Source organism: Danio aesculapii, chromosome 13 (assembly GCF_903798145.1).
Source record: "Danio aesculapii chromosome 13, fDanAes4.1, whole genome shotgun sequence".
In the NCBI taxonomy this organism is placed as follows: Eukaryota; Metazoa; Chordata; class Actinopteri; order Cypriniformes; family Danionidae; genus Danio; species Danio aesculapii.
This window is the reverse complement of record NC_079447.1, coordinates 52,475,149-52,540,148: the sequence shown is the minus strand read 5'-3', so window position 1 is coordinate 52,540,148 and position 65,000 is coordinate 52,475,149. Positions and strand designations below refer to the sequence as shown.

At 35.7% G+C, this 65,000-nt stretch overlaps 1 protein-coding gene across 1 annotated transcript; it reads right to left on the bottom strand.

Moving 5' to 3' along the window:
- Positions 1-33,496: 33,496 nt before the first annotated feature.
- Positions 33,497-39,716, bottom strand: si:ch73-52p7.1 (uncharacterized protein LOC100321084 homolog). Its single transcript, XM_056470380.1, has 3 exons — positions 39,543-39,716; positions 37,554-37,707; positions 33,497-35,351 (listed from the first exon to the last, which is right to left on the bottom strand). Exon 3 carries the CDS (start codon positions 35,339-35,341, stop codon positions 34,706-34,708), a length of 636 nt encoding a protein of 211 aa, XP_056326355.1. The 5' UTR covers positions 35,342-35,351; positions 37,554-37,707; positions 39,543-39,716; the 3' UTR covers positions 33,497-34,705.
- Between the last annotated feature and the right edge of the window lie 25,284 nt (positions 39,717-65,000).

The window sequence follows — 65,000 nt, the reverse complement described above, 5'->3', positions numbered from 1 at the left end:
GTCATTTAATAAACACCCTAACGTTTCCTTACCTCTGTCTCCTGTCCGCTTCATAACAGAAGCCCGGACCAATAACGACGACAACATGAGCACCCCCGATCACTTTCAAGAGCTGGTGGACCAGTTGAAGCGGATTCTACAGCCACCAGCTCCACTTTCCAACGCACCACCAGCACCGAGCACTTCCGCCTCCACAGTTTCTTCTTCGGCCCTTCCTTCCAGTCCCATGGCCCGACCAGCGCCCTACTCAGGCGGAGCGGGGGAGTGCAATGGTTTTCTGTTACAATGTTCCCTCATATTCGAAATGCAACCTTCTCTATATCCCACAGATAAGTCAAAGATCGCCTACATCGTATCACTACTCTCTGGGCCTGCACTTAAATGGGCTGAGACGATCTGGAACCAAGCCGGGCCGGTCATGAATTCCATCACTACCTTCACGGAGTATTTCAAAGAGGTGTTTGGACGTTCTGATGGGGAAGTAGCCGCTGGAGAGCAGCTGTATCATCTAAAGCAAGGTACTCTATCTACACAGGAATATGCTCTCCGGTTTCGCACTCTAGCAGCTGCAAGTGGATGGAATGAGAGATCGTTGTTGACCACGTACCGGCTCGGCTTGGAACCCACTCTCCGAATCCAGCTGGCCACATTAGATGATACTATGGGTCTGGAGAGATTCATCCAACATTCTCTCCGATGTTCCGATCGTCTCCGTTCCTATCAACAGGACACCATCACCCCCTCGTCTGCACTCCTCCAATCGCCTGAGTCAACAGCCTCTCCAGAACCAGAACCCATGATAATAGAGTCTGGAAGACTGACATCAGCGGAACGACAGAGGAGGCTGACCCGGGGTCTGTGTCTATACTGCGGTGTCAGTGGACACACCCGTATGGAGTGTCCCCTTCGTCCCATTCGGACTTCAGTGAGTGTATTCAGTACGAATATTGAACAATGTAAACCACTTACTACCACCGTACAAATAACTACTGCCTCTATTTCTCTCCTTGTCACAGCCCTCATCGACTCCGGGTCAGCAGGGAACTTCATCTCCCAATCCCTCTGTCGTCAACTCCACCTACGTACTGAGGCGTCCTCGCATATATACCAGATACAACCGATAACCCAGTGCACTCGATCTTCGACCCGTATCCATCGACAATGCGAAGACATCCTTCTTCAAGTGGGGTTGTTACATCAAGAGAGGATTCAATTTCTGGTTCTGGAGGGTGCAAATATGGACATCATTCTAGGGCGCCCGTGGCTGGTGAAGCACGATCCCATCATCTCTTGGGGCACAGGAGAGATAAAGAAATGGGGATCTGGATGTACACCTACCTGTTTTCCAAATCTCCCTCTTCAAGGTCGGAACCCCATTTCTTTGTTTACAACATCGGTCGAGAGTCCTCCTGAGAAGCAGTCTATCCACATTCCTAAGGAGTACAGCTCCTTTCATGATGTCTTCTGCCCCAAGAGAGCTTCCCAGCTACCGCCGCATCGGCCATGGGACTGCGCGATCGACCTAGTTCCAGATGCCCAGTTGCCAAGAGGTAGGATCTACCCGCTCTCGCTTCCAGAGAATCAGGCAATGGAAGATTACATAAGGGAGGCTCTGAGTCAGGGGTACATACGTCACTCAAAATCACCAGCCGCCTCAAGCTTCTTCTTTGTGGCCAAGAAGGACGGAGGGCTGCGTCCATGCATCGACTACAGGGTCCTAAATAACGGTACAGTAAAATACCGATATCCCCTTCCTCTGGTACCAGCCGCTTTGGAACAGCTCCGAGAAGCTAAAGTCTTCACTAAATTGGACCTCCGCAGCGCGTATAATCTGATAAGAATACGTGAGGGGGACCAATGGAAGACAGCATTCGTGACCCCTACTGGCCACTATGAATATGAGGGTCATGCCTTACGGTCTGGTCAACGCCCCCTCCGTATTCCAAAACTTCATTCATGAAGTCCTCCGGGAGTTTCTTCACCACTTTGTAATAGTGTACATAGATGACATCCTCATTTACTCCCGGAGTGAGGCCGAACATCGCCAACACGTTGCGGAGGTCCTACACACATTGAGAGAACATCACCTCTACCTCAAAGCGGAGAAATGCTCATTCCACCAGAAGTCGATTCATTTCTTGGGATACATCATTGACCAAACCGGTATACGTATGGATGGGAAGAAAATTGAGGCTGTTCTATCCTGGTCAGAACCCACTTCCATTAAGGAGCTCCAGAGGTTTCTTGGGTTTGCTAACTTTTATAGACGGTTTATCAAGGACTACAGCAGGATTACATCACCTCTCCCTAATCTCCTCAAGGGTAACCCAAAGGACTGGAGTGGACCAAAGAAGCAGCCGCAGCCTTCCGTCTTCTTAAGAAGGAGTTCACAAGGGCCCCACTCCTGACTCATCCTGACCCAAATCTTCCTTTCGTGGTGGAAGTGGACGCATCCACCACCGGCGTCGGGGCAGTATTATCCCAACATCATGATACACCGCCCCGACTGCATCCCTGTGCCTATTTCTCTCGGAAGTTGAGCCCGGCGGAGCAGAATTACAGCATAGGAGACAGGGAGCTTCTAGCAATCAAGCTAGCCTTGGAGGAGTGGCGTCACTGGTTGGAGGGAGCCAAACATCCGTTCCAGGTGATCACAGATCACAAAAACCTCCAATATATCAAAGAGGCCAAGAGACTATGTCCACGTCAAGCCAGATGGTCACTTTTCTTCTCACGTTTTGATTTCTCCATTTCCTATCGTCCAGGACCCAAGAATCTAAGAGCAGACGCTCTCTCTCGTTTACACGAGCATCACGATCATGAAGAACTCCCAACGAAGATTCTTCCCGAACACATCTCCATTGTCCGATCACCTGGAACGCTCCTCCAGTCGTTGCCACTCCGGAAGCCCCTGCTCCGCCGGGATGCCCTCCTCATCGGCAGTTCATACCACCTGAACACCGGGTAGATCTGATCCACTCCTTACATACCTCGCTAGGCACTGGACATCCAGGGATCAACAATACTCTCTCGCTAGTATCCCAACGATTCTGGTGGCCAAACATGGCAAGGGATGTGAGGCAATATGTTCAGGGCTGTAAGGACTGTGCCCAATCCAAGAGCCCACGTCATCTACCCGCTGGAAAGCTCCATCCCTTGCCGATTCCGAACCGTCCCTGGTCACACCTAGGAGTGGACTTTATCACTGACCTCCCCTCGTCAGAAGGTAATACCTGTATTCTAGTCATCGTAGATAGATTCTCAAAGTTTGTCAAACTAATCCCTCTGAAAGGTCTTCCCACAGCCTTTGAAACAGCCGACAATATCTTTAATCAAGTCTTCAGGTCATTTGGTATTCCAGAAGATATTGTGTCGGACAGAGGTCCACAGTTCATCTCACGTCTATGGAAAGCCTTCTTCAAGCTCCTAGGTGTGGCCGTCAGCCTCTCTTCTGGATATCATCCCCAAACCAACGGGCAGACAGAGAGGAAGATTCAGGAGGTGGGACGGTTCCTGAGGACCTTCTGCAGTGGTCACCAGAGCTCCTGGAGCCAGTATTTGGGCTGGGCAGAATATGCCCAAAATTCACTGCGGCAACCCTCCACCGGACTCACGCCATTCCAGTGCGTCCTGGGCTTCCAACCACCGCTCTTTCCCTGGGATGGCGAACCATCTGATGTCCCCGCAGTGGATCACTGGTTCCGGGAGAGCGAGAGAGTCTGGGACGAGGCTCATCAACATCTGCAGAGGGCAGTCCGTCGAAGCAAGGTAACCGCCGATAGAAGAAGGTCTGAAGAACCCAGATACACACCCGGACAAAAGGTGTGGCTATCCACCCGGGACATACGCATGCGACTGCCCTCTCGCAAGTTAAGTCCCCGATTTGTTGGTCCCTTCACCATCGTGGAACAGGTTAACCCCGTCACCTACAAACTACAATTACCCTCTCACTACCGTATTCACCCTACATTCCACGTATCACTCCTGAAACCCTATCACGATCCTGTTCTTCCCTCCACAGAGCCTGACCACGAAGAGGAACCCCCTCCTCCACTGCTCCTAGAAGAAGGAGCCGTCTACGCAGTGAAGGAGATCTTGCGTTCCCGACGTCGTGGTGGCCAGTTGGAGTACCTGGTGGACTGGGAAGGGTACGGCCCCGAAGAAAGGACATGGGTTCCCAGAGCTGATATTCTCGATCCTAGTCTCATGGTGGAGTTTCATGAGAGCCACCCTGAGTTCCCAGCGCCTAGAGGCAGAGGGAGACCACCACGGCGTCGGAGGTGTCGGCCCTCAGGAGCGGGCCCTGGGGAGGGGGGTACTGTCACGGATTGGTCAGGCTCTCACGATCCCCACTCACGAAGATCACCATCACCTGACTTCTAATGAGCACACAGCTGCATCACATTCACGAGCACCAGATAAAAGCACAGCACTCCAGTCGCTCATTGTCCGGGCTCGTCTCGACGAAAGCGGACAACTGAGCGACCACTCAGCGTAGTCATCCTCAGCTAAAACAAACGCTTTACTTACCTGTTCTCTTTGTATTCCTCCTAGTCTTCCTGGTCCACCCGAATCGTCCTGTCTTCCAGTCCTTCCAAGTCTGTGTCATCCTCTGTCAGCTGTATCTGGTGTGTGCTGTCCATCCTCGTGTATTCCTGTTACCCAGCCACGGAGGAAAAGACCCCAACATCATTCCTGATCCTCCTGGCTATCCTTCATGTGCTCCTTGTTGTCATTTAATAAACACCCTAACGTTTCCTTACCTCTGTCTCCTGTCCGCTTCATAACAATTAGTTTGATTTGTCTATGCAGATGCATTTCTTTTTGTAATAGATAACTTTATTATTATTATTATTATTATTATTAATGAATGAAATAATTGATGAATTGATGAATAAAGGGACTATGAATGAATGAATGAATGAATGAATAATAATAATAATTAACCTTAAATGATAATAATCTTGTACATTATTTATCTATAAAGAAAACTACTGCCATTTCATTATGAAAAGATTCACAATATTTATAATACACAGATGTGGAATAAATATTGATCATAATAATTAATATAAACAGCTGATGACCCAACAACAAGAGGTCTAATAATGATTATTATGAGCATACGCTTCATTATTATATCAAATGTGATTATATTTATTCATGCTCATTCACTTAAACAAGTCTAATGACACATTTGTGCATTAAAAAATAAAGATAACTGTAAATATTGAATGTTTTTTTAATAATATATCATATTTTCATCATATATCTGTGTATTGATCTGCTGTAATACACTTGTATATTAATTTTTCTGAAGTGCAACGATGTTCATAAAATATATCTCACTAAGGAATGCAGTATATCTGAGTTTTACCATGGTGAATCTATGCAAACCCTACAAATGCAAGTGCACAATGATGAAATGACAGGGTGGCCACCAGAACACGCAACAAGAAACGCAAGAAAGTATGAAAGATAGAAAGTGTCCCGCTGTATTCTGAAGTTCCCAGGATGAAAACAGTCTGCTTTTTCCACACACAGCCATAAAATCCCCTCATAAAAAGAGTGAAGACATGAATTCACTGTGCCACAGAGGAAGCTGAAAAGGGGATCGCTCCTCATAAAGGTGCTGCAATGCAAAGAAAAGCTCGGGACTGCTTTGCTCTCTCTTGGTGGCATTTGAAAGTGTAAAGCTTTGAATACCAATTGCTTGAACTGGACATATGTGAGTCCTTTTTAATCCTACTAATCCTGTCTCCAAGTGTTTCTTTGTCTGTGGGGGCGACCGCATAGATCTAAGTGAAAGTGTTCCTAATCCGGCCAATGTGGAAAAATGGCTCAGTGTGTGTGTGTGTGTGTGTGTGTGTGTGTGTGTGTGTGAGCGCAGGGGAGATCGAGCTGGAGAGAAAGAGAGAGAGAGATAGAAAGAGAGACAGAATGAGAGAGAGATATTATTTTATATTATTAGAGAGATTAAATTATATTAATATTATTGTTGTGTTAATCAATATTGTCACTATTATTTATGTTGACTTTTTGTCCCCCCTGTGCACTTTAGCAGTATGTACCCATGTATGTCATGCATGAATTGAATTGAGAGAGATTAAATGTACAGTTTATTCTGATTTATTATTATAATTTTTATTTTTATTATTATTTATTCATTAATTTTCCTACGGCTTAATCCCTTTATTCATCAGCGTTTGCCACAGCGGAATGAATCGCCAACTATTACAGCATATGTTTTACACAGCGGATGGCCTTCCAGCTGCAACCCAGTGCTGGGAAACACCCATACACCTCATTCACACACAGGCAGACACACGCACACACACACACACACACACACACACACACACACACACACACACACACACACCCCTATAGCGCATGTGTTTGGTCGCCCTATTATTAGTAGTAGTATTTTTATTATTATGAGTATTTTTATTACTACTATTTACTGTGTTTACTATGTTTATATATGTATTTGTCATGCCAATAAAGCAATTATTGAATTGAATTGAGAAAGAGAGATTGAGAGGAGAGAAATTTAAAGAGAGAGATTTAAAATTTGAAAAACACATCTTTAATATAGTTTTCAGACATCATACAGTCAATCTCTAATTTTTACACATAAAAATTGCACAGATTACCACTGAAAAAATGTTGCTGAATCATTGCACATTAACTGAACCATTAATAAAATAATATGGTGATTTATCCACTCCAAAGAATGAAGTTTGCTGTTTGTTCAAACTACTTATTAAAATGAGCTGAAACAACTCAATTCTTGAGGGTTTTTTCAGGACAATCTAATTGTTTGATGTTCAATCCACTTAAATTGTAAAATCTAATAAGTGAATTTAATTTCTTCATGTTGCCCCAACACAAGTGGACTGTGTGGAAGCCAGCATATTTATTTTACAGTGAACAAAATTACAAAGTTTTCATCTCTAATTTTACACAAACCCATTTTATAACATCAAAATATAACATCAAAATACATAAGATATCTGAAAGAGAGGAAGATTATTACAGAAGAAGAGAGCGTGTGTGCATTTTATTATTGTTATTTCTTTTTTATATCAAATTTTCTCTCTTTTGTTATCTTCTTAATAATCATATTAATATTAATAATTATTACTATTACTATTATATTTTATTATATGAATATATTATTATATTATATGAATAATTGTATGAATATATGAATTATACACTGTAGAAAAATGTTAAGTTAACTTAAGAAATAAAGGTGACAAGTTTTTTTTTTCCAAATTTAAGTTTGAACCTTCAGAAATGTGTTGTTTCAGCTAATTTTAAATGAGTTTTACCAAACGTGATTTGATTGAGTGTAATCATTACTATATTGTGTTATTAATTGTTTCAATATTTGATAAGTCATGCCAATAAAGCTCTTTTGAATTTCAGTTTTAGAGAGAGAGAGGAAAAATTAAAAAAGAGAAAGAGACAACGAGTCTATTTCACTGATGTTATTCTATATTAATTTAATTACTGTTTATTATATTGCTTATTAAATTACTTATGTCCGTGTCATTATGCTCTGTTTTTGGTTGGACACACTGCTTTTGGCAATACCAATGTACGAATATTTGTCATACCAATAAAGCATCTGAACTCTACAATGAGTTTTGCTGTTTGTGCAAACTTAAGATTTATTTTTGGGACAACTTAATTATTTAATGTTTAATCCACTAACTTAAAACAGAGTGAAGATGGACGAATAAATAAACAAATGAATGACCGAGTGAGTGAATGAAATGAATAAATAAATACCCGCGCATGTACACACACACACACGCACGCACGCACGCACGCACGCACGCATGCACACACACACACACACACACACAGAATTCAAGATTGTTCTAATATGAATCTTAAACTGTTGAATCTTCAATATATTGTTTATTATCATTATTTTATTATTATCATTTGTATTTTTGACACTTTCTATGCCTTGTACTGTGTAATTGTGTTCATATGTTACATTTAATGTTTTGACAAAACATTAGTTACTTTTGTCGTGCCAAGAGAGAGACTAAGAGCAAGAGAAGGAAAGACAGAGAGATACAGAGCACGTGTGTGTGTGTGTGTGTGAGAGAGAGAGAGAGAGAGAGAGAGAGATTGGGAGAAGTGGCGGGGGTCTCATTTACTCACTGCTGCTCTGAGAAGGAAACCCAAACAGCAGGATCTCTTTCTCACACACACACACACACACCGGTGTGTGGATGGACATGCTCAAGATGGACACACACTTCCATTCAGCCATTTCCCAGTTTGACACCAAATATACACACATTTATTCATTTTCCTTCAGCTTAGTCCCTCATTTATCAGGGGTCGCCACAGCGGAATGAACCGCCAACTATTCTAGCACATATTTTACACAGTGGATGCCCTTCCGGCTGCAACCCAGTACTGGGAAACACCCACACACACTTATTCACACTCATACACTTCGGCCAATTTAGCTAATCAATTCCCCTATAGCGCATGTGTTTGGACTGTGTGGGAAACCGGAGCAGCCCGGAGGATACCCACGCCAACACGGGGAGAACATGCAAACTCCACACAGAAATGTCAACTAATCCAGCCGAGACTCGAACTAGCAACGTTCTTGCTGTGAGGCCACAGTGCTAACCACTGAGCCACCATGCCGCCCTTATTTATTTATTTATTTCAAGATGTTTCCAGTTGTTCAGTGCCTCCGATATTATTTGCATATCTAATAATGCAGCAACTTCACTGCATTAGACCAGTGTTTCCCAACCCTGTTCCTGAAGGCACACCAACAGTACATATTTTAGGTGTCTCCCTTTTCTGACCCATTAACTTCGGGTGTTGGAGTCTCTTCTGATGTTATGATGAGTTGATTCAGGTGTGTTTGATTAGGGAGAGGTTGAAAATGTGTACTGTTGGTGTGCCTTCAGGAACAGGGTTGGGAAACACTGCATTAGACGACACAACATCAAACCAAAGGGCATCAAGAATAAATTCTGACTCACTTGTGAAAAGTGAAAACACCAGACAAACTCTTGTTTTGTTTGTACTGTATATGCAAAATACTGTGTAATTAATTCTTTCAATCAATTACTCTCCTTCGGCTTAGTCCCTTCTTTATCAGGGGTTGCCACAGCGGAATGAACCGCCAACTATTCCAGCATATGTTTATTTACAGTGGATGCCCTTCTAGCTGTATAATGCAACTCAGGCTCATTCTTAAAATGTACCACGATGTACATTTCTGGAGAACACCAAATACATCCCAGGAGGTAAGTATTTTTGCAGTTTTTGTTTTCACAAATATACACATCGCCCTCTGGTGGATTTCTCTTGCAATTGCCATTTGTGCATGCTGTTCTCGCATAAATCCAGACTGACTGACCGACCGATCCCACAACCCTCCTCCCAACCCAACCATCAGTGTTTTCAAAAGCAATCCAGAAAAAGAAAAGCCCTCGCCTGATTTTTACCACGTTTTAAATCTTACCACGTTCTGAACTTGTTATTGACTTGTTTATTTTATTTTTAATTTCTGTTTTTGTCTTACCTGTTTTCTGGCACCGTTCTTCGCCAGACTCGATCCTCGTCATCATGGTCAACTCCTCTCTTCATCTCAAGTCCGCTGACGTTCATGGCGAGCCACTAAACAATCTGGTAACAGCGGAAAAGCCATCCATAGGAAGGTTAGCGCTCAGCTGGTAAGCGACAAAAGAAACAGACAATGCTATCTGGATGCACCCTTTATGATGCAAGCTGAGACTGCATATCTCAGAGATGCAATGTCAGACACGATGCACTCAATGGAGCTAGTGACATCACTGTGACGAGTAAGGTTAGGGGGTGGGGTTAGGTGAGCTCTTTCAAAACAGAAACAGAAGCCATCGATGGAAATGAGGTCAGATTCTACATGTATGAGGTCTTGTTTACATTTCTACAGTTGCTCCAAAAGTATTTGCATATTGATAAATGTAGAAATTTCACTGCAGTAAATAACGAAATATCAAACAAAGTGGCAAAGTGCAAACAAACTTACCGCTGCACTCAAGAAAGTTTCAGACTGGTTATATTGTTCATGTCTTACCCTCAATGTAAGTAAAACTGTTGGTATTTTTTTTATAATTAAGAAAAATGAGGAGCATTGCTCAGATATCTTAGTTAATGGAGAAGTAATAAATATAGTTGATCATTTTAAATATTTAGGTATAATTATTAAGAAGGTTTCCAAAAGTGCTAGAGCGAGTCTGAGGATTTATAGAAACATTAGGCATCAGTTACCTATGGCTGCTGCTAAACTTTTTATGAATACAATGATTTTCCCTCACTTATCTTATTGTGCAACAAGCTGGTCCCACACGAACATTACAACATTAAAACCATTGTATGTTTTATATAAACAAACTGTTAAAATTTTAGCTAAAAAGCCAAGGAGCTATCGTCATTGTAACTGTATTGCACAATATAAATTACTAACATTCGACAGTTTCTTATTTTATGCTGATGTGTGTTTAATGTATAAAATATTTAATGATCTTGCACCACCACCCCTTAAACAATGTGTGATTGTCGGCAAGGAGAATATAAGACAGACTAGGTCATCGGTTAGAGGTGATTGTTCGGTTAAGCTTAGGAGAACTGCTTTTGGACGATCAGTTTCAGTTAAAGCAGCAGAAAGATGGAATAAAATACCAGTGTATATCAGAGAGATCAGCACTTTTAATCATTTTAAAATTGTTCTTAAATTTGGCTTAAACAAAATCAGATATGCAGCCACTGATTTGATTTGATTTTATTGACAATGATGTATTGTATGTATTGTACTGTAAGTGTATATTGTATTATTTTTTACTGTTAAATTAGTTACAACTTCCTGCCCAGGGACTGCAGATGTAAATTAGCTTTATAGCTAACTCTGGCACAACATGTCATGTTGTACATTGTCCCTGTATAAATAAATAAAAAAATAAAGAAAATAAACAAATAAAGAAAATAAGGAGAGTTTTTTTGCTTATTTTTCTGACCAACTTTTTCAAATCACCAGCCAAATGGCGAATTAATTTGAAGAAAGTATTTAATTGGTAACTTTTGATAAGAGCATGCCATTAAATCGGAGCTGTGGTGTGGCAGCTTTTTTATTCCTGTTCGGAATTTAATAAAACTTATCCCTGTTTTTAATAAAAACAAGTAAATCAGTGTCACAAAAGTTCAATTCAATCCTACTCCGGCTTCCAAAAATTATTTGTACAATTAAAAAAATAATAGGAAACCAAATGGCATGGCTATTGAAGTTTCTGAATACTTGATTTATTTTTCACAACCACCAACCAGCCTGTAGTAGAAGTACAGTGCTTTATTTATCACTTAGATTTTTTAATATATTACAAATATTACTTATGTATTATTACTGTTGGCGGCACAGTAGCTCAGTGTGTGTGTGTGTGTGTGTGTGTGTGTGAATGAGTGTGCATGGGTGTTTTCTAGTACTGGGTTGCGGCTGGAAGGGCATCTGCTGTGTAAAACATATGCTGGAATTGTTGGCAGTTCATTCTGCTGTGGTGAGCCCTGCTAAATAAGAGACAAAGCCAAAGGAAAATGAATGAGTAAGTTAAATTATAATGAAAGCAACACAATTACAGCACTACCAAGCACTTTATCCAAAATCGAAACAATTTACTAACCTTGAAAACACCCGATTAAAAATCAAGGGTTGTAATAATTCAGTCTTGTACTGTTTATAAGCGATTTTCATTCTCCATCACTCATGAGTTATTATAAACAATTGCACTTTTTTATGAGCTGGTTGAAACAGAACCTGTTTAATCTCGGAAACCAAATAAGACGAATTAAATCAGATTTGAAAGAGAGCGTTTTGTAAGTCTGCACAATTCTGTTTATTTCAGAACTAGGAAAGTTTCAGCTTTTTAGTCGCTGCCATAGGGTTTCTGAGAGAAAGATATCAATGCAACTTTGAATCCCTTGATTCTATATTCTGTTATCTTACAAGTAAACAAACCTTGAAATTAGAGAAGTCTAATTATCATCGCGATCAAACGATTAAAGCTAATTAAAGAGCTTGTGAGAAGCAGTACAATGAGTGTGAGGTTTCTAATTAATATTTTCAGGGTTATTCTCCTCAAAGAGGACATTTGCATTCATTAGTCAAAACCAGAGGAATTAACATTTCAGTGCAAGGAAAAATGATACCTTTATGTTCGCCTTTAAATTGAGCTGAAACTGCTCCTGCAACAAGTATAGTTTATTTTCAAAGCTGTCATTGGGTGTGTCAGAAATACCTTTGAGGGATCAAATAAATAGCATAACTCGCAGATTACTCTAAACGTTATGCTAGAGAGGTGTTACATGTTCAAATCTCATCTTTAAAATGAGCTTCATTTATTTATTGTGTTATTATTAGGTTACAAGTCTGAGACAGGAGATGGTTAAATATAAAGTCTCAGGAAATGCATTGTTTACAGCTCTAATCAGAGCGTCCCTTTGATTCTGCATATTAACATAGAGTAAATAAATTTAACCAACACAGCCTCAGTCTGAAAACGCAGCCTTATATACACTTCTGGAGATCGTGAATTATGTAGCCAGAAGTACGCATGGCTGCATTACGTTTTTAAAATGAACGCTATGGGGAAGTATGAAGCCATTCCTTTCAACGCTTATACCAGCTGACCGGTTACCTCTGTATCGACAGCTTTCCCGCTGTCACCAGTTTGTCCAGTGGCTCGCCATGTAAGTCAGTGGACTGGAGATGCAGAGATGAGTTGACGTTTAATAGCAGGGTGAGAATGAGGTAAAATCTGAAAACGTTGTAAAAATCAGGCAAGGGTTTTCTTTTTCTGGATTGCTTTTTAAAACACTATTGGTTGGGTTTAGGGAATGCCGTGGGCGGGTCAATCTGTGCTTTTGAAAACACTATCGGTTGGGTTTAGGGAAGGAGGAGGGTGGGTCAGTCAGTCAGTCAGTCAGTCAGTCGACAGTGGCCTCTAGTAGATTTACTCAAGAACCGCAGGCATGAATGGCACTCGTGAGAGAAATCTGAGATCTGTAAAAGTGTACACATCAGTCTCTGGTGGATTCGTGAAAACAAAAACTGCAAAAAAACGAAGCTCCTGGGGCATATTTGGCGCTCTCCAGAAATGTATATAGGGGTACATTTTCAGAATGAGGCTGGGCTGAATTTAACATTATAACATATTAACGTATGCTGTTTTCATCAACTTCCATATATGGATTAAATATATATTCGTAAAACAACACTAGTGTATATATAATATCAAAAACGAACAATAAATATTATCATTATATAGTTTTCAAGCATCCAAACAACAACAACAACAAAAGATTGTCCTTTACATTAAAATGTGGTCATTTTTTCCTAAGCGAAACAAAAGTAACACTAGTAAAATATGTAACTTTATAATATAATTAAAATATGTAATTTAATGACTAATTTAAGAATTACAGTTTGGTCCCAAAATACTCATTAATTGTCATATGAAAACTCCATACAGTTGCCATCATCCTCAAACCACCAGATTTGATCCATTTGTTAACAAGAAGTTTTTAATCATTTAAAATACAATTACCTTTTTATAATCACTTTTTATGCTTTACTAAAACCGGATGAGTGCAGAAATCCACAGATTTTTTAGGCCATCATTAAGTTTATTTATTTACTTACAGGTGAAATCAGAATTATTAGCCACCCTGAATTATTAGCCGCTCTGTTTATTTTTTTTTCCCCAATTTCTGTTTAATGAAGAGATTTTTTCAACATTTCTAAACATAATAGTTTTAATAACTCATTTCTAATAACTGATTTATTTTCTCTTTGCTATTTTTCAGATATTTTACAAATATTTCTCAAGACACTTCTATACAGCTTAAAGTGGGTAATTAAGCCGATTAGGGTAATTAGGCAAGTTATTGTATACCGATGGTTTGTTCTGTAGACTATCGAGAAAAAATATAGCTTAAAGGGGCTAATAATATTGACCTTAAAATGGTTCATAAAATTTAAAAACTGCTTTTATTCTAGCCCAAATAAAACAAATAAGACTTTCTCCAGAAGAAAAAATATTATCAGACATACTGTGAAAATTTCCTTTCTCTGTTCAACATCATTTGCGAAATATAATAAAAAATTAAAAAATGGGAGGGGGGGGGGGAGCTAATAATTCTGATTTCAACTGTATGTAAATGTATCATCTGTAAATATATATTTATTCAGTCTTTATATTTTTTTCAGCATTATAGATGACTAATATGCAAATGTTTATATGATTTATTAACAGAACAGTTCGTCAAGTAATCTTTTCTGTTTTTAGTAGATATGAGTAACTTGGATCTAATCGGACATGCCTTGCTAGCCTAATAGTTAAAGCTCATCATTTGTAATTTCATGTTCAAGTTGTTAGTTGCGATAATCCCTATTCCAATATTTATAAAAACTATTCCACATAAATCCGCAGATATTTCACCAATAATGTCAGCAGATTCTGTCTGTGCACTGTAAAAATATCCATGAATTAGCAGTTTGTTTGTTTTTTAATGATTCATGTTTTATTTTTTCCTCCATTTATTTATACTTTTGAATTGCATTATGAGATCTTGATGTTTCAACAACTTTTAATCTTGAAAAATGTGGAAAAAGTGAACATTTGTAATAGTCTGCAGTGGTATATTGTCTGGGTTGGTGCTGTATATAACGCTACACACTTTGTAATAAACCACCAGTACATTTTCTGTTGTTTTACAGACTTATTTCTCTAGATATTATCTATTTCTTATTATTTCAAACTACACCGAGAAAAAAAGGTGTCTGCAAAATTGTTGCAAACAATTTCTGTGTTTAAACAAACAAATTGAGTAATGTTGAACTTAATTTGTTTGTTTAAATTTAGCCCAAATCAAATGTTTACAACCAGTTACCTTAAATTTTTTTTTAAATCCAAGTAATCGTCTTTGAATAATTTTTTTTTGTGTACTAAAATGTCAATAAAACCACTTTGTTAAACTGTAGAGTTGAATTTTCAACATCAAGAGTCGAAAGAGCATAATGCAAATACACACTAGTGAAACACAAAATATAGAAACTGTTAATAACAAATATTGTTTACAGTGTCGATGACCAAAAAGTCCACTCAAAAGATGAAGTTTGCTGTTTGTTCAAACTACTTATTTAAACTAAGCTGAATTAACACAATTCTTGAGGTTTTTTGGTGGACAACTTAATTGTTTTATGTTCAATCCACCTAAATGTGTAAAAACCAATAAGCTAACTCAATTCCTTCATGTTGTCTCAACACAAATCGATCGTGTGCCCAGTATTTTTGACAGTGCAGCAGATCCTGAATCAGTTCTCCACTGCAGTAACAGCCCCTCGCTGTCTCACTTTAACTGTCCCTTTCAGCACCAACAATTGTTCGTCTCTTTTCAAGCTCGGTTTCAGCCTGGTAGCCTCCATTCTGCTTTGTGTGTCACTCTGTGTCCGGTTCGCCCCCTTCTAATGGGTGCACATGACCAGAAAATGAAGGCCTGCATGAGGGTTTCGTCAATACAGGGGGGGGGGAACCGCGAGAAGAGATTAATATGTAAGCTTTGCGGCTAAGCTGGATACAGGGGAGGCTGTATTGTGCACACAGAGGGTTACATGTAAGGAAAGAGGGGCTGGCCTTTTTATTCACCAAAACATGTCCCGAGGAGCAGACGCTCGCCATTGTGCAGATCTACGTGACGGCGGTTGTTTCATTAATTACACATTAGCTATTGGGCCGCAAGGTGGGAGGTACGACGGAGAAAATACAGATGTGCTGAGGGCAAAGAACGAAGAAACCACATTGATCTCATCCAAAGGATTTTCATCTAAAATGAGGCTTGGAAAAGGAGGCTCTTCTTCACCTTATCCCAGTAAAAAAATGCTTGGTGGTCCCGCATTGTCCTGCTTTAAGTCTCTGCTAAGCACTATTGTGGTTAGCCATTGTCAGAAGCACTTCAGAAGAGGGAAAACAGCAGCTTGATGAGGCGTTGCTGTCGCTTCTGCCCACCAGCACTAGGCTCACACACACACAAAGAGGCTGAAAAGAGCCCATGCTTGTACCCTGAGAGCATGCATCAGGCTTCCTCTCATTGTGCCCATTCTCCAGCGCCGCAAACCTCTGCTGCTTTATGACCTGTTCGGGATTACTGTCATTCAGCTGGGACGGCCCTCTCCAGCCCCCTGGTAACCCAGTAAAACCAGTGGGAGGGTCACAGCTTTATGAGGGCTTTCCTAAATGTGCCTGTGGATTGTCTCCCATTAGAGCGTCCCCTCCCTCCCATCAACAAGATCCCAGAGCCAAAATGAGTCTGTGGTGGTTTGGGAAAAACTTGGAGATGCTCCTAAATTTCAATCAAGCAGCAGATTTAAATCACTTTTAGAAAGATCGCAAAAACTGTGCTGCAATTTTGAGAGTACATCAGCATGTCTCGTGGGCATTTCGCAGAAAACACCTTATTTTCCATTAAAACACCTATAACCCTACATAATAAGGCCAACCTTCTAATATAAAGTGCTAATATCCACATTTAAAGGGCACCTATTATGCAAAAATCACTTTTATAAGCGGTTTAAACAGTTATGTGTGAGCAGTGTGTGAATTAGAGGTTGCGTTGACTAATCGACTAGTCAACTTTAATGCTCTGCCGTGATGCTTTTTGATTGACGTCGACTAGTCGCGCTGTGCAGATCACATGGTTTGACCTGAAATACATGGCAGCTTTACACACAGCTCACTGAAACTGCCCTCAGATTATTTACAGTCATTTTTTTAATGTTATTCTTCTTATGTTCAGATTCACGTGAACCTTAAGTGAACCTAAAATCGTCAAACAGACCCAAGTTAGATCGCTTTATGCTAATACCCTAGAGCAGATGCTAGCCAATCACGTTTACGGAACCCTGGAAAAGTAATGTGATTGGCTGTTGCCTTCTGCAAAGTGTAGACGCGGACATATTTTGTGAATGAACTATGAATGAAACTGTGAAGTGCGCAGCTGCGGAGGTGTGACAACTTTCACAGCGCGTATAAACATTATCCCCGGTAAACACGGTGAAGATGTGCAGCTTTTAATGACCAAGATGAGCCAGTAATCGCGAAAATGCCCGACATGAGCAGGATTTTGATCAGCTTTCTAGCGTGCATGATCATAATGGTAAATATGCATCCGAGCAAGTCTCTGACAATGTAATACGGCTTAACGTAACATTATAGCCTTTGTCTTTCGTACGTTTTGATATGAATAACTTCACATGAATCTGTGTACTGACGGCGTATGCTTTACTTCTGCACTAAACTATCTGCTATTGTTACATTCTTTCTAGATCGTGCAGTGATCAATGTGCTGACTGCATTTATTTAGCGGTAAAATTAGCCCGGGTGCTAATGTTGCATTATTAACGAAATGAAAGTGTTGACCGTGCATTTGTTTTGCACTAAAATCAGTCATTTGTAATCAGTAATTAGTCCTGTGATTCCCGTCCAATCAAATCACACATAGAAGGTAAATCACATCATAATGAACTACCTCAAGACATGTGCGATTAATTGTGTGAGTGTGAATAAGTGTGTATGTGTTTCCCAGTGATGGGTTGCAGCTGGAAGGGCATCAGCTGCATAAAACAAATGCTGGATAAGTTGGCGGTTCATTCCGCTGTGGCGACCCCAGATTAATAAAGGAACTAAGCCAAAAATAAATGAATGAATGAATGTTAAAAAAGGAGCAATGACGCCCATTACTTTAGAAGCTCCTACTTTAGTTAGAAGCTCCTTTTAGCTTGAAGATCATAAAAATTGAACAGTGATGCACATTATTTTAAAGATTTTCTCCTATTTCTGTAAGTTAGAAGCTACTTTTAGCATTAAGATGTTAAAAAAGGAACAGTGAGGCTTATTTTAAAGATTTTCTCTTATATCTGCAAGTTAGAAGCTCCTTTTAGCTTGAAGATCATAAAAATTGAACAGTGATGCACATTATTTTAAAGGGTTTCTCTTATATCTGCAAGTTAGTAGCTATTTGTACCTTTAAGATCATAAAAATTGACAAGTGATGCCCATTATTTTAAAGGGTTTCTCCTATTTCTGTAAGTCAGAAGCTACTTTTAGCTTTAAGATGTAAAAAAAAATTAACATTGACACCCATTATTTATAAGATTTTCTCCTATATCTGCAATTTAGAAGCTACTTTTAGTTCAAGATGTTAAAAATTGAACGGTGACGCCCATTATTTTAAAGATTTTCTCATACCTGCAAATTAGAAGCTCCTTTTAGCTTGAAGATCATAAAAATTGAACAGTGATGCACATTATTTTAAAGATTTTCTCCTATTTCTGTAAGTTAGAAGGTACTTTTAGCTTTAAGATGTTCAAAAAGGAACAGTGAGGCTTATTATTTTAAAGATTTTGTCCTGTATCTGCAAGTTAGAAGCTCTTTGTACCTTTAAAATGTTTTTGTACCTTTAAAACTTGAACGGTGAAGCCCATTATTTATAAGATTTTCTCTTATATCTGCAATTTACAATGCATTTTTAGCTTTAAGATGTTAAAAATTGAATAGTGACGCCTATTAATTTAAAGATTTTCTTCTATATCTGCAATTTAAAAGCTCCTTTTAGCTTGAGGATCATAAAAATTGAACAGTGAGGCTTATTAATTTAAAGATTTTCTCCTATTTCTGTAAGTTAGAAGCTACTTTTAGCATTAAGATGTTAAAAAAGGAACAGTGAGGCTTATTAATTTAAAGATTTTCTCCTATTTCTGCAAGTTAGAAGCTACTTTTAGCTTTAAGATGTGGGTCCAAAGCTTTAATTCTACATCCGATTTCAGATTGGTATAAGAAAATGAGCACACTGAATAAAATCATTCATTGGATGTACTAAATGTTTTAAGGTAAGTGTTTGCAAAGAGTTGATATGGGCTGAATTTAAACAAATTAAATTGAGTAATGCTCAACTTCATCTGTTTGTTTAAAGTGTTTGCAACCACTCACTGTACCTTAAAAACTCATTTCCATCCACACATGAGAACAAAGACATGTGTAGTGATTAGTGCACTCATTAGATGTCACGAGTCCTCTCTGTGATATTAGACACCTGTGTGTGTTTCCTCCGTCTGTCTGTGTCTCGATCCCTCAGTGTTCACTAGTCAGGCTCATTAGCTCAGTGTGGAGGTGAAGGCCAGCGTGAAGTTAAACTAACACTTATCTAATTACCCACAGACGGCAGACAAAGCGGATTCCTTCTGCCTGACTGCACTAATCTGACACTTATATATAAACCTCACACTCACACACACACACACACACACACACACACACATAAGAGAGATTCAGACCAGACAAACGACCCAGCACACACTCATAGCCTGATCAGCAAGGTCAGTTGGCGTTTCTGTGTGGAGTTTGCATGTTCTCTCTGTGTTGGTGTGGGTTTCCTCCGGGTGCTCTGGTTTCCCCCACAGTCCAAACACATGCGCTATAGGGGAATTGATGAACTAAATTGGTCGTAGTGTATGAGCGCGTGAATGTGATTGAATGGGTATGGGTGTTTCCCAGTACTGGGTTGCAGCTGGAAGGGCATCCGCTGTGTAAAACATATGCTGGAATAGCTAGCAGTTCATTCCGCTGTGGTGACCTCTAAAATAGAGACTAAGCTGAAGGAAAATGAATGAATGAACAGGAATCTGCCAATTATGCGTGCAATTAAAGGCTATAATTAGCAGCAGCAGTTGGAAATGTGTGAGGAGAAGGCGGAGTTAAAGATGCAGAAACGCCTGTGTGTTAAAGAGCGTCTGAAAGCGCCGTGAAATGACACACAGCCGAGCAGAAACTGGGCTTTTCTGTCTGTCTGTGTGTGTGCGTGTGTGTGTGTGTGTGTGTGTGTGTGTGCGTGTGTGTGTGTGCAGGCACTTCTGCAGGCTCTGAGCTGCTGCTGCATCTGCTAATGGTGGAGATCATTGAGCTGCATGGGAGATAGAACATACAGAAAACAGAGAAAAAGATGAGGGTGGAAGAGACAGCATGTTGGAGAATCTAACACGCATACACACACACACACAAATACATGTGTGTATACTTACTTACAAACACACACTTACACATATACACACAAACGCAAACACACAAATTCCTTTACACACATACACACACATAAATTACTCATACACATACACTCACTTTATTATTTGTTCATTCATTCATTTTCTTTTCGGCTTAGTACTTTATTTATCAGGGGTCGCCACAGCAGAATGAACCACCAACTTCTCCAGCACATGTTTTACGCAGCAGATGCCCTTCCAGCTGCAACCCATCACTGGGAAACACCCATACACTCTCATTCACACACATACACTACAGCCAATTTTAGTTTATTCAATTCACCTATACCGCATGTGTTTGGACTGTGGGGGAAACCGGAGCACCCGGAGGAAACCCACACCAACACGGGGAGAACATGCAAACTCCACACAGAAATGCCAACTGACCCAGCCGAGGCTCGAACCAGCAACCTTCTTGCTTTTTTAATTATCATCATCAATATTATTATCAATATTATTGTTATTTTTGTTATGATTATTATTTATTTTACTTTATAGTTATCATCAATATTATCATCATAATTTTTATAATTATTATTATTATCATCAATATTATTATTATTATTATTATTATTATTATTATCACCATCAATATTATTATTATTATTATTATTATTATTATTATTATTATTGTTATCATCATCAATATTATTATTATTATTATTATTATTATTATTATTATTATTATTATTATTATTATTATTATTATTATTATTATTGTTATCATCATCAATATTATTATTATTATTATTATTATTATTATTGTTATCATCATCAATATTATTATTATTATTATTATCATTATTATTATTATTATTATTATTATTATTATTATTATTATTATTATTATTATTATTATTGTTATCATCATCAATATTATTATTATTATTGTTATTATTATTATTATTATTATTATTATTATTATTATTATTATTGTTATCATCATCAATATTATTATTATTATTATTATTATTATTGTTATTATTATTATTATTATCACCATCAATATTATTATTATTATTATTATTATTATTATTGTTATTATTATTATTGTTATCATCATCAATATTATTATTATTATTGTTATTATTATTATTATTATTATTATTATTATTATTATTATTGTTATAATTATTGTTATTGTTATCATCATCAATATTATTATTATTATTATTATTATTATTATCATTATCATTATTATTATTATTATTATTATTATTATTATTATTATTATCGTCATGAATATTATTATTATTATTATTATTATTATTATTATTATCATCATCAATATTATTATTATTATTATTATTATTATTATTATTATCATTATCATTATTATTATTATTATTATTATTATTATTATTATCACCATCAATATTATTATTATTATTATTATTATTATTATTGTTGTTGTTATTGTTATCATCATCAATATTATTATTATTATTATTATTATTATTATTATCAATATTATTATTATTATTATTATTATTATTATTATTATTATTATCACCATCAATATTATTATTATTATTATTATTGTTATTATTATTATTATTATTATTATTATTATTATTATTATTATTATTATTATTATTATTGTTATCATCATCAATATTATTATTATTATTGTTATTATTATTATTATTATTATTATTGTTATTATTATTGTTATTGTTATCATCATCAATATTATTATTATTATTATTATTATTATTATTATTATTATTATTATTATCATTATCATTATTATTATTATTATTATTATTATTATTATTATTATTATTATCACCATCAATATTATTATTATTATTATTATTATTATTATCGTCATGAATATTATTATTATTATTATTATTATTATTATTATTATTATTATTATTATTATTATTATCATCATCAATATTATTATTATTATTATTATTATTATTATCATTATTATTATTATTATTATTATTATCAATATTATTATTATTTTTAGCATTATTATTATTTTATTAGTATTAAGTATTTATTATTGAATATGAATATGAATATGCCGTTGCTTCTGACCCACAATACAAGAGTTATTCTCTCAGGACAGACTGATGAATAAAGACGCTCAAACTTTCTCCTCAATGTAAGCAATATGATCATGTATGGATGTATTTCATTTGCCAGCAGTCCCGATAGCTTTTCCCCCCATATTTTTATTTGTCCGCATTTAAAATGCTAATGCTCACTTTATTACGTGCTCTATCAAATGCAAATGCTTTGTTTTACTGCGGCAAAGTTGGGCCGACAAAGGCATTAGCATATCTTATGCGTTTCTCCTTAGCATGCGCTGGCGAGGAAACCCCATAAATTACATTAACAGACGCATTAGATAAACAAGCCAAAATGATGCCGCCGTTAAGACCTGCAGTAAGGTTGTTTGGGCAAATGAAGGTGTCTGGCTTCGCTAGCATATGGCGCGCCAATTTCATCAAATCAACGCCGTCTGAACGATAGCTGGAAGTGTCAGGCGAGGATGGAAGAGTCTAATAGTCATCATTTTAATAACTGTTTATGACAACGGCTGACTTAGAAACTTCAAGAAGCTTCAAAACAACTTTTAATTGCTAACGCACACGAATACACCTCTAGAGCAGCACTAGGATGATGTACAAATAATTCAAGGCTCATTCTGAAAACGTAGCCCTGCATACATTTCTGAAGATCGTGAATTATGTAGCCAGAGGTACGTATGGCTGCATTTCATCGTTAAAACGATTGTTATGGGGCGGTATTTTCTTTTGTTCCTTGTCATGCTAATCAGCTGACTGCATCCAGTACCTCCATATGAATGGCTTTACAGCTGTTTGTCCAGTGGCTCGCTGCATACGTCAACGTACTTCGAGTCAAGTGAAGAACGGTTCCAGAAAGCAGGCAAAACAAAAACAAAAGCCCAAAAATTAAATAAACAAGTAAATAACAGGGTGAGAATGTGGTAAAATCTGAAAACATGGTAAAAATCAGGCAAGAGCTTTCCCTTTTCTGCATTGCTTTTGAAAACACTATTGATTGGGTTTAAGGAAGGAGGAGGGTGGGTCAGTCGATCAGTCAGTCAGCTGACAGAGGCCTCTGGTGGATTTACGTGAGAACAGCAGGCGAGAATGGCACTCGCAAGAGAAGTTTGAGATCTGAAAAAGCGTACACAGCAGCCTCTGGTGGATTCACGAAAACAAAAACTGCAGAAAATGTATCTCCTGGTCCGTATTTGATGCTCTCCACAAATGTATATAGCGGTACGTTTTCAGAATCAGCCTGGGTTGGATTCCTAAATGATCATCATTAAATTTGATATGATACTGACAGATGAAATGGTAATAACATTTTTGATAAAATAGTCTTAGTGTGCAATACTTTGCTCATAAACCTTAACAAATTTTTCCTTAAATCAAGTTAAATATATATGCAAATACGCTCAAAAAATTATGTTTGCTTATTTAAAATGCGCTGAAACACAATTCTTGAGGGGGTTTTTTTTTGCGACAACTTAATTAAGTTTCATTCATTCATTTTCCTTCGGCTTAGTTTTTTATTTGTTAGGGGTTGTCACAGCAGAATGAACCGCCAACTATTCCAGCATATGTTTTACACAGCGGATTATTATGTTTGGACTGTGGGGGAAACCAGAGCACCTGGAGGAAACCAACACGGGGAGAACATGCAAACTCCACACAGAAATGCCAACTGACGCAGCTGGGATTCAAACCAGCGACCTTCTTGCTGTGAGGCCACAGTGTTAACCACTGAGCTACTGTTCATTCCATTCATTTTTATTTATTTAGCGAAAACCTGGCAACCCAAGTATGTCGAAGACACATCAGCCATTCTTTATGAAGGCCTAAACATGTTCAGTCCCACTTCACCCCCTTTTTTTGCAAAAACCTGGCAACCCTGGTAATGTTCAGTCCGACTTTACACCCAGAAAGCCTGATGTCATATTTTGAATTTTAATGTTATTCTGCTTTTTTTTCTGCTAGTTTTGATTAGCCTTTGAGCTAGTTTGGGATATTTTTGAGTTGCTTTTAGGCTACTTTTTTTCTCACTTTTTAATTTATTTAATTTTTTGCGAAAACCTGGCAACCCTGGTAATGTTCAGTCCCACTTCACACCCCAAAAGCCTGAGCTAGTTTTGGGTTAATTTTGACTGCCTATTTGGCTACTCTCTCTCTCTCTCTTTTTTTTTTTTTCAAAAACCTGGCAACCCTGGCAATGCTGAAGACACATCAGCCATTCTTTATGAAGGCCTAAACATGTTCAGTCCCACTTCACACCCCGAAAGCCTGAACCCAAGCAGATGGCCTGCGTCCCGGAGGATCTGATACAGAAGCATATGGACACACACACACACACATAGAGAGAGACCCCCCAAAACCTCCCCATCTGCACCCACAGACCCTGTCAATGAGGTGTCCACGTCCCTGCCTGCACACAAGCAGAGGGAAACACATTAACAAGCCATAATCTGAAACGCCTGATCCATAATGCATTGTCTGGGCCAATTTACATGGTGTGGAAGCCTTCGGGGACCACAGACCATCCATCACATCACTTTATGAGCTGTTTTAGCCCGTCCCGCTCAGGCCAGCCTTTCACTTTTCCCTTTTTTTCTCCTTCCCATTTTGTCATGCTTGTTGTACCGAGAACAACTGGCCTCATAAAGAACACTAAACAGCTTAATTGTGAGGCTGTAAAAATAAATAAAAGGCACGTACAGAACTAACCAAGTGTGACACACAGAAAACACTGCAGAAGTATGATTTTACATGGAAATGCAAGACTTCAATTTTGCTATTTGTTAAATACCTGGGGAGGAGAGAGGGTTTCTATCACTGATACAAGTTTAATTGATAGGTTTTAATTTATTGGAATATTTTTACAAATATTTTAATGTTTGTATCAATTATCTCATCTTTTTTTTTTTTTGCATGTCTATATATATATGTTTAAATGTTTATAATGTATATATTTCACCTTTGTTATATATATATAAATGTACATATTTTATTTTTGCCTATAAATATTTTTTTTTAGTTTTCATTCAATTTTTTTTTTTTTTTTTGCTTTTTTGTCTCTATTTTTTAAATGTTTATAATGTCTATATTTCATTTTTGTCTATATAGGATTTGTCATTGTTATTAGTTTTTTTCTTTTATATATATATATATATATATATATATATATATATGCTTTTTTAAGTCTATATATTTTAAAATCTTTAGAGTTTATATTTCATTTTTGTTACTTTTTTGCTTTTTAAAAATGTCTATATACATTTAAATAAACGTCTATATTTAATGTTTGCCTATAAACAGATTTTGTCGTTTTTATTTGGGATATTTTGTGCTTTTTTGTTGATGCACACCTATATATATATATATATATATATATATATATATATATATATATATATATATATATATATATATATATATATATATATATATATATATATATATATATACACACATATATATACACATATATATATACACATATATATACACATATATATATACACACATATATATATATATATACACATATATATATATATATATATATACACATATATATATATATATATACACATATATATATACACACACATATATATATATACACACACATATATATATACACACACACATATATACATACACACACACACATATATACATACACACACACACATATAAACATACACACACACATATATACATACACACACACATATATACATACACACACACATATATACATACACACACACATATATACATACACACACACATATATACATATATATATATATATATATATATATATATTTAAAACGTCTATGTCTATTTTTTATTTTTGTTATTTATTTTGTTTTTTTAACGTCTCTATATATTTTTTAAAAGTATTTTACTTTTGTCTATATATAATTTGTCATTTTTATTAGTTTTTGCTTTCTTAAAAGGTCAATATATATTTTTTTTAATTATGATGTTTATAATTTCACTTTTTATTTATATATATACTTTGTCATTTTATTTGTTTTTTTTGCTTTTTTAAAAAGTCTATATATAAGATTTTTTTTAATATAACATATATATATTTAATTTTTGTCTATATATAATTTGTCATATTTATTTCTTTATTTATACATTTTTTGTTGTTGTTGTTGTTTTGAAATGTCTATATTTTTTATTAATTTACTGTTTTTTTTTAATCAGGTAAAACTTCCTAATAAAACATTTCTTAACAAAATAACCTTAGTAAAATTTTAATTGTAGTAATTTTCAGAAATGTATAAACTGTAATTATCATATACGTCATGAAATTGATCTGATGATAATTTAGATCTTTGTTGTTGTTGTTGTTACTATCATCTATTCAATAACTTTCCTTCGGCTTAGACCCTTTATTTATCTGGGGTCGCCACAGTGGAATGAACCACCAACTATTCCAGCATATGTTTTGCACAGCGGATGCCCTTCCTGCTGCAACCCAGTACTGGGAAACACATACACATTTATTCACACAAACACTCATACACTACGGCTAATTTAGTTCATCAATTCCCCTATAGCGCATGTGTTTGGACTGTGGGGGAAACCAGAGCACCCAGAGGAAACCCACTCAAACATGGGGAGAACATGCAAACTCCACACAGAAATGCCAACTGACCCATCCGGGACTCGAACCAGAGACCTTCTTGTTGTGAGGCGACAGCGCTAACCATTGAGCCACTGGGCCACCACGTTGTTCAGCAACTGTAAATCAACAACCTCTATTTACAATATGATGAAACTAGAGTTACATTTCACCAGCTTTTACTCTCTCTGCGTCCTCAGATAAACTTTTAGACGCACAACTAGCGCTATAACACATCTTTCATCGCGGATGGCTCCATTATGTTTGTCATCAGACCATTTTCTCTTCATTTTGTCTTGAGTTATATATTTCTGGATCTCAACAGGCCTCCGATGGTGACATGAAGAATGTTTTACTCCGCTCAGACCATCACAGTAATAACTCGGATGATTTTTCAGATGCGTTCAGTGACAGGACGAAGAAAACAAAGCTGACGAGCCGGCACCCACAAAAGTGCCAGTTTGTTTAATTGCACCGCTAAACACCTCGCTAACTCATTAGCACCCGCAACCCAGACTTTACCCACAATCCATCTGCGGGCCGAGGACAGCACCCATCATGCGGGCAGCCACTGAGAAAGAGCTTTATAATTGTAATCATATATGTGTAGACGCGCATTTGTGCCATACTGTACGATTAGCGAGACAAATAAGTAATAATTTGCTAATGACAACATTATGTTGAGTCAGTTTAGGGGCAATTAAAGTGAGTGATATTTACATACGCCTAATGAATCAGCGTGCCCGTGGCAGCTTCAGGAAGCTCATGAATATTCATGCATGCGCGCGGCAGTTTATAAACTGAATTATGGTTGATTTGCCCTTTTAAAAAATGAACATGGGCGCATCTCCCACAAGGAGCGAACGAACAATAAAGGCTGATTATAAAAATGTTTTAGTGGTAAACCGCCGACGAGGAGAGCAAAGGCTGAGGTGTTTTTTTTTATGGACTTCCAAAGGCTGAATAAAGGCATGAATGAATAAATAAAAAGCATGTGTGAAGGTTGAGCTGCAATCTGTGGTTTCAACCGCTTAGCGCTCATTAGACAGGTCAACGACATCAGCGGCAATCAGCGACACACACTGCCTTAATCTGGCATTTCCCATCGCTGTCGTCTTTCTGCAGGTGCGCTGTTGTCTGATAGACACCCGCATGATCCAAATACTAGTCATTTATCGTAAATACTAGAGTGATTTTGAACCATACTCTATTCAAGTGCTTCTATTGTTGCTATGGTACCACAAGAGTTATAGTAATTGATCACTGGTGTTAATTTATAGTTGCTGTGGTCACACAACAATTGAAGTAATTCTGTAGTTGCTATGGTAACACAACACCACAACAAACTGATCTGTTGTGGTAATTTTATAGTTGACATGATAACAAAACTATGGCAACTGTAATTGATCTGTTGTGGTGATTCTATAGTTGCTATGGTAACACAACAACTACAGTAATTGATCTGTTGTGGTGATTCTATAGTTGCTATGGTAACATAACAACAATAGTAATTTATCTTTTGGGGTAATTCTACAGTTACTATGGTAACAACAACTATAATAATTCATTTGTTGTGGTAATTATATAGTTGCTATGGTAACAACAATCGGTGGTGGTAATTTTATAGTTGCTATGGTAAGACAACTACAGTAATTGATCTGTGGTGGTGATTCTATAGTTGCTATAGTAACACAACAGCTATAGTAATTGATCTGTGGTCGTAATTCTATAGTTGCTATGGTAACAATAATTATAGCAATTGATCTGTGGTGGTAATTCTATTGTTGCTATGGTAACACAACAACTACAGTAATTGACCTTAGGTGGTAACTATATAGTTGCTATGGTAACAAAACAACAACTGTAATTGCTCTGTTGTGATAATTATATAGTTGCTATGGTAACAACAACTACAGTAATTGATCTGTGGTGGTGATTCTATAGTTGCTATAGTAACACAACAACTATAGTAATTGATCTGTGGTCATATTCTATAGTTGCTATGGTAACACAACTACTATAGCAATTGATCTTTGGTGGCAATTCTATTGTTGCTATGGTAACACAACTACTGTAGTAATTGATCTGTGGTGGTAATTCTATAGTTGCTATAGTAACCACCACTACAGTAATTGATCTGTTGTAGTAATTCTATAGTTGACATGGTAACAAAACTACGACAACTGTAATTGAACAGTTGTGGTAATTCTATAGTTGCTATGGTAACACAGCAATTACAGTAATTGATCTGTGGTGATAATTCTATAGTTGCTATGGTAACAAAACAACTATAATTTTTCTGTTGTGATAATTATATAGTTGCTATGGTAACACAACTACAGTAATTGATCTGTGGTGGTGATTATATAGTTGCTATAGTAACACAACAACTATAGTAATTGATCTGTGGTCGTAATTCTATAATTGCTATGGTAACACAACTACTATAGCAATTGATCTGTTGTTGTGATTTTACAGTTGCTATGGCAACAACAACTACAGTAATGGATCTGTTGTAGTGATTCTCTAGTTGCTATGGTAACACAACAACTATAGTAATATAAATAAATAACGAAATACTGTAGTATTCTACAACTCTAGAGTATATTATACTACAATACACCAGTCTACTGTAGTAAAACTAAAGCATACTACCATATTTATTGCAGCTCATCAGTTTATCATTATAGCTAATACTACATTATGCTAAAGCATTCATTACCATTTATTATTTATTAATATTCATTATTGTTGTGAATATGATGATAAATATTTTTGTTTTGTTTTGTATTGTATGGTTCAGAAACACTATAGTATTTACTTTGTTTCTTTTTCTTCATGTGGGTATAGACTGGTGTTTTTGAGGTGCTAAACAAGGCGGCTTTCGATTGTCTGACTCGTCCCCACAAGTTTCACATTCGCTAATTGGTCTCGATTAATTGCAAGATGTGTGTTTTTTGAGTTGGGAAATGCAATTCCCTGGGTAGATTATTAATTGTGAATGCCAACATCTGCCATCTTGATGTGATCCTGCCCGCTTTGACCTGCTGACCCTGAGCTGAACAACAGGTTGCTGTTTGCGGTGTGATGACCAGATCAGATTTATTTAGTGTGATTTAGGCTGATGATGATTTTCTTGTGATTAATTGCTGAAGCTTTTATCAAAGTATATGGTTTTATCATGATACTGAGCCGCAAAAAAGATTACTTTACCAGGTATAATAACAAAAACTGCATACACATACATTCATTTTCTTTTCGGCTTAGTCCCTTTATTAATCTGGGGCCGCCACAGCGGAATGAACTGCCAACTTATCCAGCGTATGTTTTACGCAGTGCCCTTCCAGCTGCAACCCATCACTGGAAAACCTCCACACACACTCATTGACTACGGACAATTGTGCTTACCCAATTCACCTATATCACATGTCTTTGGACTCGTGGGGGAAACCGGAGCACCCGGAGGAAACCCACGCCAACACGGGGAGAACATGCAAACTCCACACAGAAACGCCAACTGACCAAGTTGAGGCTCTAACCAGCAACCTTCTAGCTGTGAGGCGATCGCACTATCCACTGCGCCACTGTGACGCCCGATACATATACATAATCAGAGTAAATAAATGTTTCAACCAGATTAAATTGCAAAAGGATTAAAGTGCAACAGGCAACACTTTACAATAAAATCTCATTAGTAAACGTTAGTAAATAGATTAAAATCAACAGTGAGAAAAAGCCAGATTTATTAAAGGTACTAGTTAACATTAATTTAAAATACAACTGAATTTTATTAATTATTGACTGCATTTAATAAAACAATTATATTATGACTACAACTTTAACACATAATTAGACATTAAGTAATTAACATCAGCTAAGATTAATAAAAGCTTTTGTTTTCATCGTGAGTCTAGTTAAATTTACTAATGGTAACCACTAGAGGCTCATGATTGCACAGTGTTAATGTACAATAGCACTACATCCGACAGATCGCACTATTATGTTTTTCTCTTGTTTTTCATTCTTTTATAACACATTTTATCTGTTTTTATGCTTATTTATTTTTTTTACCATTCTTATTATTTGTTTTCATTTTTCTTATACTTGTTTCTTTTATTCCTGTTTATGTAAAGCACTTTGAATTGCCACTGTGTATGAAATGTGCTATTTAAATAAACTTGCCTTGCCTCTAAATAGTCACAGTCAATATTTCATCATGCAGCAGGGCAAAACAAAACTGTGAAAATTGTGAATTGTTATTATGAACACCACTGCAAATACACTTTGAATATTCTTATATATATATATATATATATATATATATAGTATAAGTGCCTGCAATATCAATATAATGCATGTTCATTATCACAATATATCTAATTGCTGAATATTGCTGTCTGCAGTGTGATATTATTTATTTCAGCAATTAAATGTGCCAAAATCAATCACAAGACTTTTGAAATGCTTTTATCAGTAAGACAGGAGTTTAATAATTTCTATTTTTTAAATTTTTGTTTAATAATTATAGATAGTGTGTTCTTACCTCTCATTAAATGCCTACTGGGATGTTTCGAAGAATGTAGCTTTGATAACATCCTCTGAATTCAGGCTTTGTGATGGAAAACCTGCAAATATGAGAGACATCAGAAATTGTGCTTTATGGAAAATATATATATATATATATATATATATATATATATATATATATTTATTTGCCTGTAAAATAAAATATTCTGTAAAGATTGCGCTTATTAAAGTGTGCTTAATTTTTTCCATTTAAAAAAAAAAAAAGACAAAAAGGATCAAAATGGAAAATTGCTAGACAGATTTTCACCCATTAAATGTACGATTCAAATCAAATCACCCATTAGATTTAAACCCATTAAAATGTAATGAAGAAAATGTAATGGAAGACATTTATAACAAGTTTATATAGCAAAATGGATGTATAAAGTCTTGTCAGGCATATTTGGAAAAATAATGTATGAAATTAAAAGATTAGAGTCACTATCCTTTCAACTGCATCTGTCAGTTTTTAATCACTTCACATATAATAAAATTTTGTATGATCATTAATTCTGCTATATAAGGTCACAATAAGTAGGCTATGGTTAATTTTTATATAACGGTAATTTATGCTGAATAGACAGCATTAAACATTAGGTTATTTCACCTATATTTTGACATTTTATTTTCATAAAAGTAATATAAATGTTACACACTGTGTTCAACTACATTTTTTTGTGGTTTCCGTCAATAAAAATAACTTTTTTAAATTTAATGCCGATAAAATATCTGACCCACGATCTTTAATTTAAAAATGAGGAGTTGTAAAACACTTAGATGTATTTCCTTTTATAAAGATCACAGGAGAGGAAAAAATGATGAACATCCTGAAGTAAACACCACATGTGTAATGTTCATCAGTATACGAGTATTCGGTTAACATGATCAGATGTGTGTCAAATCTGAGAAACCAGAAGCCTCGAGTCTGCCATTTACATGACGTAGAGCACTGCTGACACCCAGTGGCTAAAAAAATGGAAATTAATATTATGTGAAGGCATTAAACAGCAGTACACAGTTGGAAAGGTTCAATAATACTACTAATACAATTATTAATATAATAATAAATAATAATAATAATAATAACAACAAAATGTTTAATAGCCAAAAAATAAGATTTTCAAGGTGCAATAAACCGTAAAACCATTTGCTCCACAAAGAGTGTACATATAATTATGATAGAGAATTAAAACAATAGCATGATTTAATGATTTTTTGCACAGGTAAAATGGCGGCTCGCGGGAGAAAAACGAGGTGAATAAACTTACTTTATCGTGCCTGCTGTACAAACATTTGTTGTTGACAGGCCGCTCTTTCTCTGAAAGTATAGAGATAGGTCGACTGTCGGTGTATGCGTGTGCTGCCGTCGGTACCGAGCCGTTTCTTTTTCCAGTGAGCCGTTATGGTGAATGGAAATTGCCGCCTAAAAACAGTATTGGCGGTTAAATCAAATCCTGACGAACCGGTAGGCAATGCTTTAAATTCAGTCAATAGCAAAACGGCGAGTCGCCAAAAAATGAATAGTTTATTAATGTTATAAAACTTATGACAAATTAAGCTTTAGCCAATAGTATATACCACATTTTTGACGCTTTTCGTGAATTATAAGAGTAACTTCAGTATGTGTTATAATTTCAGTAGCTATAGGCCTATTTGGTGTTTGTGAATATAATACCACATTATTATTATTGAAAGTTGTTTATTACTACCTTTGTATTTTACCACAGCAACAATATGAAAAAGACAGTTTGATTAAAGTAATTATCTATAGTATGCCTCTAAAAACAGGATTTACTACAGTATTTCTCATGTAACGTACAGTATGTACCTCCTCGATGTCAGGTAAATATATTGTAAAAAACTCAGCCCACTTCCTTATACAAGGATCATGCCCAACACATGTGGCTATATTCTTTAAATTTCTCTTTTGAAATATGGTATAAATCGCAAAAGTACGGACTTCCCTCTGTCTCCAATTCAGCTTTTACTTCTTGCATCTATATTTCGCGCATCACCACATCCACCTGATTGAAAATAACCTATATCGACTGTCATATGTCACAGAAAGCTCACTCACAAACGCACAGGTTACAGGAATTACCCCCCAAAAACATTTATTTACAAACCACTCACAGGCCAGGAACAAACACAAAAGAACAGCATGACAACACCAGACAAAACACTCGGTTGAACTGGAGGGGTATAAATACACAAGACAAGATTAAACTGATTACAAGCAGGGGTGCGACACAGGTGGAACTGATGAAACTAATGATTGGCGGGAAAACTGAACACAGGAATCACATGACAACAGAAAGCACATGGATGGAACACATGACAGGTAAACAAAAGGATCGTGACTATAACACACTCTCATTTTGGGAGAAAAAGTATGTAGATGTGGTTTCAACAGCCAGATGCATTTAGACCTGTTTAGGTTCATCTGTAATGTGATCCAGATCACCTCCTGAAGTGGTTTGAGCAATTGCATTTATATCCATCCCAAATGCATTTCATAGGGCATTTAGAGTTAGCTATCGGAACAAAATGCATGAAGTGACCAGGCGTAAACAGACCCATATTGACAGCTACATCAACAGTGCAGCATTTAAAATGTAGGAAAAAAGAGGCGAATTTCCTGAACATTTCCAAAAAAACAGCAATGATCTACATTGGTTTGGATGGTGTACAAATCTGTTCTGCATTAACATCTATATTTTTAATGATATTCATCTTTTTAATACTATTGGTTGTTGGTTCTTCTTGTTAATACTGTTGGCTGATCTTACATCAGTGATTTGCCAGCAAATACCGAGCAAGTAAAGCTATTTACAGTAATTAAAGAAGTGATAAATAGCATAGATCAAGAATAATAGGAAAGCACACACACACTGTCTTTGCAATAGGCACATCATGAGTATTGGTTGCATCCTGACATACTGGTGTGATGCATCTCTGTTGTAAATGCTGCCATTTGATAATAATTTAACATTCAAATTTTTATTATTCAACACTTAGCAACCAGTCAACACATTGCATTGTGTTGCATTAGCACTGTTCTATCTGAGATGTAGTCCATAACACTCTCTCACATGTTTAGTTTTTACATTTTGGGAAGAGTAAAGCATACAGATGTGGTTTCAACAACCAAATGCAGTTAGACCTGTCCAGTTTCATCTGCAACATGTCCGAGAACACATCCCAAAGTACTCACACCCATCCTTATCTATCCAAACAGCCCCATATTGAGACCTACATTAACAATGCAGTGCTAAAATTTGAGAAATAAACATTCTCTCAGTATAAAAATGTGACAAATATCCTGGACATCTCCAAAAGCCCACTGCGAGACATGAAAATCTCCGGAAAGGACATCATGCCACTGTGATCTACTTTGGTTTGGATGGTGTACGACTTCAGTTCTGTATTCCCGGTCAGCACAGAGGTGTGAATGACTGCGATTCTGGCCTCCTCGTGGTACGGGGCGTCCCGATCCTTCCCTATAACGAAATCATAACTCTGTCCAGGCCTCCAGAAGGGGTATGTGATGGTAAATGTCTCCAAACGCTGCACTGTGAAGTATTCAGACAGGACGGGCTGCTCAGCAGGAGGTTTGCACTGAACCAGCGACAAATGCCGGACTTCAGAATTGTTCAGAAACAAGGCCACATTCAGAGGCGATGTATACCAAACCGTCAGACGCTTCTTCTGGACGGGGCTGGGTTTTTCGGTTTTCTGCAGCACCTCTGAGTGGTCTCTGCAGTTGCTGAGTTCGCTGGTGTTCATTTTCTCGCAGGAGGCCGGCTCTGTGCACATGTAAACATTGCTTTCTGTCACGTAAGCCACCTTGAACTCGGAGCGCAGGAGGGCAGGAGCTGCTAGCCACAGTATGCAGGACAGCACTGCCAAACTCATCCCACCACTCCGGGTCATCTCAGGATTCCTGCATGCAATTACAAGGAACATATAAGATATGGTTTTTGTGCTTCTTTAATATGCAAATGAGCTGCTGCTGCACCACACCCACTTCCCAGAAGAGGGCGGGGCCTTTACAAGCTCTTATTTTGGGAAGAACAAACCAAACATCTGCATGTGCTTTAACACCTCAATTAAATCTACCGATATACAGTTTCCTGAACAACACACATGAATTCTGCACAGAAAGACGTCTGTTAGATGGAGACTCGTACGGTGAGCAGATTTCAAAGCAGGTGCAGAAACATTTTCTAGCTGACTTATGAATATTCATCAGTTTTTGTTTATACAAGTGCACAATTATATTTTGTGTCTTTTTATCATTAATTAAAACAGCTCCGTTTAGGAACAAAACAACCATAATTAAGACTTTTCATCTAATATCTAATAATAGACCATATCAAATATTCATTTGTACACAGCCCAGAGGTCTAGACTAAAATGATGGTCAATATGATGGCTATTGCTTGCTCAGCAGGAAATCCACATATAAAAAAATACTACACTAAATTTGGTGATTTTGAACCATTCTATTGGAAAGTCTATTATACTGTATGTGCTATAGTATTTACAACACTTTGAATGCTTCTTTAGTATTGACTATTGTGAACTATACTGTAGTATACTTTAGTTTTTAATTTATTGTAAGCGGTGGTGTATTGTAGAATAATATACCCTATAGCTGTAAAACTTCAGTGAGGGTCCTTTTTATATTAATATAGGTATTGTGTTACCATAGCAACTATAGAATCACCTTGACAGATCAATCACTGTAGTTGTGTTACTGTAGTAACTATAGAATCACAGCAACAGAGTAATTGCTATAGTCAGTGTTTCCATAGCAACTATAGAATCACCCCAACAGATCAATTACTATTTTTGTGTTACCATAGCAACTATAGAATCACCACAACAGATTAATTACAATAGTTATGTTACCATAGCAACTATAGAATCACCCTAACAGATCAGTTACTAAGATTGTTTTACCATAGCAACTAAAGAATCACCACAATCGATTAATTACTATAATCGTTCTATTACTATAGCAACTATATAATCAGATCAGTTACTATGGTTGTGTTACCATAGCAACAATAGAATCACAGCAACAGATTAATTACTATGGTCTTCATGTTACAAAAGCAACTAAAGAATCACCCCAACATATCAATTACTATGGTTGTGTTACCATAGCAACTATATAATCACCACAATAGATAAATTACTATAGTTGTTGTGTCACCATGGCAACTATAGAGTCACCCCAACATATCAATTAGTGGGGTTGTGTTACCATAGCAACTATAGAATTACCACAACAGATTAATTACAGTATTGTTATGTTACCATAGAAACTATAGAATTGCCTCAATAGATCAATTATTATAATTGTTGTGTTACCATAGCAACTATAGAATTAGTCCAAAAATTAATTCCAATAGTTATGTTACCATAGCAACTATAGAATTACCCCAACAGATCAGTTACTATGGTTTGTACCACAACAACTAAAGAATCACCATAACAGATGAATTACTATAATCGTTTTATTACTATAGCAACTATGTAATCAGATCAGTTACTATGGTTGGTACCATAGCAACAATAGAATCACCACAACATATCAGTTAGTATGGTTGTGTTACCATAGCAACAATAGAATCACAACAACATATCAATTAGTATGGTTGTGTTACCATGGCAACTATAGAATCACCACAACAGATTAATTACAATAGTTGTTGTTACCATAGAAACTATAGAACTACACCAACTGATTTTTTTTTACTATAGTCGTTATGTTACCATAGCAACTATAGAACTACCCCAACAGATTTATTACTATGGTCGTGTTACCATAGCAACTTTAGAATTGCCACAACAGATTAATTACTATAGTCATTATGTTACCATAGCAACAATAGAATTACCCCAAAAGATCAATTACTATGGTTTTGTTACCATAGCAACTATAGAATCACCACAACAGATTAATTAATTTAGTCAGTGTTACCATAGCAATTATATAATTACCCTAAAATATCAATTACTATGGATTGCTAGTATGTAGTACTTTAACACAGAGAATAAGAGCCAGTGTGTTAGGCAGCTCACTAGTGTTCAGAACAGAGCCGGTCTCCTTTTAAATGAAAGATCAGCAGCTTACCAAAACGCTTCAGTGGTGCGTGAAGGAGTTCCAGTGTGTTTGGTTAGTCATCCAATGCCAGATGTAGAGGGGATAATAAAACAGGCTCTGCCCTCTGACGCTCTGCCACTCTGCCCACTCTCACCAGCGCCATGACTGCCCTCTCAGATTCAGACTGAAAAGAAGAACAACATCATCCTGGAACACATGCTGAACACAGTGTGCCAGGTCTACGTAAAATGCTCCACAGTGACTAATCTGTCCTTTTTGAAAGTCATGAAATCATTCATTCATTTTCTTTTCAGCTTAGTCCCTTTATTAATCAGGGGTAGCCACAGTGGAATGAACCGCCAACTTATATGTTTTATGCAGCGGATGCCCTTCCAGCTGCAACCCATCACTGGGAAACACCCATACACACTTATTCACACTTACACACTATGGACAATTTAGCCTACCCAATTTACCTATACCACGTTTTTGGACAGTGGGGGAAATCGGAGCACCCGAAGGAAACCCACGCGAACGCAGGGAGAACATGCAAACTCCACACAGAAACGGCAACTGACCCAGCCGGGACTCGAACCGGCGACCTTATTTTTTATTATAAAATAATATCTGATAAAAGTCTATTTTGTTTTATTTCGGCTAGAATAAAAGCAGTTTTTAATTTTTTAAACACCATTTTAAGGTCAATATTATTAGCCCCTGAGCTATATATTTGATACTCTACAAATTAAATCATCGTTATACAATAACTTGCCTAATTACCCTACCTATAAAAGCAGTTTTTAAGCCATTTTAAGGTCAATATTATCAGCCCCTTTAAGAGATCTTTGTTTTCGATAGACTACAAAAAATCATTGTTATCCAATTTCTTATAACATATAAATACATAAATAAATAAATAAATAAATAAATAAATAAATAAATAAATAAATAAATAAATAAAATATAATTATATAGTTATAAGGCGATGCAGTGGTAGGCTAAATTTTCTGAAGTGTATGAGTGTGTATGGATGTTTCCCAGAGATGGGTTGCAGCTGGAAGGGCATCCGCTGCGTAAAACATGTGCTGGATAAGTTGGTGGTTCATTCCGCTGTGGCGACCCCGGATTAATAAAGGGACTAAGCTGAAAATAAAATGAATGAATGAATAATTATACAATTATAGAAACTATATAATTATAAAATAAAATAAATATATGAAATATTATTATAAAATAAAAATAGAATTATAAAAATGTTTTTTAAAAATGAAATAAAGTATAATTATACAATTTTAAAATATATATAATTATGAAATAAACACAAATAAAATAATATAAATAAATACAAATTTATAAAAGCACTGCTTTATATATAAACTGCTGTGGTCAAAATTATTAGCCCCCTTAGGGGATGTTTTTTTTTAATTGTCTACAAAATAAACCACTGTTATACATGACTTGCCTAATTACCCTAACTTTACCCTAATTAACCTAGTTAAGCCTTTAAATGTCACTATAAGCTGAATACTAGTGTCTTGAAGAATATCTAGACTAATATTAGCTGCTATTATCATGGCAAAGAGAAAAGAAATCTGTTATTAGAGATGAGTTACTAAAACTTCAACTCTATAATACTGTTAAATCTGTAAAAACAACATAAAAAGCACTGGCAGTTTATTACCTGTTTTCTGTACAATAGTTTACAACACCAACACAAACATATATATATATATAACTTTAAACTATTAAAAACATCAGTAAACGTCACTTTTCAAGCTTTTCAACTTCATAAGATCCCATAATGCAATTAAATAAATGGGGGAAAATAAAAACATGAATCCCAAATGACAGAAAACTGCTAACTTACGCATATTTATCACAGTGTATGTGGACTGAGTTTATCTAAATACACACTTTTTCAAAACAGCAGAAGCAAAACATTAACCAATATATTATCGTACTCTAACAATAAAGAATCACGTCTTTCTACGCCACCAAAAGCCAAGCAGAAGCGTTTACCTTTCTCTCAGCTTTCCTCTCCTTCAGACATGGAGGCTTGTGTTTTTATGAGCAAAAGTCTCACAAAAATTCCTCAGCTCCGCTTCAGCCGAGGCTCTGTTGCTTACATTGGCAGCGTCTTGCTCCAGAGTCTGAAACTATGCTGAAGTTTTCTTATTATGCAACGAGACGGGCCGGAGGTGACGTGCCGTTAGCAACCACTATTTATCCTGCCTGGTCCAGAAGGCATGCAGCTGTCCTCCATTTTCTGAATAACAGCTGGGTGTGCCTATGAACACTTCATCCTTCAGGCTTTTACCTTCTCTACCACACACACTTTACATTTATTGTTGCCACTTTTAATACTTTTAAAGATTCTGCACAATGCAAACGTTATATTCTCAATTATAATCACTTTTAATGGTTAATTGCATGATTTTGGATAAAGAATGTGCCATGCAAATGTTATATTCTCAATTATATTCACCTTTAATGGTTAATGCATGATTTTGGATAAAGAATGTGCCATGCAAATGTTATATTCTCAATTATATTCACCTTTAATGGTTAATGCATGATTTTGGATAAAGAATGTGCCATGCAAATGTTATATTCTCAATAATAATCCCTTTTAATGATTAATTGCATGATTTTGGGTAAAGAATACACAATGTACTGTATACATTATATACTATATTATAACTGCTTTTAATGGTGAATTGCATGATTTTTGATAAAGTATGTGCAATGCAAACGTTATATTCTCAATTATATTCACTTTTAATGGTTAATTGCATGATTTTGGATAAAGAACGTGCAATACAAACGTTATATTCTCAATTATATTCACTTTTAATGGTTAATTGCATGATTTTGGATAAAGAACAAGCAATGCAAACGTTATATTCTCAATTATATTCACTTTTAATGGTTAATTGCATGATTTTGAATAAAGAATACACAATGCAAACGTTATATTCTCAATTATAATCACTTTTAATGGTTAATTGCATGATTTTGAATAAAGAATACACAATGCAAACGTTATATTCTCAATTATAATCACTTTTAATGGTTAATTGCATGATTTTGGATAAAGAACGTGCAATACAAACGTTATATTCTCAATTATATTCACTTTTAATGGTTAATTGCATGATTTTGGATAAAGAACAAGCAATGCAAACGTTATATTCTCAATTATATTCACTTTTAATGGTTAATTGCATGATTTTGAATAAAGAATACACAATGCAAACGTTATATTCTCAATTATAATCACTTTTAATGGTTAATTGCATGATTTTGAATAAAGAATACACAATGCAAACGTTATATTCTCAATTATATTCACTTTTAATGGTTAATTGCATGATTTTGAATAAAGAATACACAATGCAAACGTTATATTCTCAATTATAATCACTTTTAATGGTTAATTGCATGATTTTGAATAAAAAATACACAATGCAAACGTTATATTCTCAATTATATTCACTTTTAATGGTTAATTGCATGATTTTGGATAAAGAACGTGCAATACAAACGTTATATACTCAATCAAAATAACTTTTAATGGTTAATGCATGATTTTGAATAAAGAATGTGTAATGCAAACGTTATAGTCTCAATTATATTCAATTTTAATGGTCAATTGCATGATTTTGGATAAAGAATGTGCAAAGAAAACTTTATATACTCAGTCATAATCACTTTGAATAGTTGCATGTCTTTGGACAAAGAATTTACACAATCGACCCATTCATAAGAGTCTCTCTACAATGCTGAAAGAAAGAAAGGCTTTCTGGCAGTTTTCCCAATGCTGATTCATTCTTTCCTGTAGTTAATCTGAGGAGGGGAAAAATATCTGTCAATGGATAACACTGCAGAAACTCCTTATCTGGTCAGGAGGTACACTCTTATTTATTGCCTAAAATATTAGTGATCTTGTTTCAAGAATACAATGAGATCAGACTGTGTGTTGTTTAAAGAGTCTTCTCTTACGAGTAGAGCTTAAAGTTAGGTGTTTTACCTGCAAGTTTGCTTAATACAATCAGAATAGGGCTGCATGATATTGTAAAAATCTGATATTGTGTAAGTTTATTTGTCTGCGATAAATATTGCAATATGAATACAGTTTCAGAAGATGATTAAAATAGCTCTGTTTGATGGATTTGGCAGAGTCTAACAGTGTTTGGGTACAAAAATTGAACATTCACAATATAAAAATGCTTTGTTTTGTCTTGTTTCTAGTGCAAATATATATATATAAACTCTTAAAGCAAGTAAATATATTATTTACTTTTCACAGTCTGAAGAAAATAAGTAAAGTTTGCTTGTTTTCATGAAATGATCCGCCAGTGTGGTACTGTAAGTGAAATATTTTTATTTTTGCTTTGAAATGTAGATATTTGGGATAGAAACAAGACAAAACTTCAAAGTAAGAAATGTTTTATTGCACTAATCATATGAATTCGATATAAATACAGTGATTAAATACAATTCTGTAGCTCCTGGTCAACTATAATTCAGATTGGATATTGCATATCCTGCGATGTGACTATTGCTGATGCACACATTGAGATTTGGATGCTGAAACCGTATATTGTGCAGCCCTAAATCAGAGCCATAATTGAAGAGCAGTCTTGTTTTTTAAGATTTTATTACTCAGCTGTTTGTTTTGCTCATTCATTCCAACTTCATTACAAGGTACGAATCTAAAATTATAATAATAATAATCCATAATCCATAAAAACAAATCATCCATATCATCGAACACAAATAATAGTTTAGGTTTGCCTACACTGTAAAAAAAAACTGTTAAAAAAAAGACAAAAAGTTAAGACGAGAAATATTTTATGTTGATTTAACTTATTTAATAACTTAATCAGGATATTAACTTATTTTTTTAAGTTATGCAAAGTTTAACTTCATATTTTTAAGTTGGGAAAACACACTTTTTCATCTCTTTGACACTTTAAACGACTCTTTTTTTTTTGCAACCGAGACATTTTCTCACAATCTCCAAAAAAAACATTGTGCATTTCTGAGTGAGCCTCAGACAGGTGAGTGGGTTTGACAAACCACCCGTAGAAACATTCATTCATTCATTTTCCTTCAGCTTAATCCCTTATTCATCCGAGATCGCCACAGCAGAATGAACCGCCATCTCATCCAGCATATGTTTTATGCAGATGCCCTTCCAGCTGCAACCCAGTACTAGGAAACACCCATACACTCTCACATTCACACACACACTCATAAACTACGGCTAATTTAGCTCATCAGTTCCCCTATAGCGCATGTGTTTGGACTGTAGGGGAAACCGGAGCACCCGGAGGAAACCCACACCAACACGGGGAGAACATGCAAACTCCACACAGAAATGCCAAATGACCCAGCTGGGACTTGAACCAGTGACCTTCTTACTGTAAGGCAACAGTACTAACCACTGAGCCACCCAATAGAATCACTCCTCTCTAAAAAACAAAAACACTCCCCCCTGCCTTTACCAGCACCTAATTCTCTGAGCACTATAACAGTTGCTCTGTATAATCAGCACTTGTTGTGTGTGTTGCCTCTTCTTCTTGAATCACTGAATGCCTCCTCAATTGTAAGACAAAATCATCTGCTAAATGACTAGATGTAAATGTATAAGGAGAGAAAAAGGTCAAGTAAAAGCGTGTTGTGGTCATACAGTCATTCATCTCTATCATTCAGAGACTGTGTGTGTGTAAGACAGGGTTTATAATGCAGTGTGTCCTCAGCATCTCGCTATGCATGAGCGCATCAGCCAAGAGGAAAATCTGAAGCACATCTGGGAACGACGCGAGACAGACAATAAAAAATAAAAGTGATGTAAGTGCATGACTCCATGCTTGGACCGCAGAAGCATGTGAGGGTTCCTGGAAGTGCTGGAACAGAAAAACTACATAACAACGTGAAGGATGAGATTGTTGAGTATAATAGCTGTGATCTGAAAGATGGAGATGAAGATACAATTAGTAAATCTTTTCTATTATTTCCCAAGTGCTGTTTAATGGAGGGAGGATTTCTTTTGACACATTTCTAAACATAATAGTTAGTAATAATAGTACATATATAATAGCGCATGTGTTTGGACTGTGGGGGAAACCGGAGCACCCGGAGGAAACCCACGCCAACACAGGGAGAACATTCAAACCACATAGAAATGACGACTGGCCCAGCCGGGACTCGAACCAGTGACCTTCTTGCTGTGAGGCGATCATGCTACCCTCGATTATATATTTTTTAAAGCATTTTATAGTTGTATTTTATTTATTTATTCATATTTTAACTTTTTTAAAAATAATTTCATAATTATATTTTATTTGTTAAATTGTTATTTTTATTTTATAATTAGATATTTTGTTTTATTTTTTTAATGTAATTTTTTATTTAATTTTATAATTATATATATATATATATATATTTTTTTTTTTTTAATTGTATTTCATTTATTTATTTTATTTGTATTTATGTTTTTTTAATTTATGACTATACGTTTTTCAAATTTTCTAATTATATTTAATTTATTTATTTATATTTAAAAAATTTTAAACAATTTTATAATTCGATTTTTTTATTTGTATTTTTATTTTATTTGTATTTTTTAAATAATTTTAGAAATACATTTATTTTATTTTCTATTTTATTTAGACCTTTATTTTACACTTACATATTTTTTATCATTTCATAATGACATTTTATTTAAGTTTAAATTTAAAAAATTTCATTTCATAATTATATGTTTTGTTATTTTATAATTATATTTCATTTATTTAATGTATTTTATTTTATTTGTATTTTATAGTTATATATTTTTATTTTATATATAATATTTTTATACATATTTTTTATTTATAATTATATTTTATATGTTAATTTGTATTTTTATTTTATAATTAGATATTTTTATAATTTTAAAATTACATTTTTGTTTTGTTTTTATTTTATTTTACAATTATATTGTTTTGTTACTTTACAATTAAATTTCATTTATTTTTTTTGTTTTATTTGTATTTATTTGTATTTTTATAATTGTGTACTTTATAATTTTATAATTATATTTTATTTATTTATTTATATGTTTAAATTTGTTTCATTTTTTCAATGATTTCATAATTATATTTGATTTATTTATTAGTATTTTTATTTTATAATTATATTTTTATAATTTTAGAATAACATTTTATTTATAAATTTTTATTTATTCTATATTTGTATATTTTTTATAATTTCAGTTATATTTATATATATATATATATTGTTTATTTGTTTGTTTATTTATTTATTTATTCCATTCAAACTAAAATAAAAAAATACTATAAATACTAAAATTTTAATATGAGGTGTGTTTCCTCTGTTATACATAATTTGGGAAAAAAATTGAAGCATAATTCAAAAGGTTTCATGATCTAATTGCTTTATGCGAGTCTGAAATCTTGAACTGCCTTTTGCGTTTTGACAGAACTGCTTCTATCTTCAAACTTTCAATTACAATGAACTATGAATCATAACAATGAATCATCTCCCACGCTAGAGTTTAATACTTTAAATGAGCCATTAATCCTCAAGAGAGCAGATTGTATGATCTTCAGGGGATTTGTGAAATGAAAAGGAATAATGTGAGTTAATAGTCTCTTGTTGGCCTGTTCAAGCAGAGCCCAACCTAGAACAAAACATAACCCTAAGCTTTAGAAATTGATTTAAAAAAACACACATATTATGCAAACACTTAATATTTCATCATATTGCATGATTCTAAGTGAATTTATAGCTTATACTTCTAATTTAAACTTCTCAATATGTTTGAAAAGGCTCATTTTAATGCATGTTTTGCTGAGTGTTTGTTGCATTTACAGATTTGACCAGCAGGTGTCGTCAAATCTTGATCATCATGATCCAGAATGCACATCATTAGGTAAAGCTCGGGAGCAAAATAATGGCAATCTAGTTAGCAAAAGTGGAGATAAATACACATAGCAAGATGTCTGAAACAGGATAGTTACATATTTCATGTCCTTGCACTAGGATCATGATCCATTTCTACAATGCACTTTAACCCTTGTGTACTGTTCAGATTGACTCCCCTTTGGTTATGTTGGGGGCTGTTTTTGCCTCATTGACTTCCATTATAATCACATTTTTTGATTGCAAAGCCATGACAGCATATAGTCATTTTCCTATAAGTTTTCCTTGTTGGGAAGAGGTCAGATGTTTCATTTTTACTGTTGATCATCAGTTGGCAGCATTAACCCTTTAGATAGGCCTGCGCTGGAGAGTTTCTGGCTTTTATATGGAGTATAACAGCAGATTATAGTGTGTGTGCAGAATTGTGTTTACTGTGTTCTGAGAGCTGAGTTTCATATCACATGTGAGATGTCAAAATAAGAGCGCAAAGATCTCTCTCTCACACACACACACACACACACACATACACTGTGCTCCATATAACTCCGTATAAAAGCCCAAAACTAAGCTTTTTTTGCATTGCAACTGATAATCTGTAGTCAAAATGACAAATTGTAGCTCTTGAAGAATGAAGAATGTATGATTATCGTGTCTTTGCAATCAAAAAATGTGATTATAATAGAAGTCAATGGGGTCAAAACAGCCCCCAACATAACCAAAAGGAAGTCAATTAACTCAGATGTTCAAATGTACAATCCATTTTCCCAAAATATGTGTCAAAATAAGATTTGACAGCAAAACTCATCCCATTTGCTGTAACACTGATAAAGCTGTGGCCAAATTAAGCCTCAAAATCAACCCAGAGTGGGTGAAAACGACCCATCAGCACTCAGGGGCTAACACTGTGTTTGTTTTTCTGTTATGTTGTTCATGTATTGTTGTCTGGATCTGTATGTTTTTTTTGTTTGTGGGTGTGTTGGTTTGGGTTGTTGGACGGGTCATTTTGGAGGAGGACTGCAGGAGGACAGTTGCTATGGGTGGAGGATACGTTTAAAAAAAGAGGAAATTGTGTATATGCTGCTATACTTGTGTTTGATCAATACATTTCATTTTAAAAAAGAGAAAAAAAATACTGGCTTTATATTAAGAGGCTACAGACGTCTATCACATCAGCTGCTGCATCATATTACCAGTGTGTTTCATTACCAGTTATGTATTTACTTTATTTCCTCCCTGTTTTGATTGGTTTAAATGATGCCTTAATCACATCTGGCAAAGAAGGATTTAATAATGTTCATTCATTGTGCATTTTCAAAAATAAAAATAAAAAATAGACTACTATAAAGTGATTAATAGTGATGTAAATCCTGTATTATGCAAAATGTTAAGTTCTTTTGTTGTAAATAAACTTGATAATATGCCACCTGAAACAACTCCAAATGTCAAACTCAACACAGTGTCAGAAAACAGTCCCGCTATTGGGTTCTATAATATATATATATATATTATTTATTATGGTGGCTTGAAAAGCCAGCATACTGTTATCTATCTTAAACTTATTATTATTCTTCTTCTTCTTCTGAGACTAATTTCTAAGTGTATCTCCTCCTAGGCCTTTCAAGCTACATACTTCAAACTTTCGTCAAACCTTCAAACTGGTCTGACTCGGGTTGCTATATCTTTTCTAACTGATCCGACCTTGGGTTTTCCGAAAAACGACCCAGAAAAATCCCAAAAGTCCCATTGACTTAACATTGGGTCAAACTTTGTGAGCTCATAACTCTGCATCAGACTGTCCTACAGACTTCTAACTGGACTCATTTAACTCAGTCTAGCCAGCAGCCAATAACTGATGACTTTTTAACTTACTAGCCACTCCCTAGCAACCACTTACAGCACCCTAGCAACTGTCCCATAGACTTCCATTGTAAAAGACTCCCATTTACTTAACATTGGATCAACCTTTGTGAGCTCATAACTCTGCATCAGACTGTGCTACAGACTAGAGTCTGGCCTCATTCAACTCAGTCTAGCCAGCAGCCAATCACTGATTACCTTTAAACTTACTAGCCACTCCCTAGCAACCAATTTCAGCACCCTAGCAACTGTCCCAGAGACTGTGACTAGCTATTCTAACACACGCTAACAGTTTTAACATCCTACTGACATGCTAATCTTGCTAGAAAGGTGCTAGCAACACGATAGTGACATGCTAGTCATGCTAGTAACATGCTAATTCATGCTAGAATCATGCTAACAACATGCTAATTCATGCTAGAAACAAGCTGACTCATGCTAGAATCATGCTAGTAACATGCTAGTTACATGCTAATTAATGCTAGAATCATGCTAGTTACATGCTAATTCATGCTAGAAACATGCTAATTCATGCTAGAATCATGCTAACAACATGCTAATTCATGCTAGAAACATGCTAGTAACATGCTAATTCATGCTAGAAACATGCTAGTAACATGCTAGAATCATGCTAGTAACATGCTAATTCATGCTAGAATCATGCTAGTAACATGCTAATTCATGCTAGAATCATGCTAGTAACATGCTAATTCATGCTAGAAACATGCTAGTAACATGCTAATTCATGGTAGAATCATGCTAGTAACATGCTAATTCATGCTAGAAACATGCTAGTAACATGCTAATTCATGCTAGAAACATGCTAGTAACATGCTAATTCATGCTAGAATCATGCTAGTAACATGCTAATTCATGCTAGAATCATGCTAGTAAAATGCTAATTCATGCTAGAATCATGCTAGTAACATGCTAATTCACGCTAGAATCATGCTAGTAACATGCTAATTCATGCTAGAAACATGCTAGTAACATGCTAATTCATGCTAGAATCATGCTAATAACATGCTGAATCATGCTAGTAACATGCTAATTCATGCTAGAAACATGCTAATTCATGCTAGAATCATGCTAATAACATGCTAATTCATGCTAGAAACATGCTAGTAACATACTAATTCATGCTAGAAACATGCTAGTAACATGCTAATTCATGCTAGAATCATGCTAGTAACATGCTAATTCATGCTGGAAACATGCTAGTAACATGCTAATTCATGCTAGAATCATGCTAGTAACATGCTAATTCATGCTAGAATCATGCTAATAACGTGCTAATTCATGCTAGAAACATGCTAGTAACATGCTAATTCATGCTAGAATCATGCTAGTAACATGCTAATTCATGCTAGAAACATGCTAGTAACATGCTAATTCATGCTAGAAACATGCTAGTAACATGCTAATCCATGCTAGAATCATGCTAGTAACATGCTAATTCATGCTAGATTCATGCTTGTAAAATGCTAATTCATGCTAGAATCATGCTAGTAACATGCTAATTCATGCTAGAATCATGCTAGTAACATGCTAATTCATGCTAGAGACATGCTAGTAACATGCTAATTCATGCTAGAATCATGCTAGTAACATGCTAATTCATGCTAGAATCATGCTAATAACATGCTAATTCATGCTAGAAACATGCTAATTCATGCTAGAATCATGCTAATAACATGCTAATTCATGCTAGAAACATGCTAATAACATGCTGAATCATGCTAGTAACATGCTAATTCATGCTAGAAACATGCTAATTCATGCTAGAATCATGCTAATAACATGCTAATTCATGCTAGAAACATGCTAGTAACATAATTCATGCTAGAAACATGCTAGTAACATGCTAATTCATGCTAGAATCATGCTAGTAACATGCTAATTCATGCTGGAAACATGCTAGTAACATGCTAATTCATGCTAGAATCATGCTAGTAACATGCTAATTCATGCTAAAATCATGCTAATAACGTGCTAATTCATGCTAGAAACATGCTAGTAACATGCTAATTCATGCTAGAATCATGCTAGTAACATGCTAATTCATGCTAGAATCATGCTAATAACATGCTAATTCATGCTAGAATCATGCTAATAACATGCTAATTCATGCTAGAAACATGCTAGTAACATGCTAATCCATGCTAGAATCATGCTAGTAACATGCTAATTCGTGCTAGAATCATGCTAGTAACATGCTAATTCGTGCTAGAATCATGCTAGTAACATGCTAATTCATGCTAGAATCATGCTAATAACATGCTAATTCATGCTAGAAACATGCTAATTCATGCTAGAATCATGCTAATAACATGCTAATTCATGCTAGAAACATGCTAGTAACATGGTAATTCATGCTAGAAACATGCTAGTAACATGCTAATTCATGCTAGAATCATGCTAGTAACATGCTAATTCATGCTAGAATCATGCTAGTAACATGCTAACTCATGCTAGAAACATGCTAGTAACATGCTAATTCATGCTAGAATCATGCTAATTCATGCTAGAAACATGCTAGTAACATGCTAATTCATGCTAGAATCATGCTAGTTACATGCTAATTTATGTTAGAATCATGATAGTTACTTGCTAATTCATGCTAGTAACATGCTAATTCAGACTCGGCTTTTCAAGCCACCATAAAGTTTGTCCTCAAACTTTAATATCTAGTTATTCTTCTTCTTCTTCTTCTTCTTCTGAGACTAATTTCTAAGTGTATCTCCTCCTAGGCCTTTCAAGCTACATACTTCAAACTTTCGTCAAACCTTCGAACTGGTCTGACTCGGGTTGCTATATCTTTTCTAACTGATCCGACCTTGGGTTTTCCGAAAAACGACCCAGAAAAATCCCAAAAGTCCCATTGACTTAACATTGGGTCAAACTTTGTGAGCTCATAACTCTGCATCAGACTGTCCTACAGACTTCTAACTGGACTCATTTAACTCAGTCTAGCCAGCAGCCAATAACTGATGACTTTTTAACTTACTAGCCACTCCCTAGCAACCACTTACAGCACCCTAGCAACTGTCCCATAGACTTCCATTGTAAAAGACTCCCATTTACTTAACATTGGATCAACCTTTGTGAGCTCATAACTCTGCATCAGACTGTCCTACAGACTAGAGTCTGGCCTCATTCAACTCAGTCTAGCCAGCAGCCAATCACTGATTACCTTTAAACTTACTAGCCACTCCCTAGCAACCAATTTCAGCACCCTAGCAACTGTCCCACAGACTGTGACTAGCTATTCTAACACACGCTAACAGTTTTAACATCCTACTGACATGCTAATCTTGCTAGAAAGGTGCTAGCAACACAATAGCGACATGCTAGTCATGCTAGTAACATGCTAATTCATGCTAGAATCATGCTAACAACATGCTAATTCATGCTAGAAACAAGCTGATTCATGCTAGAATCATGCTAGTAACATGCTAGTTACATGCTAACTAATGCTAGAATCATGCTAGTTACATGCTAATTCATGCTAGAAACATGCTAATTCATGCTAGAATCATGCTAACAACATGCTAATTCATGCTACAAACATGCTAGCAACATGGTAATTCATGCTAGAAACATGTTAGTAACATGCTAGAATCATGCTAGTAACATGCTAATTCATGCTAGAAACATGCTAGTAACATGCTAATTCATGCTAGAATCATGCTAGTAACATGCTAATTCATGCTAGAATCATGCTAGTAACATGCTAATTCATGCTACAATCATGCTAGTAACATGCTAATTCATGCTAGAAACATGCTAGTAACATGCTAATCCATGCTAGAATCATGCTAGTAACATGCTAATTCATGCTAGAATCATGCTAATAACCTGCTAATTCATGCTAGAAACATGCTAATTCATTCTAGAATCATGCTAATAACATGTTAATTCATGCGAGAGACATGCTAGTAACATGCTAATTAATGCTAGAAACATGTTAGTAACATGCTAATTCATGCTAGAATCATGCTAGTAACATGCTAATTCATGCTAGAAACATGCTAGTAACATGCTAATTCATGCTAGAATCATGCTAGTAACATGCTAATTCATGCTAGAATCATGCTAATAACACGCTAATTCATGCTAGAAACATGCTAGTAACATGCTAATTCATGCTAGAATCATGCTAGTTACATGCTAATCCATGCTAGAATCATGCTAGTAACATGCTAATTCATGCTAGAATCATGGTAGTAACATGCTAATTCATGCTAGAATCATGCTAATAACATGCTAATTCCTGCTAGAATCATGCTAATAACATGCTAATTCATGCTAGAATCATGCTAATAACATGCTAATTCATGCTAGAATCATGCTAGTAACATGCTAATTCATGCTAGAATCATGCTAGTAACATGCTAATTCATGCTAGAATCATGCTAGTAACATGCTAGTTCATCCTAGAATCATGCTAGTAACATGCTAATTCATGCTAGAAACATGCTAGTAACATGCTAATCCATGCTAGAATCATGCTAGTAACATGCTAATTCATGCTAGAATCATGCTAGTTACATGCTAATCCATGCTAGAATCATGCTAGTAACATGCTAATTCATGCTAGAATCATGGTAGTAACATGCTAATTCATGCTAGAATCATGCTAATAACATGCTAATTCCTGCTAGAATCATGCTAATAACATGCTAATTCATGCTAGAATCATGCTAATAACATGCTAATTCATGCTAGAATCATGCTAGTAACATGCTAATTCATGCTAGAATCATGCTAGTAACATGCTAATTCATGCTAGAATCATGCTAGTAACATGCTAGTTCATCCTAGAATCATGCTAGTAACATGCTAATTCATGCTAGAAACATGCTAGTAACATGCTAATCCATGCTAGAATCATGCTAGTAACATGCTAATTCGTGCTAGAATCATGCTAGTAACATGCTAATTCGTGCTAGAATCATGCTAGTAACATGCTAATTCATGCTAGAATCATGCTAATAACATGCTAATTCATGCTAGAAACATGCTAATTCATGCTAGAATCATGCTAATAACATGCTAATTCATGCTAGAAACATGCTAGTAACATGGTAATTCATGCTAGAAACATGCTAGTAACATGCTAATTCATGCTAGAATCATGCTAGTAACATGCTAATTCATGCTAGAAACATGCTAGTAACATGCTAACTCATGCTAGAAACATGCTAGTAACATGCTAATTCATGCTAGAATCATGCTAATTCATGCTAGAAACATGCTAGTAACATGCTAATTCATGCTAGAATCATGCTAGTTACATGCTAATTTATGTTAGAATCATGATAGTTACTTGCTAATTCATGCTAGTAACATGCTAATTCAGACTCGGCTTTTCAAGCCACCATAAAGTTTGTCCTCAAACTTTAATATCTAGTTATTCTTCTTCTTCTTCTTATTCTTCTGAGACTAATTTCTAAGTGTATCTCCTCCTAGGCCTTTCAAGCTACATACTTCAAACTTTCGTCAAACCTTCAAACTGGTCTGACTCGGGTTGCTATATCTTTTCTAACTGATCCGACCTTGGGTTTTCCGAAAAACGACCCAGAAAAATCCCAAAAGTCCCATTGACTTAACATTGGGTCAAACTTTGTGAGCTCATAACTCTGCATCAGACTGTCCTACAGACTTCTAACTGGACTCATTTAACTCAGTCTAGCCAGCAGCCAATAACTGATGACTTTTTAACTTACTAGCCACTCCCTAGCAACCACTTACAGCACCCTAGCAACTGTCCCATAGACTTCCATTGTAAAAGACTCCCATTTACTTAACATTGGATCAACCTTTGTGAGCTCATAACTCTGCATCAGACTGTGCTACAGACTAGAGTCTGGCCTCATTCAACTCAGTCTAGCCAGCAGCCAATCACTGATTACCTTTAAACTTACTAGCCACTCCCTAGCAACCAATTTCAGCACCCTAGCAACTGTCCCAGAGACTGTGACTAGCTATTCTAACACACGCTAACAGTTTTAACATCCTACTGACATGCTAATCTTGCTAGAAAGGTGCTAGCAACACGATAGTGACATGCTAGTCATGCTAGTAACATGCTAATTCATGCTAGAATCATGCTAACAACATGCTAATTCATGCTAGAAACAAGCTGACTCATGCTAGAATCATGCTAGTAACATGCTAGTTACATGCTAATTAATGCTAGAATCATGCTAGTTACATGCTAATTCATGCTAGAAACATGCTAATTCATGCTAGAATCATGCTAACAACATGCTAATTCATGCTAGAAACATGCTAGTAACATGCTAATTCATGCTAGAAACATGCTAGTAACATGCTAGAATCATGCTAGTAACATGCTAATTCATGCTAGAATCATGCTAGTAACATGCTAATTCATGCTAGAATCATGCTAGTAACATGCTAATTCATGCTAGAAACATGCTAGTAACATGCTAATTCATGGTAGAATCATGCTAGTAACATGCTAATTCATGCTAGAAACATGCTAGTAACATGCTAATTCATGCTAGAAACATGCTAGTAACATGCTAATCCATGCTAGAATCATGCTAGTAACATGCTAATTCATGCTAGAATCATGCTAGTAAAATGCTAATTCATGCTAGAATCATGCTAGTAACATGCTAATTCACGCTAGAATCATGCTAGTAACATGCTAATTCATGCTAGAAACATGCTAGTAACATGCTAATTCATGCTAGAATCATGCTAATAACATGCTGAATCATGCTAGTAACATGCTAATTCATGCTAGAAACATGCTAATTCATGCTAGAATCATGCTAATAACATGCTAATTCATGCTAGAAACATGCTAGTAACATACTAATTCATGCTAGAAACATGCTAGTAACATGCTAATTCATGCTAGAATCATGCTAGTAACATGCTAATTCATGCTGGAAACATGCTAGTAACATGCTAATTCATGCTAGAATCATGCTAGTAACATGCTAATTCATGCTAGAATCATGCTAATAACGTGCTAATTCATGCTAGAAACATGCTAGTAACATGCTAATTCATGCTAGAATCATGCTAGTAACATGCTAATTCATGCTAGAAACATGCTAGTAACATGCTAATTCATGCTAGAAACATGCTAGTAACATGCTAATCCATGCTAGAATCATGCTAGTAACATGCTAATTCATGCTAGATTCATGCTTGTAAAATGCTAATTCATGCTAGAATCATGCTAGTAACATGCTAATTCATGCTAGAATCATGCTAGTAACATGCTAATTCATGCTAGAGACATGCTAGTAACATGCTAATTCATGCTAGAATCATGCTAGTAACATGCTAATTCATGCTAGAATCATGCTAATAACATGCTAATTCATGCTAGAAACATGCTAATTCATGCTAGAATCATGCTAATAACATGCTAATTCATGCTAGAAACATGCTAATAACATGCTGAATCATGCTAGTAACATGCTAATTCATGCTAGAAACATGCTAATTCATGCTAGAATCATGCTAATAACATGCTAATTCATGCTAGAAACATGCTAGTAACATAATTCATGCTAGAAACATGCTAGTAACATGCTAATTCATGCTAGAATCATGCTAGTAACATGCTAATTCATGCTGGAAACATGCTAGTAACATGCTAATTCATGCTAGAATCATGCTAGTAACATGCTAATTCATGCTAAAATCATGCTAATAACGTGCTAATTCATGCTAGAAACATGCTAGTAACATGCTAATTCATGCTAGAATCATGCTAGTAACATGCTAATTCATGCTAGAATCATGCTAATAACATGCTAATTCATGCTAGAATCATGCTAATAACATGCTAATTCATGCTAGAAACATGCTAGTAACATGCTAATCCATGCTAGAATCATGCTAGTAACATGCTAATTCGTGCTAGAATCATGCTAGTAACATGCTAATTCGTGCTAGAATCATGCTAGTAACATGCTAATTCATGCTAGAATCATGCTAATAACATGCTAATTCATGCTAGAAACATGCTAATTCATGCTAGAATCATGCTAATAACATGCTAATTCATGCTAGAAACATGCTAGTAACAGGGTAATTCATGCTAGAAACATGCTAGTAACATGCTAATTCATGCTAGAATCATGCTAGTAACATGCTAATTCATGCTAGAAACATGCTAGTAACATGCTAACTCATGCTAGAAACATGCTAGTAACATGCTAATTCATGCTAGAATCATGCTAATTCATGCTAGAAACATGCTAGTAACATGCTAATTCATGCTAGAATCATGCTAGTTACATGCTAATTTATGTTAGAATCATGATAGTTACTTGCTAATTCATGCTAGTAACATGCTAATTCAGACTCGGCTTTTCAAGCCACCATAAAGTTTGTCCTCAAACTTTAATATCTAGTTATTCTTCTTCTTCTTCTTCTTCTTCTGAGACTAATTTCTAAGTGTATCTCCTCCTAGGCCTTTCAAGCTACATACTTCAAACTTTCGTCAAACCTTCGAACTGGTCTGACTCGGGTTGCTATATCTTTTCTAACTGATCCGACCTTGGGTTTTCCGAAAAACGACCCAGAAAAATCCCAAAAGTCCCATTGACTTAACATTGGGTCAAACTTTGTGAGCTCATAACTCTGCATCAGACTGTCCTACAGACTTCTAACTGGACTCATTTAACTCAGTCTAGCCAGCAGCCAATAACTGATGACTTTTTAACTTACTAGCCACTCCCTAGCAACCACTTACAGCACCCTAGCAACTGTCCCATAGACTTCCATTGTAAAAGACTCCCATTTACTTAACATTGGATCAACCTTTGTGAGCTCATAACTCTGCATCAGACTGTCCTACAGACTAGAGTCTGGCCTCATTCAACTCAGTCTAGCCAGCAGCCAATCACTGATTACCTTTAAACTTACTAGCCACTCCCTAGCAACCAATTTCAGCACCCTAGCAACTGTCCCACAGACTGTGACTAGCTATTCTAACACACGCTAACAGTTTTAACATCCTACTGACATGCTAATCTTGCTAGAAAGGTGCTAGCAACACAATAGCGACATGCTAGTCATGCTAGTAACATGCTAATTCATGCTAGAATCATGCTAACAACATGCTAATTCATGCTAGAAACAAGCTGATTCATGCTAGAATCATGCTAGTAACATGCTAGTTACATGCTAACTAATGCTAGAATCATGCTAGTTACATGCTAATTCATGCTAGAAACATGCTAATTCATGCTAGAATCATGCTAACAACATGCTAATTCATGCTACAAACATGCTAGCAACATGGTAATTCATGCTAGAAACATGTTAGTAACATGCTAGAATCATGCTAGTAACATGCTAATTCATGCTAGAAACATGCTAGTAACATGCTAATTCATGCTAGAATCATGCTAGTAACATGCTAATTCATGCTAGAATCATGCTAGTAACATGCTAATTCATGCTACAATCATGCTAGTAACATGCTAATTCATGCTAGAAACATGCTAGTAACATGCTAATCCATGCTAGAATCATGCTAGTAACATGCTAATTCATGCTAGAATCATGCTAATAACCTGCTAATTCATGCTAGAAACATGCTAATTCATTCTAGAATCATGCTAATAACATGTTAATTCATGCGAGAGACATGCTAGTAACATGCTAATTAATGCTAGAAACATGTTAGTAACATGCTAATTCATGCTAGAATCATGCTAGTAACATGCTAATTCATGCTAGAAACATGCTAGTAACATGCTAATTCATGCTAGAATCATGCTAGTAACATGCTAATTCATGCTAGAATCATGCTAATAACACGCTAATTCATGCTAGAAACATGCTAGTAACATGCTAATTCATGCTAGAATCATGCTAGTTACATGCTAATCCATGCTAGAATCATGCTAGTAACATGCTAATTCATGCTAGAATCATGGTAGTAACATGCTAATTCATGCTAGAATCATGCTAATAACATGCTAATTCCTGCTAGAATCATGCTAATAACATGCTAATTCATGCTAGAATCATGCTAATAACATGCTAATTCATGCTAGAATCATGCTAGTAACATGCTAATTCATGCTAGAATCATGCTAGTAACATGCTAATTCATGCTAGAATCATGCTAGTAACATGCTAGTTCATCCTAGAATCATGCTAGTAACATGCTAATTCATGCTAGAAACATGCTAGTAACATGCTAATCCATGCTAGAATCATGCTAGTAACATGCTAATTCATGCTAGAATCATGCTAGTTACATGCTAATCCATGCTAGAATCATGCTAGTAACATGCTAATTCATGCTAGAATCATGGTAGTAACATGCTAATTCATGCTAGAATCATGCTAATAACATGCTAATTCCTGCTAGAATCATGCTAATAACATGCTAATTCATGCTAGAATCATGCTAATAACATGCTAATTCATGCTAGAATCATGCTAGTAACATGCTAATTCATGCTAGAATCATGCTAGTAACATGCTAATTCATGCTAGAATCATGCTAGTAACATGCTAGTTCATCCTAGAATCATGCTAGTAACATGCTAATTCATGCTAGAAACATGCTAGTAACATGCTAATCCATGCTAGAATCATGCTAGTAACATGCTAATTCGTGCTAGAATCATGCTAGTAACATGCTAATTCGTGCTAGAATCATGCTAGTAACATGCTAATTCATGCTAGAATCATGCTAATAACATGCTAATTCATGCTAGAAACATGCTAATTCATGCTAGAATCATGCTAATAACATGCTAATTCATGCTAGAAACATGCTAGTAACATGGTAATTCATGCTAGAAACATGCTAGTAACATGCTAATTCATGCTAGAATCATGCTAGTAACATGCTAATTCATGCTAGAAACATGCTAGTAACATGCTAACTCATGCTAGAAACATGCTAGTAACATGCTAATTCATGCTAGAATCATGCTAATTCATGCTAGAAACATGCTAGTAACATGCTAATTCATGCTAGAATCATGCTAGTTACATGCTAATTTATGTTAGAATCATGATAGTTACTTGCTAATTCATGCTAGTAACATGCTAATTCAGACTCGGCTTTTCAAGCCACCATAAAGTTTGTCCTCAAACTTTAATATCTAGTTATTCTTCTTCTTCTTCTTATTCTTCTGAGACTAATTTCTAAGTGTATCTCCTCCTAGGCCTTTCAAGCTACATACTTCAAACTTTCGTCAAACCTTCAAACTGGTCTGACTCGGGTTGCTATATCTTTTCTAACTGATCCGACCTTGGGTTTTCCGAAAAACGACCCAGAAAAATCCCAAAAGTCCCATTGACTTAACATTGGGTCAAACTTTGTGAGCTCATAACTCTGCATCAGACTGTCCTACAGACTTCTAACTGGACTCATTTAACTCAGTCTAGCCAGCAGCCAATAACTGATGACTTTTTAACTTACTAGCCACTCCCTAGCAACCACTTACAGCACCCTAGCAACTGTCCCATAGACTTCCATTGTAAAAGACTCCCATTTACTTAACATTGGATCAACCTTTGTGAGCTCATAACTCTGCATCAGACTGTGCTACAGACTAGAGTCTGGCCTCATTCAACTCAGTCTAGCCAGCAGCCAATCACTGATTACCTTTAAACTTACTAGCCACTCCCTAGCAACCAATTTCAGCACCCTAGCAACTGTCCCAGAGACTGTGACTAGCTATTCTAACACACGCTAACAGTTTTAACATCCTACTGACATGCTAATCTTGCTAGAAAGGTGCTAGCAACACGATAGTGACATGCTAGTCATGCTAGTAACATGCTAATTCATGCTAGAATCATGCTAACAACATGCTAATTCATGCTAGAAACAAGCTGACTCATGCTAGAATCATGCTAGTAACATGCTAGTTACATGCTAATTAATGCTAGAATCATGCTAGTTACATGCTAATTCATGCTAGAAACATGCTAATTCATGCTAGAATCATGCTAACAACATGCTAATTCATGCTAGAAACATGCTAGTAACATGCTAATTCATGCTAGAAACATGCTAGTAACATGCTAGAATCATGCTAGTAACATGCTAATTCATGCTAGAATCATGCTAGTAACATGCTAATTCATGCTAGAATCATGCTAGTAACATGCTAATTCATGCTAGAAACATGCTAGTAACATGCTAATTCATGGTAGAATCATGCTAGTAACATGCTAATTCATGCTAGAAACATGCTAGTAACATGCTAATTCATGCTAGAAACATGCTAGTAACATGCTAATCCATGCTAGAATCATGCTAGTAACATGCTAATTCATGCTAGAATCATGCTAGTAAAATGCTAATTCATGCTAGAATCATGCTAGTAACATGCTAATTCACGCTAGAATCATGCTAGTAACATGCTAATTCATGCTAGAAACATGCTAGTAACATGCTAATTCATGCTAGAATCATGCTAATAACATGCTGAATCATGCTAGTAACATGCTAATTCATGCTAGAAACATGCTAATTCATGCTAGAATCATGCTAATAACATGCTAATTCATGCTAGAAACATGCTAGTAACATACTAATTCATGCTAGAAACATGCTAGTAACATGCTAATTCATGCTAGAATCATGCTAGTAACATGCTAATTCATGCTGGAAACATGCTAGTAACATGCTAATTCATGCTAGAATCATGCTAGTAACATGCTAATTCATGCTAGAATCATGCTAATAACGTGCTAATTCATGCTAGAAACATGCTAGTAACATGCTAATTCATGCTAGAATCATGCTAGTAACATGCTAATTCATGCTAGAAACATGCTAGTAACATGCTAATTCATGCTAGAAACATGCTAGTAACATGCTAATCCATGCTAGAATCATGCTAGTAACATGCTAATTCATGCTAGATTCATGCTTGTAAAATGCTAATTCATGCTAGAATCATGCTAGTAACATGCTAATTCATGCTAGAATCATGCTAGTAACATGCTAATTCATGCTAGAGACATGCTAGTAACATGCTAATTCATGCTAGAATCATGCTAGTAACATGCTAATTCATGCTAGAATCATGCTAATAACATGCTAATTCATGCTAGAAACATGCTAATTCATGCTAGAATCATGCTAATAACATGCTAATTCATGCTAGAAACATGCTAATAACATGCTGAATCATGCTAGTAACATGCTAATTCATGCTAGAAACATGCTAATTCATGCTAGAATCATGCTAATAACATGCTAATTCATGCTAGAAACATGCTAGTAACATAATTCATGCTAGAAACATGCTAGTAACATGCTAATTCATGCTAGAATCATGCTAGTAACATGCTAATTCATGCTGGAAACATGCTAGTAACATGCTAATTCATGCTAGAATCATGCTAGTAACATGCTAATTCATGCTAAAATCATGCTAATAACGTGCTAATTCATGCTAGAAACATGCTAGTAACATGCTAATTCATGCTAGAATCATGCTAGTAACATGCTAATTCATGCTAGAATCATGCTAATAACATGCTAATTCATGCTAGAATCATGCTAATAACATGCTAATTCATGCTAGAAACATGCTAGTAACATGCTAATCCATGCTAGAATCATGCTAGTAACATGCTAATTCGTGCTAGAATCATGCTAGTAACATGCTAATTCGTGCTAGAATCATGCTAGTAACATGCTAATTCATGCTAGAATCATGCTAATAACATGCTAATTCATGCTAGAAACATGCTAATTCATGCTAGAATCATGCTAATAACATGCTAATTCATGCTAGAAACATGCTAGTAACATGGTAATTCATGCTAGAAACATGCTAGTAACATGCTAATTCATGCTAGAATCATGCTAGTAACATGCTAATTCATGCTAGAAACATGCTAGTAACATGCTAACTCATGCTAGAAACATGCTAGTAACATGCTAATTCATGCTAGAATCATGCTAATTCATGCTAGAAACATGCTAGTAACATGCTAATTCATGCTAGAATCATGCTAGTTACATGCTAATTTATGTTAGAATCATGATAGTTACTTGCTAATTCATGCTAGTAACATGCTAATTCAGACTCGGCTTTTCAAGCCACCATAAAGTTTGTCCTCAAACTTTAATATCTAGTTATTCTTCTTCTTCTTCTTCTTCTTCTGAGACTAATTTCTAAGTGTATCTCCTCCTAGGCCTTTCAAGCTACATACTTCAAACTTTCGTCAAACCTTCGAACTGGTCTGACTCGGGTTGCTATATCTTTTCTAACTGATCCGACCTTGGGTTTTCCGAAAAACGACCCAGAAAAATCCCAAAAGTCCCATTGACTTAACATTGGGTCAAACTTTGTGAGCTCATAACTCTGCATCAGACTGTCCTACAGACTTCTAACTGGACTCATTTAACTCAGTCTAGCCAGCAGCCAATAACTGATGACTTTTTAACTTACTAGCCACTCCCTAGCAACCACTTACAGCACCCTAGCAACTGTCCCATAGACTTCCATTGTAAAAGACTCCCATTTACTTAACATTGGATCAACCTTTGTGAGCTCATAACTCTGCATCAGACTGTCCTACAGACTAGAGTCTGGCCTCATTCAACTCAGTCTAGCCAGCAGCCAATCACTGATTACCTTTAAACTTACTAGCCACTCCCTAGCAACCAATTTCAGCACCCTAGCAACTGTCCCACAGACTGTGACTAGCTATTCTAACACACGCTAACAGTTTTAACATCCTACTGACATGCTAATCTTGCTAGAAAGGTGCTAGCAACACAATAGCGACATGCTAGTCATGCTAGTAACATGCTAATTCATGCTAGAATCATGCTAACAACATGCTAATTCATGCTAGAAACAAGCTGATTCATGCTAGAATCATGCTAGTAACATGCTAGTTACATGCTAACTAATGCTAGAATCATGCTAGTTACATGCTAATTCATGCTAGAAACATGCTAATTCATGCTAGAATCATGCTAACAACATGCTAATTCATGCTAGAAACATGCTAGCAACATGGTAATTCATGCTAGAAACATGTTAGTAACATGCTAGAATCATGCTAGTAACATGCTAATTCATGCTAGAAACATGCTAGTAACATGCTAATTCATGCTAGAATCATGCTAGTAACATGCTAATTCATGCTAGAATCATGCTAGTAACATGCTAATTCATGCTACAATCATGCTAGTAACATGCTAATTCATGCTAGAAACATGCTAGTAACATGCTAATCCATGCTAGAATCATGCTAGTAACATGCTAATTCATGCTAGAATCATGCTAATAACCTGCTAATTCATGCTAGAAACATGCTAATTCATTCTAGAATCATGCTAATAACATGTTAATTCATGCGAGAGACATGCTAGTAACATGCTAATTCATGCTAGAAACATGCTAGTAACATGCTAATTCATGCTAGAATCATGCTAATAACATGCTGAATCATGCTAGTAACATGGTAATTCATGCTAGAAACATGCTAATTCATGCTAGAATCATGCTAATAACATGCTAATTCATGCTAGAAACATGCTAGTAACATACTAATTCATGCTAGAAACATGCTAGTAACATGCTAATTCATGCTAGAATCATGCTAGTAACATGCTAATTCATGCTGGAAACATGCTAGTAACATGCTAATTCATGCTAGAATCATGCTAGTAACATGCTAATTCATGCTAGAATCATGCTAATAACGTGCTAATTCATGCTAGAAACATGCTAGTAACATGCTAATTCATGCTAGAATCATGCTAGTAACATGCTAATTCATGCTAGAAACATGCTAGTAACATGCTAATTCATGCTAGAAACATGCTAGTAACATGCTAATCCATGCTAGAATCATGCTAGTAACATGCTAATTCATGCTAGATTCATGCTTGTAAAATGCTAATTCATGCTAGAATCATGCTAGTAACATGCTAATTCATGCTAGAATCATGCTAGTAACATGCTAATTCATGCTAGAATCATGCTAGTAACATGCTAATTCATGCTAGAATCATGCTAATAACATGCTAATTCATGCTAGAAACATGCTAATTCATGCTAGAATCATGCTAATAACATGCTAATTCATGCTAGAAACATGCTAATAACATGCTGAATCATGCTAGTAACATGCTAATTCATGCTAGAAACATGCTAATTCATGCTAGAATCATGCTAATAACATGCTAATTCATGCTAGAAACATGCTAGTAACATAATTCATGCTAGAAACATGCTAGTAACATGCTAATTCATGCTAGAATCATGCTAGTAACATGCTAATTCATGCTGGAAACATGCTAGTAACATGCTAATTCATGCTAGAATCATGCTAGTAACATGCTAATTCATGCTAAAATCATGCTAATAACGTGCTAATTCATGCTAGAAACATGCTAGTAACATGCTAATTCATGCTAGAATCATGCTAGTAACATGCTAATTCATGCTAGAATCATGCTAATAACATGCTAATTCATGCTAGAATCATGCTAATAACATGCTAATTCATGCTAGAAACATGCTAGTAACATGCTAATCCATGCTAGAATCATGCTAGTAACATGCTAATTCGTGCTAGAATCATGCTAGTAACATGCTAATTCGTGCTAGAATCATGCTAGTAACATGCTAATTCATGCTAGAATCATGCTAATAACATGCTAATTCATGCTAGAAACATGCTAATTCATGCTAGAATCATGCTAATAACATGCTAATTCATGCTAGAAACATGCTAGTAACATGCTAATTCATGCTAGAAACATGCTAGTAACATGCTAATTCATGCTAGAATCATGCTAGTAACATGCTAATTCATGCTAGAAACATGCTAGTAACATGCTAACTCATGCTAGAAACATGCTAGTAACATGCTAATTCATGCTAGAATCATGCTAATTCATGCTAGAAACATGCTAGTAACATGCTAATTCATGCTAGAATCATGCTAGTTACATGCTAATTTATGTTAGAATCATGATAGTTACTTGCTAATTCATGCTAGTAACATGCTAATTCAGACTCGGCTTTTCAAGCCACCATAAAGTTTGTCCTCAAACTTTAATATCTAGTTATTCTTCTTCTTCTTCTTCTTCTTCTGAGACTAATTTCTAAGTGTATCTCCTCCTAGGCCTTTCAAGCTACATACTTCAAACTTTCGTCAAACCTTCGAACTGGTCTGACTCGGGTTGCTATATCTTTTCTAACTGATCCGACCTTGGGTTTTCCGAAAAACGACCCAGAAAAATCCCAAAAGTCCCATTGACTTAACATTGGGTCAAACTTTGTGAGCTCATAACTCTGCATCAGACTGTCCTACAGACTTCTAACTGGACTCATTTAACTCAGTCTAGCCAGCAGCCAATAACTGATGACTTTTTAACTTACTAGCCACTCCCTAGCAACCACTTACAGCACCCTAGCAACTGTCCCATAGACTTCCATTGTAAAAGACTCCCATTTACTTAACATTGGATCAACCTTTGTGAGCTCATAACTCTGCATCAGACTGTCCTACAGACTAGAGTCTGGCCTCATTCAACTCAGTCTAGCCAGCAGCCAATCACTGATTACCTTTAAACTTACTAGCCACTCCCTAGCAACCAATTTCAGCACCCTAGCAACTGTCCCACAGACTGTGACTAGCTATTCTAACACACGCTAACAGTTTTAACATCCTACT

Coding starts and splice junctions, on each gene's coding strand:
- si:ch73-52p7.1 (XM_056470380.1), bottom strand. CDS start 35,341: ATGACCCGGAGTGGTGGGATGAGTTTGGCAGTGCTGTCCTGCATACTG.